Source organism: Podarcis raffonei, chromosome 5 (assembly GCF_027172205.1).
Source record: "Podarcis raffonei isolate rPodRaf1 chromosome 5, rPodRaf1.pri, whole genome shotgun sequence".
NCBI classification, from domain to species: Eukaryota; Metazoa; Chordata; class Lepidosauria; order Squamata; family Lacertidae; genus Podarcis; species Podarcis raffonei.
This window is the reverse complement of record NC_070606.1, coordinates 101,878,879-101,945,978: the sequence shown is the minus strand read 5'-3', so window position 1 is coordinate 101,945,978 and position 67,100 is coordinate 101,878,879. Positions and strand designations below refer to the sequence as shown.

Here is a 67,100-nt window from a genome sequence, read left to right as displayed (position 1 = left end):
ACTGGGTCTACTGGCTGAGCTGGAGTTGTGAGCCAATGCATTACCTTCTGGGCTTCTTGGGCTCCCCCCCCCGCCTTCTCTCCTCGACAGGCACCTGGGGATGAAGTTTCACCCAAGGCTCCTTTGGCCATTTCTGAGCCTTGCTCAATGATTGCCAGACCCATAAAGCTGGAGAGTTGGAAGGGACCCCAGGGCCATCTAACCCCTCCCTGACCCCTGTGCTGTTCTTCCCTGCCAGGAAGGGAGCCTATTTCTGCTCCCGCCCATCGCCATGGCAGTCCACTGGGTGCTGCTCCCCTTCATCCTGGGACTCTTCGGCGGGACCCAGGGGCAAACTTTCCACATGGGGAGCTGCCCAGACCCCCCAGTCCAGGAGGGCTTTGACGTCAACAAGGTAGGAGCAAACCTGCCCTGACTCTGCCTTATTGCAGCCAAACTCAGCAGTCAGCTGGACCACCAGGTGGTGGAGGGGGGGGGAGGCCTGAAGGTGGGGAGGGCATTGCCAAGGCTGGGCAGGGAAAGGCAGGGCAGAGTGAGATTTCTTCAAGGCTACTCTGCGAGGAAGCATGTTCCACAGCGGTGCTTCAATCGCAGCCCCGCAGAAGAGGATGGGAAGAATTTGGAGTGACTCTCTTGTGTGTTCCCTCCCCTCTCTCAGTATCAGGGCATATGGTACGAGATCGAGAAGCTGCCATCCAATTTTGAGAAAGGGAAATGTATCCAGGCACACTATGAGCTCAAGGAAAACGGGAAAGTCAGAGTGGTGAACAAAGAACTGCTGTAAGTATCTTTCTCCTCCTGCCTGGCAGGAGTTGGGGGTGAAAGGTGGGTTCTTCATGGTTTGGGGAGGGGGTGGCTGGGCAAGAGCTGGGGTGCTCCTGCTGGGCTCCTGGGGGGCCCTCCTGCCCCAACACCTCCCTCTTGCTGCCCCGGCTGAGGGGTTTGCAGGCTTGGATTTATCTAGGTGTTTTGGTGCCCCCTTCCAGGGCCAAAGACCCACCTGCAAAGACAACTCACAAAGGGAGGCACAGAAGATTTAAAACCTGCAAGATCAAGCCATCAAACAGCGGCAGTTTCAAATTATACATTTAGTTAAAACGAGAACAGGAACAGCTGCATCTCAAAGGCCTATTTTAAAAACACAGAGAGAGGGAACCAGGCGCACAAAACGCAGGAGGGAATTGCACAGGGAAGGAGCCACCACAGAAAAGGCCCCACCTTCCTCCCACCAAGCAGGCAGATCTGAAGGGGAGGCCGGTGAATGCCACCGGGGCACAAGGGGACTGCAGTCCACTTTCTCCAGACACAGTGCAGATGTGTCCGTGCTGTTTCTTGTTTTGTAAACTGTTTCTTGTCTTCCTTGAGCTGCTCTTTCACCTGCTGCACATCTTGCTCTCCCTCCAGCTCTGACGGCTCCATCAACCAGATTGAGGGGGAAGCCTTCCAAAGAGACCACCATGAACCAGCGAAGCTGCAGGTCAAGTTTAGCTCGTGTAAGTAAGTGGGAGGCTCCTCCTCTTCCTCTTGGTTCACCTGGTCATGGAGGATGGAGCTTGCAAGGCCAACCGTGGAGGCAGAATGGAATCTGCCCCATTTCGGGGGTTTCTGCTGGCTACATTGTGGTTAGTAGTCATTGGCAATCCTCTCACTGCCCACTCCTCTTGGTGGACCATCCAAGTTGGTGGCCATCCCTGCCTCCTGCAGCAGCGAGTTCCATAGTTTAACCATGCACTGTGTGAAGAAATAGCTTCTTTTACCTGTTCTGGATTTTCCAACACGCAGCTTCATTGGAGCACCTCTCTGCACTGACTTTCTCCACAATATTCCAAATTTGCCCCAAAGTTGTAACCATTCCTCACCAGGGGAGCTGTTTCAGCCCCTTGACAATTGGAGTGGCCCCTTCAGCTCCGCAGCGCCCTTTGTGTTGCAGCACACAGTGTCTTCCAGCTGTGAGCATGCCTTAGATTTGGACAAGGGCCTCACACTATTGGCCATTTTCAATCCCTTTATCAATGATCTGCTTCTTTGGCGCAATGTGGCTTCTTTCTACCTGGCAAGGAAGCAGATGGAGGCCTCATTCATTAGAAACACACAGAGAGCCATTTCCTTGATTGCCGGCTGTGAGTTTGGCCACTTCATTCCCTGCTGCAAGGATACATCTATTTTAAAGGCTGCCTTTTGCATTGTGATACAGTTCAGTGAAGTCTCTGCACTGCCCAGCTTCCCTTTGGGACGGCTGGGCTCCGAGTCACCAGTGAGCAGGCTCCTTATTCCTTTTGCATCGTGGGCTTCGTTGTTGCCCCGGACAAAAGGGAGGCCTTGTTGGGAAATGAAGGGATGCTGCCAGGCCTCTCCTGTCCCTCTGTTTTCCTGCCGGCCAAGCCAGCCCCGGCTCTTCCAGCGGCTCTTTTGATGATGGCAATTCCTGCTCCTTTCCCCTCCAGTCATGCCGGCAGCCCCCTACTGGGTCCTCTCCACAGACTACGAGAACTACACGCTGATCTACTCCTGCACCAATTTCCTCTGGCTCTTCCATGTGGATTACGCCTGGATCATGTCCAGAACCCGCCAGCTGCCCCCGGAGACTGTGGAGCACCTCAAGAGCACCCTGCACTCCTACAAGATCGACACGGCTCGCATGATGCCCACCGACCAGGAGAACTGCCCTTCCGACATGTAGCCTGCAGCGGCCCCAACCAGCCCTGGACTCTGCCTGCTCCTCCTCGCTAGCTACTGCTTTGTCTCGACCAGCACAGCCTTTGGGCTTGTGTAGTTTGCCAGCCCTCAGGCCACCAGGACGGGTGGGAAGGCCCTGCGCCTGCTGCCTTGTAGCACCCACCTGTCCTGGGGAGGACCTTGTTGTAGTGTCCTGCTGCCCCCTTCCGCACTGCTGTTTCCGGGTTAAAACCTGTCTCAAGAGTAAAGCGAAGATCTCGGAGGAGGCTGCCACCTGACTGAGGCTGCCAGTTGCTTCCTGGAGGGTTGGGAACCTGGGACCACATTCCAAATTCTCTTGTGAGGAAACTTCAGTTTTTCTGCTTAGAATAAACTTGCCTAATCAAGCAGCTTGCATCTATACAGCTCCTGATTTTCCTTCATTTATTGTGTCTTGCTATGGTGCTGAAATTGCGGGGGGGGGGGGGGGCTTGGAGTGAGAACCCCTCACTCCTTTGGAACTTTCAAGTGCACAGCACCTTGCACCTCAGAATTTCCAGAACCCCAAAGGGTGTGCTTGTTTCCCACCTCCTTGCAGCCTCTTTGCCTGGGGCTGTCAGAGGCTGAGCCAAAGGGGGTGGTTGGGGGCTGAGGGTTGCTGTCAGTCCTGCTGAAAAGCCGTGTCTGGACCTCCTCACTGCCGTTCAGAGGCAAACCACCTGGGCCTCTGCTGAGATGTGCATTATCTGGCAGCCTGCCTGGTAAAGTGACAAGCCGGGGGCCCAAGAGGAGTAAATGCTGCAGAGACGGGGGCCCACTGAGTCCGCCAATTGCAGCCAGCTCCCCAAGTGGCCCTTCCACCTGCCGCCCCAGCTTTGCAAACATAGTCCCTGGTGCTGTGTTTCCTTGGCCAGGGGCTCTCTGGAGCTCCAGTGATAAACACAAGGCATACAAAATATGTAAAAACACCTCAACAATTGAAGCCTTACCTATTTGCAATTTATTTGCAGTTTAGGAGGGACCAGTTATGGTTGTGGTAGTTACAGGTGAGAAATAATGGCTGCCCTGAGGCCACCCAGTGAGGATCAGGCCCGAGTGGAGATGCGCCCCCCACCCCCGTCATAAGCCTCAGTCACATGTCAGAGTTCATGGTTAATGGCTGAATGTGAAGCCAGTGCAAGCAGCAAACCACAACCCTCTGCCTAGCGCGGGGGCCACCCAGGAGACTGTGGTTTGCTTCACTCCAGACAAACCACCGTCTGAAACCTCAATCCCTGGGCCTGGCTTGTTTGAGGGCAGCCAGCTAGGGACCCCTCTACCTCCCTTATTACTTGTGCATTCCTAGCGATTGGTCTCATCATGGTTTCAGGGAAGTAATACATGATCCTGCTCTCAATGCTCTTTACGCCTGCGAGACTTTCTGGGCAGAGACGCTGCTTCGTTTCCTCCCAGGGCCCGCCCCGGAGTGTCAATTCCTGTAACTTTTCATACTACAACTAAAGAGTTTGCTGTGCCACACAAACCTGCCTGTAGTTCCAGCACTCCTGACTGCCACACCAGTAATGGCTGCCGGTGCAGAAGCTGAGCTGAGCTTGAGGAAGAAGAGCTCATGGAGCATTCACTGCTCCAAGAGTTTGTAAGTGGGACACTGGCCACTTCCTCACCTGCCCAGTTTCTCTAGGCAGCTGCTGGGTCTTTGAGCAAGCAAGCTGATCCGCCGAGTGGGCCTGGAGCGCCACCCAGTGGCTTGCCAGGAGCCAAGCACCTGGTGCTCCAGAGCCCTTCAAGAGAGTCGGAGCAGGGTCCGCAGGGCTGTGTGGAATCAGGATCCTGCCTCTGGCCTCCTCTGGGTTGCTTATTCTCTAAATAATAGCCAGCTGAGCTCTGACACCACTCAGGGCCAAAGCCCTTCCAAGCTGGCTCACATAGAAAGTCAAAATGCAAAATACTAATAAAATTAACTTATTAAGACTAAAAAATAAAACAGGAAGCTGTAAACATTCTGGCACATCTCCCCATGAGCTTTTTCTCATCTGCATATATTTGCCTTAGCTAACTTATACCACAAGCAGCAAATGAGGGCCCAAAACTAAGGAGAACAGCAATATTTTAGAAACCTGATGGTTCGATTTCCATATGGCCATACAGTATTTTTGAAGCAGGGAGCAAATGGCTTTTAGGTGAAGCACATGTGTGACACAGCAGGAATAGTCGGAGGAGAGAGGGGGAGGGATTCCTTCCTGTGTGTGAGAGGAGAAATCCTTCCTAAACGAAACGCAGTTGCCACCTGCCATTTTTGTAAGGCCCTGCATTCCCAGCAATACATACGCAGAGAGAGAGAGAGAGAGAGAGAGAGAGAGAGAGAGAGAGAGATCTGCTACCTGGGGTACTTTTGCAGCTGATGGGAAATGGCTGGATGGATTGAACAGACAGAACACAACTTTCAGTCCCTGTAAGTTCAAATGCAGCCCCAAAGGCACAAATTCCTGGTTTGCCCAGGAGAAAACTGGCAGCGCAGCAACCCTGCGGCTGGCCAAACCTGTCTCTTCTTGCTGGAGGACTGAGAAGTCCCTGCAAAAAGCTGCTCTCCCTCTACCAACCTAGATGGCACCCTCTGGAACCTGACGCTATGGCTTCTGGGTCCGACTCCAGATCCAGCCCTGAGCTCCCCCCAAACTCCCAGCTGCTCAAAGACAACCTTGGCTCAGATCTGCCCACCAGTTATGAAAGAATCCCATTTTCCTTTTTTTTTTAAAATTATGTTTATTGAAATTTTCAAAAAAGAGTATAAAAGAAAAACAGAAAAGAAAAAAAGAAGAAAAAAAGAAGAAAAAACAACAGTTAAAAAAGTTTACCTTAATTACATTCCATACCCAATTTCCTTGACTTCCCCACACCTGCCCTTCTTGTATTCCAATTCCAATTTTTAGCTCAGCAATTTTTATCCCTCCCACTTTACCTTATTTCCTCTAATTCAATTTACTTAATCAGATTTTAACTTCTAAACCACAATCTTTATATTTCAAAACTTATTCTTAACCTACTTTTCCTAAATTCCTCCATCAATTTAATTAACCTATTTAAACTTAAAAATCTCAATCTTTATGCACCAACAGTTAAACTTGACAATCTTTAGCTAAGGTCGGCCCTAAATCTCTCCCCAAATTCCCCATTTTTGTGTTAGTGGCAAAAGCCAACTTAATTAAAACAGAATTATATTTATACACCCTTTGGATTCCCGAAGCCCTACCACCCCCTTTCCCGGTTTGATCCCCAACCAAAGTCCATCAGCCCATCCAAAATCAGCCTGGCGATCTCACATCCGAGGCACTTAACCCTCTCTCAATTTCTCTCTGCCGGTTTTCTTGATAGTCCTTTATTTTAAATTCCGAATCTCGAAGAGGCTCTGTTCCAATAAGGTCCATATTTCTTCCAGCCAGACCTCCATATTTAACAATGGAGCCAAAATCTTGTTTCTTACTTCTCATAAGTCCAGATGTCCCAAAGGCTCCAAATTCAACATTGGCCATATTTATATTCCATATGTCTTCAGATCCCCATAAGAGGAGATCTCTCCAATTTCCATTCTTCACTTCCAACCAAACTTTCATCATCATGTTCTTATTTTCCATTATTTCCAACTTAACAGGCCTCTGGCTCTCTTTAGTCATCTGCAACATCCCAGCACCTCCTTCTTTCTCATGTTCCTCTTTAAATGACTCAGACTCTTTCTCCTGTTTGGCTATAAGGATTTTTGGATCAGCAACACTTCCCTGTTCATCTGCAGGAGCTTGAATCATATCTATTCCAGGTTCAGCAATTTTGTTTACTGTTCCCTTCATTGTTATTACATTCATAGTCAAAACATTTGTCTGCTCCTGTAGACTTCCCAAGAGACGAAAGGTCTTTTCCAGTTCAGCCAGTATTTTTCCACTTACAGCCATTTTTATAATGTCCTGGACCCCCTCTAGAGGGATTCTAGTTACTTTATGACAAATTAACCTTTTCTTCTTTATTTTTAACAATTTGTTACCAAATTGTATCAAATGTAACCAGCAAAGACAGCAGAGACACAGTTCCCTTTTTTCCCCCAACTTTGACAGCTAGTTTGACAGCTGTCAAAATCTATAAACCTCTTCCGCAGGCTCTCTCCCCGATCGCTCCCGGGTTTTGGGGGAGGGGTGAATTCCGTTCTCTTATCCTCCAGCACAGTCACTTAAATTGGCCCAATATAAAGTTAATTGCTCTTTTCCACAAAAAGAAAGGCGTTCACACAACCTTAGTAATAAAATCCTTGCTTTACGAAAGAATCCCATTTTCCACAGACCACCAACAGCCATCTTGGTCCCTCTAAATATTTTGACCTTTCCGCAGCTGGTGTTCAGATGGATAACTACAGTGACATGCGCTTAGCTCAGCATCATGCAGGGACAAATGCCATGGCTTCGTCTGGGAGTCAGCGAGACTCACACTAACCTGCCTTTATCCCCCTTGGGTCTTCCTCAGTTGGGGGTGGGGGCGGCAGTCTGGTGCCACCCCTGGGGATTCTGTTAGCCCTCCTGGCTGCATGTCTGCCAAGTGCCATCCCACAGCACTGTACCTTTCCCAATCCAACAGGAACACCTCGCCCTCACTCAACCGCAACACCTGCCTTGGGGAACCTGCTCCCACACACCCTGACTCTCTCCCAGGTGACTGAAGTGAAGCCACTGCCTGCTTGCCCACTCAACCTGATGCTGCGTGACGGATGCGCACAGGACTGGCCCATCCATGAGGTCGACTGAGGCAGCCACCTCAGGTGGCAGAATCTATGGGGTGCCTCCATGGATGCCCTCTACCACCACCCTTGCGACTGGAGGGGCGGCTGGTTGGGCTGGCTTCCGGACTCGGTTGAGGCCTCTACACAATCTTGTGGGGCTCTCCTGAGATATCCTGAGAACACACAGCTTTGGTGGGGCGGCAAGGGGGGAGGTGGGCTGAGCATCTGCAGGACAGCAGCTTCCCATCTCGCCTCAGGTGGTGAAACAGGATGCATGTGACCTTTATTTTTTCCCCTTCTATTTATTAAATTTCTATACCACTGGTTCACAGCATAAAAATACAAGCAGGGGCAGGGGAGCTGGCAACCCGGGAGCCTGGCCATGCGGCCACTGCGTGGAACTCATCCGAACCGCTCAAGGGGAAGAGGCCTGTCTGGGCAATTTTGTGCTCGGGCGAGAGAGACTGGCAGTCCCCCCCCCCAGCTCCCAAATGATGTGATGAGCCAGCAGCGGCCCAGGCTCAACCCGGCCATTATCTCAATCACTCCAGCAAGCCGGTCGATCGGTTTGGGCAGGGCTGACAGCTGGCAAGATGATGCGGTTGTCACTCCTTGCAAGGGAACAGGCAGAGACACGGCGTCCTGATTAGCAGCCAAGCAGGGCGGGATGTTCTCCTGCCTGGAGCTGCTCTGCATGGAGGCCGGCCCCTTTGATGCCGCGTCCCCTGAAGGGAGGCTCTTGCAGCGATGGGAGATGGCCCACTTGTTAAAGCTGTTCTGACAGCAGAGCGGCAAAGCCTAATCCCTTCGCACACCCGCCCCGTGTGCTTCTTAGCCCAGCGCCCGAGAGCCCTCGGACGGCGCTCATGGAGGGCCGGAGCTGGGGTGGGCGGGAGAGGGCTCCGCACCCAGGCAGAGCTGGCCAGGCCCTTCAAGGGGCTCAAGGCAGGCGAGAAGGGCCCCGTCTGCCCGGCCTTTTCTTCAAGGCCAGCCTGGCGCGCAGGCGGAGGAACGTGTCCCTCACCAGTCCCCGCGGGGGTGGAGCGGGGAGAGTGGGTCCCAATGCCCACTTAGCCCCCGGCTGCCCAGGCTGCCCTACCTCACAGGAACAGCCTTCTGAGGGGAGCTGGACTGGATGACCCTCGGGGGTCCCTTCCAGCCCTTCTATGAATGGGAAGGACCTGAAGGGCCCCGGGAAGGCGGGACACCCTGGTGCGCCCCCTCTCGGGCGAGGCCGGGCCGGCCCACCTCGGCTCCAGGCCGGCCAGCGGGGCCAGAGCCCGGGTCCCGCGGAAAGGGCTCCTCGCCTCCCTGCTGGGCCCCTCCTGGCGCGCCTGCACTACAACTCCCGCCATCCTGCCGGGCTGGCGCGGGGGCCGACGGGAGCTGCCTTCCTGCGCGTCCGGAGGGCGGAGGCCGCCCGGTTCTGAGGCGCTGGCCAAGGCCGATTCGCGTCCAATGGCAGCCGTTGTTGTTGTTCGGGTTGCGCAGGCGCAGTTTGCGTTGAGCGGCGCGTTCTACATCCGGGCTTCCGGACGTCCCGCCTCTCGCGCGCTCAGCGCATGCTCAGAATGCTGGTCCTCCCCGCCCGGCTTCTGAGGCGAAGAGGGAGGGAAGGGAGCCGGCTCCGCCCCCCGCTTATGACGCCGCGTCGCCTGCCTGTTGCGCGTGCGCAGAGCGAGGCGGCGCCGTGACTCCGAGCGGCCTCCCGTCCCGCCTCCGCCGCCTGAGGAGAAGCAGCAGCAGCCGGAGAGCCGAGGGGAGCGCGGCGGCAGGAGCAGCGAGGCCACGGGCGGGCGAGCGAGTGGTCGGGCGGGGAGCGCCAGCCCCCCTCCCGGCGCCATGGAGGCCAAGTCCTCGTCCAGCAGCGGCCGCCCCCCCGTGAAGGGCATCCTCAAGAACCCCTCCGGAGGCAGCGGCAGCGGCAGCGGCGGCGGCGCGGGCCTGGTGGCGGCGGCCCTGGCAGAGGCGTCCACCGCCAGGGCCAAGCCGGCCGCCGCCAAGCACGCCGCCGCCGCCGCCGCGGAGGCCCCGCTCGGAGGCGCCTACGACGTCGACGCCCAAGGGTGCGAGGCCGGGCGGGGGGGGGAGGCGGGGCGCAGCAGAGGGAAGGGCGCCGCTCCCGCCCTGGATCAGCTTCCCTTCGGGGCCCCCCAGGCCCACTCCCCGGGGCGGGGAGCCTCCTGGTCAGATCTCCTTGGTTGCTGCCTGGGGTCCTGGTTTGGGGGCTGCCCTTCGTCAAGGGGGGGGCGTGTGCGACCTCCTTTCATGATTGGAAGAGGCAGATCAGAGCGGTCATCTGTTCTTATTCCAGATGGGCGGGGTATAAATAATTTACTCGTATTATTATCATCCACCTTTTCTCCAAAGACCTCAAGGTGGTCTTTGCCCTTTCTCCCTCTTCATCTTGTCCTTTCAACAGCCCTGTCGGGTTGGGGGGTTATAAGACCCACCCAGTGAGCTTTGTACCTGAGCAGGGGCTTTAAGGTGGGGTTGGATAGATCAAAAGGGTGAGTTGCCCTGCTCTCTAGGGAGAGGGAATAGGGTTTCTGGAGGAGAGAAGTGCTAATGTTTCTCTCCGTTCTAATTCCATTTCTTTCCTTTCTCGTGTTCTTTTAGTAAGAAGTCCCAGAAGTGGGATGAAATGAACATCCTAGCCACCTACCATCCCGCGGGCAAAGACTACGGCTTAATGAAGATCGATGAGCCAAGCACTCCCTACCACAGGTGAGCCAGTCAGGATGATTAAAAGAGAGGTTGCCCTTGTGCGCTTCGCCAGATAAAGGCACTTTTGATAGGCTAAACAGCAGCCTAGAGTGAAAAGATTGCATGGCGTGGCAGGCTTTATGTGTTGCAGGGGTTGCTTTTGATTAATTAGTGCACATTTGTGTGCATGATAGGCTTTTGGGAAGTGCAAGCTCCAATTATAAACTATATCTTTCAACAAATTTATATATCGAGGGAAAAGCCCTTCTACTCTGTTTAAAGAGGCCAATTACAGCATTTAATAGGTCTCTGAATATGACATAGTTGGATATCGCCTTGATTTTTGTAGATACCTTTGGTATCTTCAGCACAGGAGCTGATTTACACAAAAATACTTGAAATAAGGAGAGCTGGCATTTAAAGGAATCTCTTTTGGCACGCAAGTAGCTTGGTGCTGCTTCTTCAAGTGAGGCTGTAGCAGCAAGTTCTCTTCATGTCCTCTCTGTGTCTTACTTACCTTCGCAGCATGGCAGGAGATGACGAAGATGCAGGCAGCGATACAGAATGCAACGAAGCCGTCACTGCAGATGTGTTGGCAAAAAAGTAAGTGCTCCTGGGTGCAGGAAGGATTCTTTGGTTTTATGCTACATTTTAAATTTATATTTTTACCTGAACTTGCTTATTTCTTTGGGTGTGTTATGTTACTACTGTAACCTGTCCTGTGATCTTGGGAAATAGAGTGGGCTAAAAGTATTATGAAATAAAATAAATAACCCAATAAATCTGTGTAGGTTAGCAGCTGCAGCGCATGGCAAGGGGCCGAAGATCCTCGCTCAGCAGGAAGAGAGCAGCGAGGAAGAGGATGAGTCGGAGTTAACTCCTGAAGAACTTGGTAGGTCTTGCTTTGCCAGTTAGAGCCAAATGGTGCCTGTGGAATAGCTGAAATGTGTGAAGGGCTAGATAGTTTTTATTTTTCATATTTGCACAGATGTTGTGGTTTAAGTGGTGCTTATCCCTATCTATGTGTCGGGACGCGGGTGGCGCTGTGGGTAAAACCTCAGTGCCTAGGGCTTGCCGATCGCATGGTCAGCGGTTCGAATCCCCGCGGCGGGGTGAGCTCCCGTCGTTCGGTCCCAGCTCCTGCCCACCTAGCAGTTCGAAAGCACCCTTAAGTGCAAGTAGATAAATAGGTACCGCTTTATAGCGGGAAGGTAAACGGCGTTTCTGTGCGCTGCGCTGGTGCTGGCTCGCCAGAGCAGCTTCGTCACGCTGGCCACATGACCCGGAAGTGTCTCCGGACAGCGCTGGCCTTCGGCCTCTTAAGTGAGATGGGCGCACAACCCTAGAGTCGGACACGACTGGCCCGTATGGGCAGGGGTACCTTTACCTTTACCTTATCCCTATCTATAGATGGAAAGCTGAGGCAGAGGATGGTAATTTGCCTGTGACCATCCAGTGGAGCTGGGAGGTGGGATTGAAGCCCAAGGAACAGACTCTTGACTTTGGACCCCAATAATATAATAGGTATAACCTGTGAAAGAAAGATGCTTGGATTTGAAGGCACTCCTGGGGGTTGGATTCCGTTGAAACCAGTGTTGTTAATTGACTTAAGCCCTTTGCAGTGAGGGGCTCCTCTTTGAGTATGACTTAGCTGGAATAGAGCCCTTAAGTGGCAGGTAATGGCTGGGACCTTCTAACAAGTGGAGTTGGGTTGGGTTTTTTTTTTTTTAATATTTTTTAGTAAGGATTTTCTTGTTTTACAGAAGTGTAGTGCCTCGTATTTTTTCTTCTTCTTCCATGTAACATTTTTACAAATCCGTTTCATTTGTTGAGGCAATAGGGGGAGAAGAAAAAAGAAAGAAAAAAGAAAGGGGGGGTGGAGAGAGGGAAGATGGATGGGGGTGGGGTCGGGTGGCGGTGTTTCTATTATGTTTAATGTATGTAGAGTTTGGTGTCAGCGTTGCTTGTGTTGTTCACTTGTGTTCCTTTGGTGGTGAGAGAGGTTGGGGTTGGCCTAGGGTGTGATTGTTTGCTTGTGATTGGCTGTGGTGATCTTTGTTTTCGTGTGTGAGTGAGGTGTGTGTGTGTTTTGGATCAGGTTAGCCATATTGATTTGTATGCTGTTGGTGGATTATTGTAATTGTCCTGTTGGGTTGTGTATGTGATAAAGGGGAGTCATACCGGGGTGAAGGCGTCTTCTCCTGTTTGTCCCCGTGTCAGTTTCAGTTTATTAGTTAATTTTTCTAGTAGGGCTGTTTCCCATACTATTTGGTACCATTGGTCCATGCTTACTCCTGACAGGTCTCTCCAGTGTCTGGTTATGGTGTTTCTGGCTGCTGAGAGCAGGTGGGTTATAAGTTCTTTGTGGTGTAAATGGGCATTGTTGTCTTGGAAGATGTTTAGTAGGGCCAATTCTGGGGTGATGTCTATTACTTGCTTAGTTATTTTACATATTTCTTGTATGGCTGTTGTCCAGAATAGTTGAATTTTGGGACACTCCCACCACATGTGGAGGTATGTGCCTGTGGAGGTGCACCCTCTCCAGCATTTTGGTGAGGTTCCTGGGTGTATTAGCGCTAGTTTCCTTGGTGTTAGGTACCACCTGTAGGTGAGTTTCAGTGTGAGTTCTTTTCTTTTCGTTGATATGAATTTAAAGGGGGGTTTAGACCACATTCTGGTCCATTGAGTGGGGTTAATCTCATAGCCTATGTCATTCTCCCATTGTTTTTTGATTGCGTCTAGGGGATTTGCGGGGTTTTGGAGTAGTATTTTGTATATTGCGGATACCGTCCCTTTACCGTTTCCCTTTGTTGTTAGGAGGAGGTTTTCAAAGGTTATCAGGGGCCTAGTTGCTGCTGATTTTACTGTTGGGTTGTTTAAGAGGGCATGTAGTTTGTGTTGTGTTAACCAGGTCATTTGGGTGTCTTCTAGTTTGTCTTGTATTTCTTGTGTTGACAAGGGTTTGTTATTTTTATAAAAGTCTATTAGGCGATATAAGGCTTTGGTTCACCAGGTTTTTATGTGGAGGTTTTGTGCTGCATGGTGGAATAATGGGTGGTACGCCAGGGGGATTAGTGGGGATGGGGTTGGGGATAGTTTGCCTATTTGTGTTTTCCATGCTTTGAGCATGGTCTGTGTGTACCTGTTAAGTGTTGTGGGAATTTTCTTTAGTTTGTTTGGGAGGAGTGAGTATGTTGTGGTTCAGGTGTTTTCAATTGTGTCCCTCTCAAGTTGGGTTGGGTTAACAGGTAAAAGTTCATCCTCCTTAGATCTCTACCTCCCCATGGCATAATAAAGATGCTTGGTGACAGTTATGATTTTGGATGTTTTCCTTCCCCCTGAACTTTCCAACTAAATTTCTAAATTTCAGGCTCTTGGTGAGACACGGAGCTTTTTCCAAGTCAGCAGTTCTTTTGACTGCATAACATCATAGAGGAGGGAGAGAGCTGTGGTGGTGAATGAGCTGCCTTTTCCTTTAAGGCTAACTGCAGGGACCAGGGAACAAGTTGGAAAGAATGGTCGCTCTTTGACGGATCAGTTTGGGGGTCATGTTCTTGCCTCTTTTTGCAATTACATGCTGCAGTTCTTGTGTGTTCATACCACGGCTTTCTGAAAACTGCCCTTGAGAATAGCTGGCATTTTTGCTGGGTATCTCTTTTTTTTTGTACCCTTAAGCCTTCCCAGTTACCTACCCTTATGCCTGACTCCAGAGTAAAATGGCTGAGCTTGGGAGCTGCTTAGGTTGGTCTGTCTCCTCCTTCCTTTGACTTTACTAAGCAGAAAAATAAGCCACTGATTTCTCAGTGCGAAGGCCCAACAAAATAGACATTGGTGTGGTTCTTGCACAGACTGTGCATACACACTTGTGCAGGTGGATTTTGGCTGCTCAGGTGGAAATTCTGCTCCATTGCGGACCTGGAAAAATTCTAGTTGAGCACCCTGCAGAAGCTGGGAGGGGAAAATGTTCTGGAAGTTCTAGACTGACCAAAAACAAGTTCTGTTTGTGCTGCCTCCCTACCCACCCATAGCCTTTGGGATGAGGTCGGCTGTAACTCTCCTTAGGAAATGCACCCTAGGGAATGTGGTAAGTAATTCCAGTTGAACACATTTATGTACATTGTCTCCTGGCCAAATGCAATGCCTCTGCAGGATTTTTTTAAAACCTTCCTTTTGAAATTTTGATTTATTTTTTTGGGGATGGACCCCAGTTCTTGTAGTTCAGGGTCTTCATGGCAGCAGGCAGTGGCGGCAAGGTCTGCTGCAGCTTTAGCAGAGTGTGTAAAATGTGAAGCTGCAGGAGGTATTGCAATCGAAAAACAATGGCTGATGAGTAGGTCTACTGAATCTGTTTGTTCTCCGTGCAGAGAAGAAGAGGCAGTTTGAGATGAAAAGGAAGATCCACTACAATGAAGGCAAGAACATCAAGCTGGCCAGGCAGCTGATTGCGAAGGAGCTGCATGGTGACACAGCCAATGAAGAAGATGACGACGATGAATGTGATGATGAGGATGAAGACGATGAATGTGATGAAGAGATGCGGGACACAGTAGACCTTGGTGAGCCAGTTACTCCCAAAGTGCCTACAGTTTGTGCCGGTCAGAGAGCACTTCCCCATTAGTGTCGGCTCTGTGAGCCACAGAGTGGAGGGCATTTTGCAGGGCTGAGAATAGGTTTCAGATTCTTAGGTGCCAGGATGAAATCCCCAGGCAGGTTCCTAGGCAGCTGCTCTAGGGGTTTGGCAGCCTTGGCCATCTCCAGCCAAGTGTTTGCTTTGCATCGCTTGACAACTCTGGTATTTTCTTCAAAATGATATACAGTACCAGCTTGAAGTCTATAGCGTGCTGTCGGTTTCATGATTTTTGACCTGGCAATATGTGTTTGGTGAGACATTCATCAGGTAAACATCCTGATATACCAACAGATCACAATGTCTGAAATAAGGATGTAATTATGTAGAGGTGAACAGGGTAACGTCCTGGAAAGTGCTGCTTCTTAGCGGTCTAAAACTGACACAACTGATAGAACAGAACAACAGGGACAGAAGAAATTGTGAGAGAAGGGATGACTGGCTTCACATTTTTTACATGTTGCAATTTTTTTCATAGTGCGTGCGTACGTGCACACACACATTGTGATTCGCTATATATTGCCATGCTGAATATTATGAAACTGTTGACATAATGTGGACTTCAAACTGATTTTTGATGATGTTTCGATACATTGCCTCTCCCTAGTCTGTGAGTGAGTACGTTTGGCGCACTATACAAAAATCACAATGTGGGAAAAACCATGAAGCCAGCCCACACTTCCTTGGAAGTTTTCAAGCAGAAGTTGGATAGCCGTCTGTCATGGATGCCTTAGCCAAGCTTCCTGCATTGCAGGGTGTTGAAGTAAATGACCCTTGCGGTTTCTCCCCATTCTGTGACTCTCGCAATTCCTGCAGCCCCTGTTAAACTCTGCCAGCTCAGCTCTCCCCTGCCAGGGGGCAGCAGATCACAAGAGCAGGTGCTGGCAAAAATCACAATGTGGGAAAACCCCTGAAGCCAGCCAATGGCTCTACATAGCTCCATCCTTATTTCATCAGTATATTGCAATGTTTAACTGGTGATATATCACGATGTCGAAAACCAGATACTGCCCAGCCTTAACAGCCAGCTCTGCTTCCATTGGAGGGACTTGTTCCTATTTGCCTGCAGGGGCCGTTCTCCTTGAGGTAGAAATGGGAACTGTGGAGAGACAAAAATGGGCAGTGTGTTGCCATTCCTGTTTTTCCACTCCTTTTCCAGGTGGCTGGAAGGCAAGCCCTTCTAGGATTTGTGCAGCTGGGTGGAGCCCAAGCAGCCAGCACTGCCATGTCAGCAGACAGACTCAGTGTGTGTTTGCGTGAGAGAGAGAGAGAGAGAATTGGGCAGCAGCTGAGCTGGCCTGGAGGTTTGCGTTTGCACTCCTCACACAGCGTTCTGCATGCAGAGTGGCTCGTTCAGCTGCTGCTGAGCTGGTTTGGCCTTCCCTCTTTGCATGCCTCATTTACCCATCCGCCTTTATCCTCACATGAATAAATTGAATGCTTCTCTCGTAGATTTCAGAGGCTGCTTAGTGGCACTGATTTATTTATTTTTAGTTGGCTTCTGCTGTTGCTGGCCAAGTGGCTTCATTCACAAAGACACTTTGGAAGTAGCAGTGTTAGTGATGCCTGAACAGTTGGGTTTTGAGATTCTCCTCCCAGATGCAACCCAGATATTCTTCTATCCCATGATACACATATGAACTTCAGTTTCCAAGTTCTTTAGTTCTAAGTCTCACCTTTGACACCTGGGCTGGAAAAGGCATTGATAACAAAGGGAGCTTTGAAAAGAGTAAGCCAGACATAGGCAAACTGAGCCCTCCAGATGTTTTGGGACTACAGTTCCCATCACCCCGACCACTGGTCCTGTTAGCTGGGGATCATGGGAGTTGTAGTCTCAAGACATCTGGAGGGCCGAGTTTGCCTGTGCCTGGAATAAGCACATGCAGAGCAGCACTGTGGCAGAGACAGGCGATAGAGGAGAATCTGTGAGTTCTAGGAGAGAGTAGTGAGCCCAGGTGTGTGGTGGAATGGTTGAGGGAGCCCCAGGAAGAGAAGACACAGGTGATATGATAGCTGTTTTCTACTGTGAAGACATCCAAAAGGACCTCTCCAAACAGGCAAAATGGCAAATGCTGTTTGATATGAGGTTCATTCCATGCCAAATCAACTGGTGCCATGTTCTCTCACGGCTTAGATTTTCTTCATTTTTTTAATGTGTAGATACCTATGAGATAATCTCAAATAATTTTTAAAGATTTTTTGGTCCAAAATTGGGCGCAGATGAATTTTTTTGGAAAATTTGGTTTTTTGTGCGATTTAGGCTAATGTAATTTCTGTGTCAGTTTAAGAAAAACCTTTTTCGCTCATTTTTCAACCAATTGGGCTTATTTTGGTATCAAAATAAAGGTACTTGTGGTCTCTTTCAAAATAAGGTATAAAAATGGTACTAAGTGCCACAGAAAAGGGTCACCGACCATTCAAAGTGAATTTTTGTCATTTTATTTCTGGTGGGTTTGATAAGCCATAGCGTGCAAACCACAACTAACGTGTTTCATACTTTTGTTGTAGAATGGGCTAACCATGTACTTTTTATGTTTTAAAAATAAGGAGGGTGTTTTTTGTGGTTATAAAATAAATTGATTTTTAAGTAAATTGTTTGCACTTTTTTTGTACAGGTTTAAGGTCTCCTTGAGCCTGAAATAACTCACACATTCATGAGAATAGTTAAAATTGTACCCCCTTATGTTACAGTGTCATCTGATATATTTTTAAAATTAAGTTTTATTGATTACTTAATAAAAACAAAATACGTCTCAGAGCCTTTGTTCATTTTTTTGTGTAAAACACTTCTGCAATGATATGGTCAAATCTATTTTGTTTCTCATACGTGTAATATGGTAATGAAGGTGTGTGTGTGTGTGCATGTATATGTGACGATAGATAGATTGGATTTTACAATTTAATATTCAACCAAATAACACAATATAACATTTGTCATATTGCCCATTTAATCATTACACATTTAACTTCTTCATCTTTGGTTTCCCATTCTAACAATAAATTATACATTTTCTTCAGTATTTTAGTGTTATCCTCTACAATTTCTCTTTAAAATCTAGATAGAGCAGGGGTGTCAAACTCAAATTCATCGGGGGCCGCATCAGCAGTTTGGTCACCCTCAAAGGGCCGGTTGTATCTGTAGGACTATGTGTCCACTCTTTATTATCTCCCCACCCCAACCCATGTACAGTGGATCTAGCAACCTCATCCATAAAGTGCTGGCAAGGTGATACCGCTGTTCTGCAGTATTATATTTTTTGTTTGCATAGTCCTACAATGTGTTTTTAATCTTATAAAGCAAAAGTGTACACTCAGCATCTCTTAACCAACCCGCTTTTAATTGTAACCTGAGCATGCACCATGTTGCTGAAGAATACACATAATGCACAGGTGGTATCAGTCCAGCAATTTCCTACAAAGCCTCAGCAAATTGGAAACATAGGTGAAGGACGAACGAGAAACTGGCCAGTATTGCCCCCATGGACCTGCAGAGCACCTTCACTTATAGCCAGTTATGGCCATGTAAATCCGAGTTGCTAAATGGGAGATTAAAAGGGCACTCCGAGGAGCTTCCAATTTAGCAAAAAGACGCCCTCCTTTCTGCAATTGCGTTCCGCCAAAGGACAAAATGAACCTGCCCATTTTGCCGGGCACAGGGAACTTCAGCCCACCCCGCGTCTCTCGGATCCATTGGGATCGGGTACTTCATCCACCCGCAAGGGAGCTGGCCAAGGCAGAAGCAAGGCGCTCCCCGCCGCCCCGGCCAAGAGAGGCTTCCCCAGCCCTTGCAACCGGTCGGGCGGCTGCGGCGGCTGACCCACTCGCGGCTCCCCAAGGTCACTTGCCCGCCGCCGGTCCCGAAAAAAGGAAGGCTAAGCGGGTCTGCCAGCCCTGCCTCCTAAGAACCAAACCTGCTGCCCCTCCGTTCCGCTTTTGGTCTCTTCCGGGAGAAGCGGGAGGCGGAAATGCGACTCCTCACCAAGGCTCGCGCGCGTACTCCTCCATTTTGGCTCCTAGCTTCCGTACCTAACGCGCTCGCTCAGCCGGCTGCCGGCATGCGAGTCACGTGGGCCCCCACACCTCCGCTTCCCCGCGAGACTCCTCTGAGCGCAGCCATTGGTTGTCTGGCTTCCAGGAGCTGAGCCAATAGGAATGAGGAGAAGGGGGGAAAGAGAGCGACACACTGTAGGGGAAAAAAAGCAAGAATAAAAGGTGAAGGCTGTCGGCCGGCGGTGGCTACACGGGCCACATGACGAGGTCTGGCGGGCCGGATTTGGCCCGTGGGCCTTGTGTTTGACACCCGTGAGATAGAGTATAGCTAAATCATTTCTTTTTATCTTATTTAAAAACCCCATTTACTTGAAAATATTGCAACCAATCATTAACATGATCTCGAATCTCTTCAAAATCTTTCCATTTTAATTTCCCTTCTATTTCTATTAAAAGATCTCTATACGTAAGCCATTTTTCTCTCCTTTTTTTTAATTGATGTTGCTTCCGTTGGTGACAACTACCACAGAGTCTTTTGTTCTAATAAATCTTTATATCTTTCCCATACTTTTAAAAGTGATCTCCTGATTATGTGATTATGGAATATGCGCTTTCCCTTTATAATTCCACAGGTACGCATGGCATCCAAATCTGTTGTCATGTCCTTCAAGATCTAACAAATCTGTATTTTCCAATTTAAAACCTACTGGCTGTTGCTGGGGAAGGAGGGGGAGAGGCTCAGAGTGAGCATTGTCACAATGGTGTTTAGATGGAGCTGCTTGCCGGGCTCCGTATTTGCTGAATTAAAACCACCAAATAAGATTTCCTGCTTTTTCTTTGATCCTTGAAGCTGCCGGGGGAGAAGAGAATCCCTCAAGTCTGATACTTATTGCCTAAATCCTTTGGTTTCATTCACAAGAAACTTGTTGGATGTTTTTAAAGTACAAAAATAAATACATTTTTTCTTGCTGATTCAGAAAGGTCATATTGCATACAGTGGTTAAAACAGCATCATTGACCATACTACATTTATGGGAAACAAAATAGCTTTGACCATATCATTTCAGAAGTGTTTTACACAATAAAATGATCAAGGGCTCTGAGACATAGTTTGTTTTTATTAGATCCTGCAGGAAAAACAAAATCAATTGAACTCATTAATAACAACTATGGAAGTTCAAACAGCAATTACTGTATTTTTTGCTCTATAGGATGCACTTTTCCCCCTCCAAAAATGAAGGGGAAATGTGTGTGCATCCTATGGAGCGAATGCAGGCTCCTTGGCTTCAGCGATAGCAACGCGAAGCCTCCGAAGCGCAGAGAGAGAGCTTCCCCCGCGCTCTGGAGGCTTTGTATTGCTTTTGCTGAAGCTGCCTGAAGCCCCTGGAGCGCAGTGGGAACTCCCGCTGCACTCCGGGGGCTTCAGGTGGCTATCCGCAAGCTTTCAGAGTGCAGTAGGAGTTCCTGCTGCGCTCCAAAGGCTTGCGGATAGCTGCCTGAAGCCTGGAGAGCGAGAGGGGTCGGTGCACAGTGATCCCTCTTGCTTCGCTTCGCTGGAGAGGCGCTGTACAGTTTTCCCTCTCTGCGCAACGCCCCTTCAGCGAAGCGGGAGGAGAAATGGAAGGGGCTCCGTTTTTCCTGCCGCTTCGCTGAAGGGGCGCTGAGCAGAGAGGGGGAGAATTTTTTTTTTCCCTGTTCTCCCCCTCCTATGGTCCGGTGCATCCTATAGAGCGAAAAATACGGTAAACAGGGAAGGATTGGGAAGGCACCTGGACCAGACGGATTTACAGTAAAGTATTATAAAATATTAGGTGAACAATTGATATCCCTGTTAAGAGATGTTATGAACAATATATTGACAAAAGGACTGATCCCAAAGACATGGAAAGAAGCCTATATTACTTTGATTCCAAAACAAGGCACAGATTTATTGAGTGTAAAGAATTATAGACCAGTTTTGTTATTAAATAATGATTCACTTTGAATAGGCAAATTCCGGCCCTTCAAATGTTTGGGACTACAATTCCCATCATCCCTGACCACTGGTACTGTTAGCTAGGGATGATGGGAATTGTCCCAAACATCTGGAGGGCTGGAGTTTGCTTATACCTGGGCTAGGGATTTTTAGGAAAGGGATTAAGAATAAAACTGCCAAAATTGTTATGTCATTGCACAAATTTGTGGTGCAGTTTGGAATGTCGCCTCAAAAAGAATATTGTAGAGCTGGAAGAAGTTGAGATAAGGACAAGGGGGTGAAACAGCGAACCAGTGAGGAAAGGTGACAATATTTTTAGTTCAGAGGAAAGACAAGCAACAGGAAACATGATAGAGGTATAAAATTGGGACTAAAGAACATCTTTCACACAGCGCAGAGTCAAGTTATGGCATTCCCTCCCACAGGAAGCAGAGATGGGCGCAACTTGGGTGGCATTAAAAGAGGTTTAGAGAAAAGCTTGGCAAATCAGGCTCCCCCAGTGACCAACCACAGTGGCTGTGCTTCTGCCGCCTCTGCCAGAGGCAGACAGTCTCTCCGTACCAGCGGCTGGTGTTCCCTGGTGCGTTGCACTCATGTCCTGCTTGCGGGCATCCCTTAGGGGCAACTGGTTGGCCCCTTTGAGAACAGAGTTCTGCCCTTGGACTGGATCCTGCAGGGGGTTCTGCCATCACTTCAACCTCTGGAAGCATGCATAGGTCCTGGTCCGCCCCCATAATTTTATCATTTTGCAAGTGCACTGAAACAGTGCCTGCCCATCGTATTCTGGCCAGTCTGAAACACGTTTTGTGCCTATTTCTTGACTGAGGCGAGTTTTGTTTTTGTTTTGTTTTTTACTGTTGTCTTCTTTCTGACAGATTGGGACTGTTGAATAATATGTTAGCCATGACATTCAGAGTAGTAGGAATAAAGCAGATGAGAATCAAATCAAGGCCTAGTGAATCTTCCCACCAGAACCCCGAGGACGTCGTGCTGCTTAGCTGCTGGCCGTAATTCTGCGGATGATCTTTCTTGTGAAGCTGTGCAGTTCACAGAGCAAAGGAAGCTGAAGCATGCGCATTTCTGAACTTCCTGTGAGCCTGAGTCACTTAGAACTCCCTGTAGGATACTTCATCTCTCTTTTCAGCACAGTATTAGGGCAAGAGCAGGCCTTGAATCTTGATTCAGTTGAGGAGGGGTTGCAGTCCTTTCAACTGGGTCTTTGGGGGGGGGGTCCTTCTGTGTTTGTCTCCTTCATGCTGGCATGCCAGAATGGGTGGCCTACGTGCAGGAGGTTCTGGCTGCCCAGGCACCTGGTCTTCTCCCCCAGCAAGGCCCTGGGGTGCTTGTGAGTTGGGCTCCTTCCACTAAGCTCCCTGTGGCTTTCACTTGGTCTCCTACGATCTCCAGTTGCATGACCAGGGCTCCGTCTTTGCCCTTCCCACCACTGCAGAGCCCAATGAAGGGCTTCCCTCTAACATGCAGGCCTGTAGACTCATCTTTTCTCCAAGCAGAGGGGCAAGCCTGGGTTGAGTTGCCTGCTCTCAGTTGCTCACTTGCTGCCTTTGAATGGAGGGCTGGGTGTGGGGCTGAAGCCACCAACTGTGTACCGTGCTGAGGTTATTTTATCCTTGAGAACCAAGTCCAACAAAAATGGCATTGCTTTGGCACAACTGGTTGATCTGTGAGTGGCTGATCTCTCCCCTGCCCGGTCACCTGGTGCACTGCTGTTAGTCGAAGATGCTGCTCCCTTCCCTTTTGTCTCTTCAGCCACCTGCTTGACAGCTGTGGGTTATTTTTGTGTGTGTGTGTGTGTGTGTGTGTGTGTGTGCGCGCGTGTTTATATATGTATAGTTCTGCCTCTCCCTGTTCCTTCCTGCTTAGTCTTCTCTAGGGTAGATGTACCTCCTTGGCCAGCCTGTTCAAAAATGGTGCTAGACTTGGGGCTGGTCCAGTTCTTGCTGGGATTCTGTGTGGCAGATGCAGAATCCTGACCATGAGGTGTGGATGCCTCGGTCTCTTGTGCTTGGTTGCCCAAGTTGGATTTATTTCCCGGGTGGCTTCAGGCATGTAAAGAGAAGGTCACCTGGTATCCTTCCAGGCCTGCAGTCCGGGAGGGCAGCTTTTGTGACCTGAAAGGTGGTTGAAGCATGTGGGTGATGGACACTGGGGGTGGGACCCTTGCAGAGCTGCCCATAAAGCTGGTTGAGGGGTGTTTATGCAGGCCAAGCAATTGCTGTGTCTCATGTCAGAAACAATCACTGGTGGCTAAGAGGACTCTTGGCTTCTGCAGCCAGCGGAGATGACCCATGTGTTTGATGGACTCAGGTTGACCATTTGGAGTTTCACCCTGTCAAGATGAACAAGAATGATGCTGCATGCAGGCATCTGACCATCTGGCCTCTGCTCCTCTGAGGGTGAACGCTTGCCCCACAGATGAACAATCTTTTGTGATGCAAACTGCAGCTGGTGAGAAATTCCCTGTTTCTTTTTTTCTCTTTCCTACAGCACCTGATCCTAGCGACCCACTTGAGAAAATTGCACACAGCCTAGAAGAAGTCTGCTCAGGACTGTAGCTGATCCTGAAGCCACACCTTTGTATTTACTGCATTGCACACCTGCAGTTGTGACTCAAGTAACTGAGGAGCAGGTCGGCTCCCACTTAGTGTTGCCAAGTGTGGTGGGAGCCGGCGAGACTTTTCTCTTAGGCAGACGGAAAACTCTGCTGAGCTGGCTGATTCTTGTGCCTGGCAGCCACAGAGAAGACGGCTTCACGCATAAACAGCAGGATCACATGACGTACAATGCAGGTGACTTTGGCACATCCGTGTTGCTCCTCTTTATGGTTTTGAAACAATCAGTCACTTTGCTTTCTCCTATTCTATTTGGCAGGACCTTCTAGGACTTAAAGTGGCCACATGCCTGGTAGAAGGGCTTTGGCATTGATGTGCCAAACTTTACGACTAGAATAGATGAACCCTTACACTGAACCGCTTGACAATTGACAAGGTATTTTGAAAAGAAAAAAAAGGGATTGATTGATTGATTAATAGGCTTCTTTTTGTAGAATATTTCTTCTTGGTTGTTAATCTTGCTAGTCTGTATCTTGTTGCTGGAGGGGGAGAAAGAGGCCGAGAGGGAGGCGGCATTCATGCAGCCAGGAGCAAAATGAAGGAGAAACAGGGCTCTGCATTCCCTCCATGCTTCCCAGAGCTTCCTGCTGTTACGTGGGGGCTGTTCTGAGCCTGGAAATGGTGCTCCAGCCCTGCCAGGCTCTGCAACGCTCTCTGCTTCTGCTTGTGGGCTTGGCTGTGGAGTGTTGTCCTGTGGGCTTTTTCACCCTGAATCTCCATTGAACTGTGTGCCACCTTGTCAGCTGAGGCACCCCAGGGGCTGCCACACTTTCCCAAAGTTGGAGGGAAGTCAGCTTTGCTGGAAGATTCTCTGGCTCCCGTCTCCCTCTTTCTTCCTGTCCAGAGCGATAGGGTGGCCTGGTGAACTGTGCTGCCATGCAGCCCTAGTGAGGAGCCAGAGCAGCCACCTGTAAGTGGTTGTGGATGGAAGACCAGCCTTCGTGCTGGAGGCCCCAAGCAGTGGGGTCCTGGCTGATGGATGAAGGCAGGGGAGAAAGAGTCGGGGGTCTGGCTTGTTCCCTCTCTCCAGACTTGAGTAGAGAGACAATCCTGCTTTGGCTTTTCATTTCCTAATTTTGATCTAAATTCAATGTGTTGACCCAACTCCATATGACTCTATGGATCTGTTTTAAAGTGGCTTGTTTACTGTGTGACATCTGAACAACACATTGAAAGTTATAGTATTGCATTCCAGGGCCGTCTTAAAACATTAGGCTCTTTGTACCCTTACAAAAAAGATGTGTGTGTAGTCATTTAATATAGATAAAATGGGGAGGGGGCTGTTGAAACAAGCTTAACCTTTCCACAAAAGTCCAGGCTGTGTGGAATTGCATGTAAGTGTTACCACATCAGAGTCACTGTCTGGCTTCCCGTTTGCAGTTTAATTTTGATGTTTTAAGTAAAAGTGTAGTTTCTTTTGATTGCATTTTCCCATGAGAAGAACTTGTAGTGAATGTTCTGCTCTTTAAAGCAGATCTCCAGATGCTGGTTGCACTCCAGCTCCCAGCCCCACCCCTGCCGGCCCTATTCTGACAACATCATGGTGAAGTGACATTGACTTGTATCCCACTTGGTCCCAGTGAGCTACATCTCCAGGGCACCCACCCCCAGCCCCCTAGTTGGCTGGCTGAGATTGTGAGCCTCTGGGCAGGGATGTTGTCTGTTCTGTACAGCACTGACCCTAAATAAACAAGTCTAATACCACTGGCTTGCTTCCTCAAGCCATCCTGATTGCTTGTGAATCTCCCCCTTGGCCCTGGGGGAGTTTAGCCTGTTCTGCTGGCCCACCATCTGTGGAAACCTCCTTTGGACTTCAGGCTCCTCTGCAAAGAGAAATGCCTGCATTTGAGAGGAGGAGTTGACTGCATGATGCTGAGGCCAGAGTTGCCTGCCCTGCCCAGCCTCTCTGAGCCTTTGGGGCCCTTCGTCTTGCATGTGTTGATGGCCCTTTTCCTGCCAAGCTGCAGCATTTTAAAATACCAAATCAAGGTATATAAGCGTTATGAAGAGCAGAGGGGTTTCTGGGAGCTGGTGGCCTCTGACTTCCCCTGGGAATGTGCAGGAGGGATCCTTCCAAGAGAGCTCTGCATGAGTGCCGGTTCTTCACCAGGACATGGCAAGTGCAGGTGCCAGGGGAAGAACCTCCTCTCCTCGGGCGGGGGAGGGAGAGAAGCTGCTTTTCAGGCCCCACCCCCAGCGGCTGAATCTCTTGTGAACAGCCTCCTTTCTTTCCTTAGCATGCAGTCTTATAATCTGCCCAGACTACGATCCAAGTATAATTGATTAAGGTTAAGGCATTGATTCTATATGAATTTCTGAAGATTTTGTATCTTTCCCCCCCTTCAGCCAAGTTCAAAACATACAGTGTAACACTTCTAGGCAATTGAAACCAGAATGATTACATTTTATGAACCTCCGTCCATTGTCTGCCCAGCGGGCGGGAGGGGGCTCAATCTACCATGCAAAAGGCTGAGCTGCCTTCCCTGCCTAAGCATTGCAGTGATTCCCTGCCGATTGCACACTCCACAGTTTTGATAGGTCAGTCGTTACCCAGTCTTTGAAAATGCAGAGTTCATTCATCAAAGAATGGTATTTCATTGAAGCATGCATTTAATACAGTCGTACCTTGGACCCCGAACACCACAAACCTGGAAGTGAGTGTTCTAGTTTGCAAACGTTCTTTGGAACCTGAACGTCCAACGGGCTTCCATGGCTTCCGATTTGCTGCAGGAACTTCCTGCAGCCAATCAGAAGCCATGTTTTGGTTTCCGAACGGACTTCCAGAATGGATTCCGTTCAACTTCCAAGGTACAACCATAGTTGATTTCTCAAAAGAGGGAGGATTGGGGTTTTAGGGCTATGTCGCGTTTGTGCTTATGGTGTAAGGGAACGGTCAGGCTCATCCTCCTGACTTTAGCTCAAGGCCGTGGTGGGGACTTGGTACTACTTCTGGGGTGTCACAATCCTCCCCCTCCAGCTTTAACAATAGGTATTGGAAAACACCTGATGGGTGCTCTGATCTGCCCTGCACAGCACGTCTGCAGCTGGCTGGCTTTCTGGCTAGTTGTGTGGCATAGCAAAAGCAAGCTCCATCGACAAGCCTGCTTCTCCCTCCCCTGGCCTTGCAGGCTTTTCTTGGGAGAGGTGTGTGCTCACCCTGAGGGGACAAGCAAGCTGACAAGCACCAGGAGAGCAGCCACACACCTCCCATCTTCCTCAGCCAAGCCAGGTACACATCAGTTGTTGACTGCCCTTCCTGTGTTGAACCCACAAAGTCGAAAAGAGAACTCTCAGGGCAGCCTCTGGAGGGGCTGCTTCCTCCTCCCCTTTCTCTGCTGGAGGGACACCGCAAACGAAGGCGCAAAGAGTTGCCAGCAGTAGGTTCAGCTGTGGGATACCTTCGCCAGGCTCTTCCTGCTTCATTTGCTCACTGTCACTGCTCTATGCAATGTCAGAGTGTGTTTTGGGTTGTTTGGTATTTAGAATAAAGTTCTTAATTTAACTGTATGCGTTTTTGAATTTGTTCAGCTGCTGAGGCTGCAGCCAAAGGGGATGTTTCCTGTTGTTCTCCTTTGTGGGGCGGGGGGGGGGGAGAAGTTGGATCCTGGTGGACTTTGAACCAAACTCTCCAAAAAGGTGGAAAGAGGTTTCCCAACAGAGTGCCTAGAGCATGGTTAAAAAACCATGTTTAATTTTATTTTTTAAGATGAGAGGTCATAATATTGCAAGGTAAATAATGGAGGAGCCAACTGTCTTTTCTGAAGCAGAATCATGTATGGTAAGCTCTCAACCTACAAGGGGGTTACTTTCCAGGGATCAGGCCTGAAGCCAGAATTGCATATAGCCAAAACACATTGGGGTTTTTTTCTGGACTCCTGCCCCTTTTCTTTCTTTCTTTCTAATTGCCAAGTACGTAAAGCTGAACGTGCACAAATAAAATGTGTGTAAGTTGCAGTTTAACAATACAGTGGTACCTTTGTTTAAGAACAGCTTAGTTTATGAACAACTTGGATTAAGAATGCTGCAAACCTGGAAGTAGGTGTTTTGGTTTGTGAACTTTGCCTTGGAAGCAGAACATGTTCCGCTTCCTATTGAGTGTGTTCCTTTTGTAAATTTCCCTGCTGCTATGGGAAAGCACACCTTGGTTTAAGAACGCTTTGGTTTAAGAACTGACTTCCGGAACGGATTAAGTTCGTAAACCAAGGTACTACTATATATAAATCCTGGTCTGAAATAAACAAAATTCTTTCCCCAAAGCTTACAGAGTCTGCTGGTGGTGAATATTTGGGTCTTTGATGGCAAGGAGGGTTGGGGGGGCTTGCTATATAACGTTACACTATAGCTCCCCAAATCCCTTGCTGTCTGGGGCAGTTGGGAGTTCAACCATGGCTGGTGATTTGGGGTTGGAAAGGCAGGGGAAGGGATACATGAGAGCATGAGACTGCTGGCCAGTGGCCCATCAAGTCCAGCATCCTGTTCTCACAGCAGCCCTTAATAGGAAACCAGCCAGCAGGATCTGAGCACAAGAGGCACTCCCCCTTGCTGTGCTTTCCAGAAACCGACATTCAGAAGCACTGCTGGCCTCAAACTGCAAAGGAAGAGCAGAGCCGCTGTGCCTCAGAGCCGCCCATAGCCCTCCAGTAAAATGGTCTAATCTTCATCTTTTCAAGCCATTGAGGTTGGTGGCCTTGGCAGCCTCCTGTGGGAGGGAGTTCCGCAGTCCCACGTCCTGTTGTAATCTGGATTAATGGGTGGGAGGAGGGGGGCTTGTCTTTAGACCTGATGGGTTTGGTGGTTTCATTTTGCATTTCTTGTGTTGCTCAGCCGCCCAGCAGAATGGCGGCAGGATGGATTTAACAATGCTGATTCCCAGTGCTGGATTTATGTATAAGCTAAACAAGCTATAGCTTAGGGCCCCACTCTCTTGCCCCCCCCCAATATAAGATAAAAAAACAAATAAAACCTGCATCCAGCCACAGTGTTTTGTGTTGTGTCGGCCCCTAGGATGTAAGTCATGGGCCCTGCCTGCTAGCCTTTGCTCATTTCTATATATAGGGTGCCTACATTCTGCATGGACTGGTTGTCTGGCAACATGTGCAAATGGCGTTAGAGACCTATTACTGTAGGTCCATCCATTTGTTGTTGTTTAGTCGTTTAGTCGTGTCCGCCTCTTTGTGACCAACTGGACCAGAGCACACCAGGCACTCCTGTCTTCCACTGCCTCCTGCAGTTTGGTAAGGCTCATATTTGTAGCTTCAAGAACACTGTCCAACCATCTCGTCCTCTGTCGTCCCCTTCTCCTTGTGCCCTCCATCTTTCCCAACATCAGGGTCTTTTCCAGGGAGACTTCTCTTCTCATGAGGTGGCCAAAGTCTTGGAGCCTCAGCTTCAGGATCTGTCCTTCCAGTGAGCACTCAGGGCTGATTTCCTTCAGAATGGATCGGTTTGTTCTTCTTGCAGTCCATGGGACTCTCCAGAGTCTCCTCCAGCACCAGAATTCAAAAGCATCCATTCTCCAACGATCAGCCTTCTTGATGGTACATCATTACTGGGAAAACCAGAGCTTGAACTATACGGACCTTTGTCAGCACTTTGTTGTGGACAAAGGACAGCTGGACCGAGAAAGGGCCGCCTCCGGCCTCCCTCCGGCCCGGGCTCGGCAGCTGCGCAGGCGCCTCTTCTCAGCCGCCCGTCCTGAAAGGGGGCGGGGCTCCTGTTCTGCCTACGTCCCTCTCCGAGAGGCGTTCCGCTAGGCTGCTAAGCAACGGGGCCCGCCCCCTCCCGACGCGACTCTTCCTGCTCCCGATTGGCTCACGCAGGACTCGGCGGCGGCGCGCGTTATGGACGAGCGTTATTGGCTCTCCAGGCTGCCCCTTATGGAGAACGGGGCGGGTGGAGGAAGCCGAGGAAAGCGCTTTGGCAGGCGGGGATTGGCGCGAGCGGCCCGCACTCTCCCTCCCCATTGGCTCGGGGAGCTGCCCCTTCGGAGGCGGCCTGCGGAAGAGACCCCTGCCGCCGGCAGCCATTGGCTCGTGCGTAGCGCCGCCTGTGCCGATTGGTCGGCGCGTGGGGCGCTGGGCTGGGCTCCGCCCTCCCTCTCCGCCCGTCCTGCGCTCCGCCCCTCTCGCCTGCCCCCCCCCGGCAGAGCCGAGTCGAGTCTCTGAGGGAGAGAAGGAAGGAGCGGCGGCGGCGGCGGCGGGCGAGGGGAGGCAGCCATGAGGGTGGCCGTGGACTTCGAGGAGTGCCTCAAGGACTCGCCCCGCTTCAGGTCCGGAGGGCGGAGTCCGGGGCCCCGGGGGGGGGGGAGGCCTCCGGGGGGGGGGAGCCCGGGGCCAGCCAGTCCAGCCCCCGCGGGCAGCAGGGCAGGCAGGAGTCGCGGCTGAAGGCAGGAGAGCCCGCCGCCTGCCCAGGGGCTCCTCCCCGCACAAGCGCCTTGCTCTTCCCCACAGGGCTCCCTCCGCCCGGGGAAGGCGCCTCTCGGGGCCCCTCTCCACCTTCTCTGATGCCGCCCTTCCTCTTCAGCAGCCACCCCCAAACTCGGCCCTCCAGGTCTTTTGGGACTACAACTCCCAGCATCCCTGACCACTGGTCCTGCTGGCTAGGGATCATGGGAGTAGTAGTCCCAAAACACCTGGAGGGCCGAGTTTGGGGGTGCCTGCTCTTCCGGCTCGTCCTCCAGCGTGGTGGGGGGCAGAGGGGGCAGCCTCCTCCTCCGGCTTCCCCTCTGAGGCAGCCCGAGCCTGTGGCAGACCTTCAGGGAGTGGGGTGGAGATTGGCCCAGGCCAGGGGCTCCTTGAGGGGAGAAGAGGCCTTGAAGTAAATGCCCCCCCCTTGTCACATTTGGCATAGCCAGCTGGGCTTTGGGGCTCAGGAGGACCTTGCTAGCTGACACTGGATCCTTGCGGGACATCAATGCTCACTTGGATCCAGGCATGGACAGGCTGAGTACCAAGAAAGGCCTGGGTGCTTTTTGTGGTCCTGTGGTTAAGACTTTGTCTTGCGAGCCCTGGAGGGCATTCAACATCAGGGTACAAATGAGAAGCATCAAAATAAGTGGTGGATCCTTTTGTCAATATAAAACTTAGAATAGAATCCTAGAGTTGGAAGAGACCACAAGGGCCATCGAGTCCAACCCCCTGCCAAGCAGGAAACACCATCAGAGCACTCCTGATTCCTTGTAGGAATCATTGACTTCTCCTAATGCTCAAATGTTCTGATGGACATGTGACTCTTTCATATGCGTTAGACTGTATTTGCTAAGTTACAGTGGATGTTTCTGTGGATGGTTTGTTGGTTTGTTTGTGTGTTTTGACTTCCACAAGCAGCATTCATCTTGAGCTCAGCTGCTCTGGAATGCACACAAGAAATAGACCGGAACAGACACAAATCTGTGTTACCCATCTCAACCAACCCACAGTAAGCGGTGTGGAGGTCTCGCATACCAACCAGCCAACTCTACCTGATTTTGGTTTCGTCTTTTTTTGAGCCTCTGGTAAAAGCACCTGGTGTGTCCTCAGTTTGTGGTTAGCCTCTTTAGCCTCTTCAGAAGCTTTGAAATATAGGGGAAAGAACAACTGTTAGCCCTATATCCAAATGCTGGAAGGCAACAAGAATGTTGTCCCTTCAGTCTCCTCCTGCCTGCTTGGCTAGTGGCCTCAGATTCATCCCGCCATGGTGATTCCATCATTTATTTAGGCATCTTGATGGTTTCTTTTCTCTAGTTGCCTCAGGCATCCCTGCCACGCTTTCCTCACCTTCAGTGTTTCCCATCTACACAATGGGATTTGTAATGCTGGCCTCTCCAGGGCTCATGTATGAAAGGCGTTCTTCCATTGCAATGTCATTGAATCCACTTTTCAACATGTGGCTTTTCAGTCAGTGACTATCACAACAAGGAAAGCAGGATAGGAAGTAGCCACAGTGACTGGAGGGAGACCTGTGCAGCAGAAGCCACCCCCAGATGTGAGTAAGGGACCGTGGCCCCCAGCGCAGGGATTTATGTCGGCTGCTTGGATATATTGATGCAGGCGATGCCTTAGTTAGTCTCCAGTGCCCCGTAAGTAGCAGGGTGCCTTCACAGAGCCGATGTGTTGGCTGTTATGGAGACATTTCTACCCTTAACTTGCAGGGTGTACCCACCCTTCCTGTACTGCTGTGTGCTTATGAAATGTTTGGTCCCTCCCTTGCCAGACTGGACCACAGTGGCTCTTCTGGTCATGGAGGTTGTCTCAAATGGGTTACAGCCTGGAGCTTGAAAGGAAAGCTAGAAGGAAACACCCATGCAAGAGGCTGGCTTATTCTGCAAACCGGCGGGTGGTTTCCTGCCAGACTTCTACCCACTTCAGTATGTAATTCTTGGAATCTGGAGCTGATCAAGTTTAGCTGTCCTTTAAAATGGTTCCTTTTGCTGCTCGCGTTTGCCAAATGAATAGAGATTTCTGTTTTGCTGTCATTTTACCTGAATACAGAGAAGCAAAGATACAAAGCCGTTCACAGGGCAGGCTTCTGAGGGCTCCTGCTCTGCAGGTGTAATTCTTTGTGTAAAGTTACCAGAGAAACGGTTCAGATGGGTAACTGACAGGGAAAATGGTCTCCAAGTTTTAAGACTCCTTGGATGTGTAGCTGAAATGGAGGAAGAAAAAAGGGCTGAGAGGGTTATTTTTGCCAGTGCTTTGAGATTTGCAGAATAAGGCAGGCATAGTAGAGATGCTGTGTTGCTATGCCATGATAAACTCTGGTTTATTGTGACAGAAGCCAGCCCCAGGCACATTCATTCCTGTACCTTCTCCCAATCTGGCTTCAGGTTTCAGTGAACCACTTTCGCATGGCATGTGAACCTGACAGACTTTTTTGAAACAAGTCTGCTTTGTAGCCTGTGCTTGAAGTTGGCTTGTTTGAAGGAAACCATAGTTAAGATAAACTAACATTTGTCAGATCTAGATGATGTTGCAAGCTGTGTTTAATCAGAAATTGGAAGTTCAAGTTCCTTGTGGTGGCGCTGGAAGAGGAGGGGGGGTCTTGTGTGAGTCCAAGGCTTACTCAGCCTTCTTCTCATCTTAGTAAACCATAGTCTCTCCTCTCTGGATACAGCCCTCTTTGTCTGTTGATGAGGCTGGAGAAATCTCAGGCACCACAAAACTGGATTCAGGCAGCTAGGAATTTTGCAGTCTCCTTCCAGGCTTCGCGGGGCATAACCTCAGTTTCCTTCTGACAGTGACCAGTGAAACTAGACAAGAGAACAGGCCTCGAGTTGACCCAGTTGTGCAAATGACGGATGTCAAATGCAGAAGTTGTTTCAGGGAGGGGCTCCAAGCATCAAACCCTAACCAGTGTTGCTAAAGAGCAACGCGTCAGCAAACTTTTGTTTGGATTGTAAGGAGGAGGAAAATGCTTCTTCAAAGCACTGGAAAGCAGTATTTAATCTGCCACAGCTGTAAGGCAGAGGGTGGGGATGCTTTGTAATGTGTCACTTGCCTTTTGTGCTCTAGTTCGGCGGGGGGGGGGCTGTGACCCTCCAAATAGTGACCCTCAGGATGGCCAATGGCACTGAGGGGAGTTGTTTTCTCGACAACATCTGGAGGGACAAAAGTTCCCTGTCCCTGTGCTAGCCCAACAGACTGCAAAGACAATCTTAATAGGCATTTTCAGAAGCATAAGCTATTTTAACTTGCAGTGAAATCCATTCTGTGAATCCCTGCAGCTTTGGGTAGCGCTCTTCTCCCTGCATTTGTCTTGCCCTCTTTTAAAGCCTTCCCAGTTGGTGCCCACCGCTGTCCTCAAGAGGGGCACCAAGCCCTTGGGGGAGACTTTTCTGGGAGGTGCGGTAGGCGGAAGCAGAAGTGTTTTCTGCCAAGAACTACTTAAGTTAACTTGCCTTGGGATCCAAGCCTTTACTCCCAAAGATAGACCCTCTTCTTTTTTTTCTTTTTGTAAATGTGTTTTACTGTTTTCAAAGAAACAAATTAACAAATACAAACAGTACAAATTTTTTTTAGAGGCATCAGGTAAGTCCCATATTTGAAAACTAAGGAGGGTACATTAACACTAAGAACCTAACTCACACAATCTGGAGCAGTTTCTTGGTTAAAGGGACAGAGCTTCTGCTCCATAATGCTGTGGGTGCTGCCAGTGTGTCCTTGTGCTCTTGGGGCCCCAAGGGAAGAAGGAGGCTGCTTGACGGCCAGCACATCATCCAGCCACTCCTCTGCATGGCTGGAAACGGAGGTGGCTTTGCAGTCGGTTGCTGAAGCCCTGCAAATAGGATAGACCGTTTTGCAGAATGCCGACCCTCGATACACTCACATGCAAGGTGTCTCTCTGTGCCCCATTTGGCAGTGCCCTCCCCCAACCCCACCTATATCATGAGCTGCCTTAGTGCTTCAGATGCAGTGTTTTCATTTGGCAAACATTTAAAGCACACAGGGCAGCCATGAAGACTAAGAATCATAGAATCATAGAATCATAGAGTTGGAAGAGACCACAAGGGCCATCGAGTCCAACCCCCTGCCAAGCAGGAAACACCATCAGAGCACTCCTGACATATGGTTGTCAAGCCTCTGCTTAAAGACCTCCAAAGAAGAAGACTCCACCACACTCCTTGGCAGCAAATTCCACTGTCGAACAGCTCTTACTGTCAGGAAGTTCTTCCTAATGTTTAGGTGGAATCTTCTTTCTTGTAGTTTGGATCCATTGCTCCGTGTCCGCTTCTCTGGAGCAGCAGAAAACAACCTTTCTCCCTCCTCTATGTGACATCCTTTTATATATTTGAACATGGCTATCATATCACCCCTTAACCTCCTCTTCTCCAGGCTAAACATGCCCAGCTCCCTTAGCCGTTCCTCATAAGGCATCGTTTCCAGGCCTTTGACCATTTTGGTTGCCCTCCTCTGGACACGTTCCAGTTTGTCAATGTCCTTCTTGAACTGTGGTGCCCAGAACTGGACACAGTACTCCAGGTGAGGTCTGACCAGAGCAGAATACAGTGGCACTATTACTTCCCTTGATCTAGATGCTATACTCCTATTGATGCAGCCCAGAATTGCATTGGCTTTTTTAGCTGCCGCGTCACACTGTTGGCTCATGTCAAGTTTGTGGTCAACCAAGACTCCTAGATCCTTTTCACATGTAGTGCTCTCAAGCCAGGTGTCACCCATCTTGTATTTGTGCCTCTCATTTTTTTTGCCCAAGTGCAATACTTTACATTTCTCCCTGTTAAAATTCATCTTGTTTGTTTTGGCCCAGTTCTCTAATCTGTCAAGGTCGTTTTGAAGTGTGATCCTGTCCTCTGGGGTGTTAGCCACCCCTCCCAGTTTGGTGTCATCTGCAAATTTGATCAGGATGCCCTTGAGTCCATCATCCAAGTCGTTGATAAAGATGTTGAATAAGACCGGGCCCAAGACAGAACCCTGTGGCACCCCACTAGTCACTCTTCTCCAGGATGAAGAGGAACCATTGATGAGCACCCTTTGGGTTCGGTCAGTCAGCCAGTTACAAATCCACTGAGTGGTAGCATAGTCAAGACTGCATTTTACCAGCTTCTTTACAAGAATATCATGGGGCACCTTGTCAAATGCCTTGCTGAAATCAAGGTAGGCTACATCCACTGCGTTCCCTTCATCTACCAGGCTTGTAATTCTGTCAAAAAACGAGATCAGGTTAGTCTGACATGACTTATTTTTCAGAAATCCATGCTGACTATTGGTGATCACAGCATTCCTTTCTAGGTGCTCACAGACTGTTTGCTTAATGATCTGCTCCAGAATCTTCCCTGGTATTGATGTCAGACTGACTGGGCGGTAATTATTTGGGTCCTCTCTTTTCCCCTTTTTGAAAATAGGGACAACATTTGCCCTCCTCCAGTCTGCCGGGACTTCGCCTGTTCTCCAGGAATTCTCAAAGATGACTGCCAGTGGTTCTGAAATCACATCTGCCAGTTCTTTTAATACTCTTGGATGCAGTTCATCTGGCCCTGGAGACTTGAATACATCTAGACTAGCCAAGTATTCTTGTACTATCTCCTTAGTTATTCTGGGCTGTGTTTCCTCTGCTGAATCATTTGCTCCAAATTCTTCAGGTCGGGCATTGTTTTCTTTATCGGAGAAGACTGAGGCAAAGAAGGCATTGAGGAGTTCAGCCCTTTCTGTGTCCCCTGAAAGATCTCCCAAGCATAGGCTGGAGTTTAAACGCATGCTAGGAGCACGGGAAGCTGCCTTCTCCTGAGTTTGACCACTTAGCTCAGTGCTGTTGACTCTGGCTGGCAGCAGCTCTCCAAGGTCCCTGGCAGGGAGGCCTTTCCCAGCCCCCCCGGAGGTGCCATTGAGGATGGAAGCTGGACCTGCGTGCAAAGCAGGCGCTGTGGGTGGACAGGTTCTGACCCCTGGGCGCTTGACACTTGGCTCTCCTTCCTTTCTGAGAGGAAGCTGACTTCTGGCAGCCGGATATCTTTGCTTATGAGAGAGTCCTTTTGGAGAGGAGGAGAGACGGGGGCTTCCCTGACCGTTCTCTGCTCTGTTCGGAGATGGAGCAATAATGACCTGCATTGGGGACCCTTTTCCAAGGCAGAGGCTCTGTCTTCAGTTCACTCAGGTTGCTCTTTATTGTGTACATAATCAAACGAAATACAGTTGGAGGAGCAAGCGTGGGGCGACTTTCAGTTTGATTCCCGACTGAGGGGGTGAACTGGAGCATTTCCGGACAGGCCTTGTGTTCCCCGGCTGTTTTCTGTGGAGTGTCGCAGGCCAGTCTCCCTCCTGATGCCTCTGTTGTTGCAGCATTGGTTACACTTACATTGGTTTGTGTGGCGTCTCATCCTTGGCTGCTCCTCCAGTCTTGGATTGGGCTTCTCTGGTTTGTTGGTGCTGCCACCCCCCTTACCCCACTCTTTGCCCTTCGCCTGAGATTTGCTCCCTGGATGCTGCACCTGAAAAGGATTGGGGCCTCTGTTCATAGACGGGGGCAGGGGATGGAGAACCAGGGTGGGATGGAGCAGAGCAGCCCAGGGGCTGGACAACCTGCCTGCCCCCTTGCCCACAGGGGCATCAGGAGCTGCCCTCACTGTGTGGGGCCACCCTCCGCAGTCTCTCCCTCTTGCCTGCCAGGGTATAGCATTCAGCTCTTCCTGGGCCCTTTCCCCGGTTTTTAATTGGGCACACCTTTTGTAAGGTGTTTTGTGAGCCTATTGGGAGGACAAAGCAGGGTATCAGGGTCCTAAATAAAATTTCTAAAACATTCTGCCCATTTGGGAATCCTGGTGGCAGAAAAAGTTGAGCCTCCTTGCCGGCCTGCTCCATTTGTTGCAGGAAAAGCCGCCAAGGGAGGGGGTGGGATGGCAGAGCCAGGGGCTGCCTTTCTCTCAGAAACGCCTGCTCCCCTCACGCTGGCTCCCCTCTCCTCAGCAGGCAGTTCCTCTGGCTTTCCATCTGCAAAAAGCCATTCAGGCAGGTGCTGGCTAAAGAGAGTTTTTAAACTTACCCAAACACTTCTTTCCTACTGAAGATGCCCCCCCCCTTCCGTAGGTAAAGAAATGTGGCCAAGGCATGGCTGGCGTCGCCCTCAGAACCCTCCTTTCAGTTTCTGGGATGTCCTCCGTTGGTTCCTGGTGCTGCTTGTGGGTCCATCTGCTCCAGTTGGTTGTTCAATGGGCTCCAGCCCTTCTGGATGCCACTGGTCCTTGAGGCAGAGCACAAACAGTTGTGGGTCAGGCCGGCCTGGGCCTCGTCACTCTTGTTAACGGCAGGCAAGAGGCACCTGCAGGTTGGCGCTTCTGCCAGAAACATCCCCACTCAGCCAGGTGGGGGTCCGTGCATCACGGCTGGCCTGTGGCCGGGGCAGTCTCTTTGCATGGTGCTTTCTCAAAGGAGCCAAGTGAATAACATTCACTTTCTGGCAGGCTGCTGATGCCTAGGAATAATCGGAGTCCATTTGCATAGCTCTCCAGGAGCAACCTTTGCTGGATTTGAGAGGGCCTGCTTTGCAGCTTAGACCCAAATGAACACTTTGCCTCTTTTCCTTCCTCCTCCCCAATGAAAACGGTGAGAAGGGAGGAATGACCCTTTGCTTCATGGCTTTCGTCCCCTCTGGCCCGCAGCTGCAGAGCCTGTCAGCTGTTTCCCGGCTGTGTGCAGCTGGACTGTGCATCCCAGCTGCGGGGTGTGTGTGTGTGTGTGTGTGTGTGTGTGTGAGGAGACTTTCTGGGTGGTTCTGCCCACTGGCTGCCTTCCTCACACCGATCTTGCAGCTTCATAGAGATCAGAGTGTGGGGAAAGGGCTCTGTGCGAAAGGGGCACCGAAGAGGCAATTTTTTAAAAAAGGTTGTCATCCTCCCTCCTAAATGGCAGGAGAGCCCTTTTCCACAAACGGGTTTGGCAGCGTCATGCCTGGAGTGGGGAGAGTGTTTCTGTGGCACCCGGTGCCAAAGGTCCCACCTGGCATTGGCAGTTGCTGTTGACTCGGCTCTGTGGACGGCATCCTCTGAGAGGCGACTCATTTTGCAAGCAGCCCTGAGTGCTTGGCTGCAGTTGTTGACACCGAAGCCTTCTCCTTCTCAGAGTTGGCGTGCAAACAATGGGAATCTGGCCAGACCCAAATGGGGAAGCCAGATCAGGGCCCGAGTGCAGGGTGTCTGCCTCTGCTACACAGTCCTCCTCCACCCTGTGCCTCTTGGTTGTGCCAGGATGGAGCACCCACACCCCTCAAACCCCTCCAGAGAGATCCACTGTGAGCCTTTCTGAAGTTGAACTGGCTGCTTTGCGTGTGGTGGGTCTTCTGTTAGCAACGGACGACTTTCCCAGGGAGTCTGGAGGGTATGACATCTCAGTCTCTTTCTCCTTGCAGGGCTGCTTTGGAAGATGTGGAAGGAGATGTAACAGAGCTAGAGCAGAAGCTGGACAAGGTGAGCAAACATCACCTGGGCAGTTCCACCCCCATCTTGCTCCTCAGAGGGTCCCTTAAGAGAAGGTTTGGGGAGGGAGAAGCAATGTTCTGTTGTGTAAGCGTAAATCCTTGCACTAGTGGAAGGGGGATATTGAATGCCACCCTTTAGGCCCAACTCCTAGTTGAAGCCAGTTCTGCTCCTGGAACCTGGGGGTCAACTAACTGCCAGTCAGCTATTGAGGTGGGCATTGCCATGCGGAACGCAACTAGTTTCTGGACATCGCAGGTGGGCAGAGGGGCTGCCGTTGTGCTCAGGTCCTGCTGGTGTGCTTCTCATGGGGGGGGGCATCTGAATGGCCCCTGTGAGAGCAGGAGACTGGACTAGATGGAGTCCCTTTGGCCGGATCCAGCAACAGGGCAGCAGGGTCTGTCCCATCCAGCATTTTCATCTGCCAAGGTGGTCAGCCAGATGCTGGAAGAAAAGGGCATTTGCTCTTCTTTGCTGCAGAGTAGATATGTTGAGAGACGACCGCGGCCCTGAGATAGGAAGACTCTGCTGCTTCTCTTTCAGTTAGTGAAGCTTTGCATTGCGATGATCGACACGGGGAAGGCCTTCTGCCTGGCAAACAAGCAGTTCATCCATGGCATTCAGGACCTGGCTCAGTATTCCAGCAAGGATGCCCTCGTGGAGGTAAGTGCCCCCTGCCAAGTGGGCTCAGAAGAGTTCCATATTCTGGGGTCTAGAGCTTCCCCTCGCCTGGGGAACTGGGGGGCGGGCTGCCCGCCTGGGCGCCTGAGTGTGGGAGGGGGCGGGGTGTGTGTGGAATCTAAGCCCATCCAGGGAGGAGCTGTTCCTAAGAGAGTGTAGGAACTTAAATGGGCCTCCCCATTAAATATCTGCTGCTTTCATTTCCTTAAGCTAAGCATACTTGGCTCTTCAGCCTTTAAATGGTAAATATATCTGTTAGTTCATGCTGACCCCTTGAGAGAAGTTGGAGAAGAGGAATGTTTTCAAGAGCAGAATCCCGCCCTCCCCTCCCGGTCCCCTGTCTCTGCTGTCTCTGCTGATCCGTTTGGGAGAGGGGCTTCCCTGCTGTTCCCTGGGCAGGAATAATCTGGCTGGCCTTGTTCCTTCCTCTCCCTGCCCCCCCCCCTTTGCAGACCAGCTTGACGAAGTTCTCCGACAGCCTCCAAGAGATGATCAATTACCACACTGTAAGTTTCAGAAGTAGCTCCGCTTTCCTCCTCTATGGATTTAGAAAGCTGCTTGATAAAGATGTGGAAGTTTTTCTTCCCTGTGTTTCGAGGACACTCCAAGACACTTAGAAATGAAATGCCTCCTTAATAGATTTAAAATCTCTCTCTCTCTCTTTATTAAAAAAATGTGTGTTTTGAAGTCCCGATGGAGCGTGTGTGACTCGGTTGTTCCAGCTTCCTGGAACATCGCAGCTCTTGGCACTCTCTCCCGGTTGCCTTGGCTGGCCATCTGGAAACTCTGCCTCCCTCCCTCTCTCAGGCATGGGGGTGAATCTGCAGCCGGAGTCTGTGCGGGGCCTTGCACATCTTAATTTCTAGCCTCCTTAACACAGAGGCTTTGTCAGAGATGACTCCTGCAGCCTCGTGGCAGCCTGCCGAATGGTGTGGCTGTTTCTTTCAGCCGCAGCGAAAGAAGGAAGCGTCTGCCATGCATCTTCCCGGCATGGGGGCAAAGAAGAGAGATGGAAGGAAGTGAGGGGCTCTTCTCCCTCCCGCCGACATTTTTGCGGCTTGTTTGCGCAGTCCCAGAGCAGGACTCTGGAGCTTAGAAACCCCAAGTTTCCATCTCTCAGTGCCCCCTTGTGGAAGGCACAGGGCAGCGCTAGTGGGGAAAGGCAGGAAGAACTTCAGTGGGGAGACTGGCTGGACGTTGGAAGGTGCCTTGGAGCAAGAGGCGTCCCAAGAGTCCTGGCAGCTCTTCTCCAAGGCTGAGAGGGCATGCGGTGGGGGGTTCCTGCCTGGGGCATCCTGCACGCAAGCTGTGTTCCGAGAGGAGCCTTCTTGGCCCCAGGCGCAATGACTTTCCTTCTGGGCCTGTTTAGGAGGCTGTGGGTTCGGGCCCTTCTTGCGAAGCCAAGTGGAGGGGTGTGCAGTGTGTGGCCTTTGAGGCAGAGGCCAGGGAAGGGAGCCAGGTGGGCCCTGGGGTTCAGCGCAGGGCTGCAGCTGCTCCTCCGGCAGGTGCTCCCCCCCCCCGCAGCCTCACTCCTGTTGCCCCTGCCTTCCGTTTCTGATCTTATTTGGGAAGGGGGAAATCCAGGGCCCATGAAAGGTGGGGGCTTTATGTTCTTTTCCCCCCCTCTTTTTTTGCTGTTCAGTCACCTGAAAGATGTGGGTCCAGCTGAAGGGGCTCCATTGGAAGAAGGAAATGAGGAGTGGGGAGAGGCCTTGGGAAGCCTCGAATGTGGGCCTCCTCCACTTGAGCAGCTTGCAGAGCGTTGGGCATGGGGGGGGGGAGGCAGTACTGGCAGGGTGAGGCTGGGTTGGGGGTTCACTGGGCTGCTGCAGCAGAACTGCTGGTCCTTGGCGGGGGTAGGCTTTTCTCTGGCTGGTCTGTTGAGTCATAAAACTATTCCTGTCCTGTCTTTTGGTCCCTGAAGGGCCCCCAAGGTGGCTTGTGGCATTATAATCCTACAGTAGCAAATGCTAAAGAGAGAGCATCAAATGATGCTAAAGAAAATGAGCCAGTGGGGAGGAGTGGGGGTCACAGTCCCGAGCTAAAGCCGACTGCCTAAAGCCCTCCAAGGCTCATGGAGCCAGCCGTGAAGGTGAACATTGATACTGTGTGCTGAAAAATAGTTCCGCAGCCAGTGAAGTTGTTCAGGACCTGCTGAGCGAGATTCCCTTTGGCTTAGTCACCAACTGGGCAGCTGTGTTCTGGACCAGTCGCTGCTGGAGCTGTCTTCAAGGGCTGCTCCATAGGCAGCCTATGGCAGTAGCCTAACCTGGATGCCAACAGTTCATGCATGGCAGGGGGCAGGCAGCCTCTGTTGTTTGTACCTTCTCTGGCTCCATGGTGAGCTTGCCGTATAATCTGAAATATCCTTTGAGTTTAAAAAAGAAAAGGGAAAGGTGGCAAATTGCAGAAGCTCATTCTCTGGGATCTGTTGCCTGGGGACCCTTAGAGAACCGGGAGGAAGAGAAGGCTAGCAGTCCTGGAGCCTGGAGTGCCTTTGAGCCTAACTCTCCAAGCATTTCCTCCATTTCAGATCCTGTTTGACCAAACACAAAGATCAATTAAAGCGCAGCTTCAGACGTTCGTCAAAGAGTAAGTAAGACTTGTGCTTGGAGTCTTGGGGGTGCCGGGCTTCCAGGAGGGGCTGTGGGCCAGCTGGACTCTTGAGCAGAGGTTGCACAGCTCTGCAAGGTTTCTTCGTCACTTGGACATGCAGATGGTGCAAGATCTTGCCTTACCATGGAGTTTTCCCAAGACTCTGGTGCTGGAGAAGAGGCACCCCCAAATCTGGCCTTCCAGATGTTTTGGGACTACAACTCCCATCATCCCTAGCTAACAGGACCCGTGGTCAGGGATGATGGGAACTGTGGTCTGAAAACACCTGGAGGGCAGAGTTTGGGGGTGCCTGCTGGAGAAGAAGCAAAGGTTTTCCTGCAATGGAAGCCAAAGGCCAGTCTGGGTCTCCCAGGCTGGGTTGGGCTCCCTGTTTGTTCCTCTGCCACTCCTGAGCCACGATGGAAGTGCCAGGCCTCATTCTGCTGAGCCCCCTCACTTGCCCCCAGGTAGGCACTCCCGTGCCCGCTCTCTCTGTCTGTTGTGCCCTCCCTGTCCATTCAGCCCCAGTTCCCCCGTGAAGCCGCCTGGGCGCTGCTGTGCTGCGAAGGGCAGCTGATGGAGGGCAGCCCTGTGTTTCCTTTGCACTCTAGAGATATCAGAAAGTTCAAAGATGCCAAGAAGCAGTTTGAGAAAGTCAGCGAAGAGAAGGAGAATGCCCTGGCCAAGAACGCCCAGGTCCCACGGACCAAGCAGCACGAGGTGGAAGAGGCCACCAACATCCTGACGGCCACCAGGAAGTGCTTCCGTCACATCGCTCTCGACTACGTCCTGCAGGTGGGCCGCCCTCGGGGGCTTTGGGAAAGGGCCAAGGAAATGTGTTGCTGCTTCTGGGGGACTCTGGGGATGGGGCTCCTCTGGCAGAGGTGGGGCTGCATCAGGCAGAGCAGAGGTCTTGCTTGGCTTAGCAGGATACCCAGAGGCAGGCGGAGGCAAAGCCCAGGGGGAGAGAGGGCTGGCAGTCAGGCCTTGGCTTTGGGCGGGTGAAGGCTCTGAGCAAGTCAGGAGAAGCTCAGCAGTTACCTCTAGTGACTTGGGTATTCTCCATGAAGCCCCCCACTGCCGGAATTGGCACAGGGAGGGGTCTGTGTGGAAGGCTCGCCAGGGGCCAGAACTGGTGTTGCTGATGGAGAGGCCTCCTCCACTTCCTCTGAAGTTGGCTGTTCCTTGGGTTATGGGCTGTGAGCAACACCTCCAGGTGAAGTAGCCCACTGAACCCCTTCAAGGAGCCAGGACAGTTGGAAGGACAGTTGCAGAGCGATGAGAGCCTTGGGAGGGGGGTTCTGCCTCATTTGGTTGCCCTGGTTTTACGGATTTCTTTGTTCCTGGTGTCCAGAAAGATAAATGTGCTTGTTTAAAAAGTAGCTTTGACTGTCCTTCCCAAAGTTAGTTGCCCTTCTAGCAGCCTCACCTTGACTGGTGCAGGAAGAGGAAGCTGGAGCGTGTCTGGTGGCTGAACAAAGGGCTTTGGAGATGGAACCATGGGCAAGGGAAGGGTCTCTCAAAGCTGCAGAAAGGAGACCCAAGTGGGGAATCCTCCCTGGCTTAGCTGGAGAGAGCTCTGGCTTGGAGAGGAGTCAGGCCAGTCCTCTTGGGAGGCCAGTGAGCCACCCACCTTTGCTGGAACTCCGGGTGCTCTGGGGCTGCAGGCCCAGCGGGTGCCTTGCAAACAAGAAGTGTCCCAGGTGCAACGTTGGCTTGAGCTGGTCTTGAGTTTTCCATCCTTCTGCTTGTTTTGTGACTCCTGCTGCCTCCTGCAGAAGCTTCTAGCTCTTCCTTCCCACGCTCTGGTGCCGGCATATTAACACGATTCATTTTGCCCCCTAGATTAACGTTCTTCAGTCAAAGAGGAGATCAGAGATCCTAAAATCGGTAAGCTTCTCATGTCCCTGCCAGGAAATACTGCAGGCTTGGAAATGATGGGCGAATGTGTCCCTGAGGGACCTGGGTCTGGTGCCAGGCCTCGCTCCTGTGGCAGCTGCTGAAAGTGAGCGGCTGTTTGCGTGGGGCCAGTTTTGCCAGGAGTAGGAGGGCAGAGGGAGGGTGACGAGAGCTTGGCATCGAGGGCGGAGCGTGAGGGATGCTACAAGCCCCCTGAGACCTCGCCTCTTCCTCCCTGCCAGATGCTGTCCTTCATGTATGCCCACCTGGCCTTTTTCCATCAAGGCTACGACCTTTTCAGTGAACTTGGACCCTACATGAAAGACCTTGGAGCTCAGGTAACGACTGCAGTGGGTGGCTGGGTCTCTCTCCCGGGGACGGAGCTGGCCTTCATGCTCTCTCCTCTGGCAGTGGAGCAGGGCTCTCTCTCCTCCTCCTCCTCCTCCTCCTCCTCCTCCTCTGCTGCTCCTGCCGTGAGAAGGGCTGGCCGGACAGCTGGCTCTGGAGCGGCTCAGGCAGCATGAGTCATCCTTTTCTCCAGCCGGCCCTTGCGCTGCACCAGCCCCACCGCAGGTCCCTGGCACCTTGGCTATTCTGGGAAGCCAACTCCTTGGAGCAGTGGCAGGAAGCGGGCAGGCCCTGCCCAGCCTCAGGTCGGGAATCTGGCAGGTAGGCTGCCAGGGGAGGGGAGCTCGCTTGGGCAGGGGGGCATCCTGGCACACCGAGCAAGGTGCCCCACCTCTCTGGCCCTGGAGGTACAGGAGCCCTCACTGCCACCTCTCTTCCTTTCTTGCAGCTTGAGAGGCTGGCTGTAGATGCTGTGAGGGAGAAGAAGGAGATGGAGCACAAACACTCCACCATTCAGCAAAAGGTACTGCAGGGGACGCAGGAGGCAGCCAGTCCACCCGCTTGGTCTCTTTCCCAGTGTGCTCCCGCTGCCAGCAGGGCTCCCAGGGCACTCTCCCAGCCCCCCAGTGCCAGCTGCCCAGGGGGCACTATGGGGAGGGAGAAGCCAGGGCTGCCCAGGTCCTCCGTGGATGCCCACTCTGGCCCTCCAGTGAGGCCAAGGTGGCCGCCTGCCACTCGGCGGGACCAGAGTCTCTCCAGCCGCCAACGGAAGCTGTCTGTGTAGAAACAGTTAGGCTCCTAGAAGGTTGTCACATGTGCTGTTTATTTTTAAATTTAGGAATTGCCTTTTACATGTTTGTCGAGGCAGTTTACAAACATAGCTAAAAATAGTTTTAAAAACAGTACAACCACCCCTCCCCAGAAAGAGTCACAGAGAGGTTTGAAAACACCACTATTATGATTGCTTTTGAGTCTCCGCCCTTGAAAAGGTAAGTAAGCAGCCCATTCTGAAGCTGGTCTGGGGAAGACCAAGGCAAAAGAGAACCAAAGTAGTCAAAATTTATCTTCTATACCATGAAAATAAAAACAGTATTTTAAAAGAGAAAGGGAGAAACAAAGGACTTTCCGTCCTAGTGACTGCTGCGTTTTGGGCGGAAGTCGGAGGTGTCTTCTGCCTCTCGGCTTTCTCGGGGCACAGGCAGGATTCTGCTTTTCCGCGTGATGGAGCTGCAGATCCCGGGGACTGAGAGAGCTGCTGAGAGCTGCTTCTGGAGGACCCCAAAGGGACAAACTGGTCATCTGACTCAGGTGGCCGCCTGCCTCTTTCCACCAACCTGACCCAGGAGCTGCCACTCCAGTTGGGTTCAGAGGCAATTTGAGACCCCCAATTCTCCTTCCCTGCCCAAGGCAGGGCTATGCAGGATTTCTTGAGTTGTGGGGCTCAGCTGGCCCACCATCTCCCCCACAGCTGCCCTCCCATGTCAGCTTGCAAGGGGAACCCTAACAGCTTGCCCTAGAAGGGCAAGCAAGATAGGCAGAGTCCATTTCTTCGTGAATGAAGCCTTCAGGCGTGAAGAGTCTCCGCTGTACCTCCAGAAGGGAGACTGGTGCCCCATATGCTGCCGCTCACTTTCCACTTCATGGCAGACTGTCTTATTTTGGGGTGAGGGGGACTGGCCTGGGAGAGGTGCCCCATCTTGCTGCCCTTGTTGAACAAGGTGCCTCTTTTCTGCCAGGACTTTGCCAGCGATGACCCTATGCTAGAGTACAATGTGGATGCCGCCAGTGGCGTCGTCATGGAAGGCTACCTCTTCAAGCGAGCCAGCAATGCCTTCAAGACCTGGAACAGGTACCCGGCTTCCTCTTCGGCCTCCTCCTCTTCCTGCTGCTACCACTGTCTGTGGCCTGGGCTGGGCTTTGCTGTGTGCTCCCCCAATACAGGCTGCTTTCTTCCCCTTCCCACTTGTGGCTCTCTGGCCTCTGAGGCAGATGCATCACCTTCTGTCGCCTCCCCTCCCCACAGGACTAATCCCTTTAACAGCACATGGAGGGGGTCGCAAATTTGCACCCCTCGTTTTGCTGTCAGTGAGCTTCTCTCTGCTGGTTTTTTTTATCATCATGCATTTTTCTGCCCAAATCCCCTGTTAACCATCATCAATGGGGAAAGGTGGGCCTGGAATGGTGGGTCTGTGGGGTGCAGGCTCCCTAGGAGGGTCAGGGTGAGTTCACAGCTCCCGGGGGGTGGGGGGGTCTGCTGCACTGACTCGCCTGCCACCTTTCAGTGGGAGCGTGGCATTACCTGCCAGAATCAGATGGAGGCGCTGTGTGTGCCTGTCCGCTTGGAAGCTGCCCCTTGAGGCCATGCCGCTCTCACCCACCAAGCTGGCTGCCTTGCATTGCCCTTTGACCCTCAGCTCAGAAATAAGGAGAAGAGAGAGAGGCGGTGGGGGCTGTTCTTCCCCCCCATGAGATCTTCTGCAGCTCACTATTTCCAAATGGGACCAAGCCCTTTCCCTGCCTGCCTGCCTGCCTGCCTGCCCCAGTCCATACTGCCTCTTGGATGGGCACTGACTTCCCTGAGCCAAAGGAGCGTGCAGGACCCTCATGGAGGCCTCGCCTGCTGCCAGGTCTCCCGGCGTGTCCTGCCCCTGGGTCATGTTTCCTTCCTTGCCATGCAAGCAGCAGGGGAGTGTCTGCCCAGATCCTTGCCTGGTGAGCTGATAGCACTTGGGGGATTTTAGTAAAGGAATGAATTGAACTCTTTTCCCTATTGGGGTCTGGGTCAACCCTTTGCCAGGCTGGCAGTGAGCTTAAAAGTCCAGATCAGGTCTTGTTGGGAAAGAAGCCAGACTTGGGCCTTGTTCTGTGCTTGGTGTGCCCCTTCAAAGGGTCGAGCTGGGGCCTCTTTCTGAGCTCTGGCTTGGGAAGTGGAGGGCTCTCCGTGGTGAAGGAGTGGCTCTTGCCTTGCCCATTGCGTCCTTTGCAAGATTTCCAACCTGCCCTTTGCCACGAGGTTCCAGGAATATCTGCCCCTTTGGGAAGCATGGGTGTCTGAGCTCTTTGAGGTGTGCGTGGTGGCTTTGCTCTTGGGGGGCAGCAGGGTCTACCGGGGAGAGGGCTGCCTTGAGGATGGAAGGCTCTCTCCAGAGATGCCCGCCTGGCACCTGCCTTGTCCTCCCGGTGCCAGCCAAAGAGCAGCTGAGACAAAATCCCAAGTCTCTTGGTCTGGCGTCATCTGGCTCATCAGATCTTCCTTTCTTTCTAAGACTGTTTATTCTTGTTCTGCTTTGTGTTTAGCTCTGTTTTAATTGTGTTTTCCTTTTACATAAGCTGCCCCTGGGATTCCTGTTGGAGAGGAGGGGGTGTCTAGAGGTTTCTTTAGTTGCAGAGAATTACTGCATTTTCTTTCCTGTGTGTGTCTTGGAGGGCTCCACGTTGCAGCAGTTCCCTAGCCGCTCCCTGGGTTCCTTGGCTGCCATAAGATGGCAATGAGAAAGAGAGAGAGGCCCTGTGGCTTAGCCCTCCCTCCCTGGGTCAGCTGAAATGGGGCGCCTTGCTTCCTCTTCTGCTCTGCTCTCTGCTTATTTGTTTGCGGGGGGCTTTGTTTCTTTTTTAACATGTTCATTTCTTCACCTCCTTTCCCCCACCTAACCCTCCCCATTTTCTCCACCTGACAGGAAAAAGCCCGATGGCATCAGGTACCAGCCATATTCCGGCATCCTCTCCCTCCCCTCCTTCCTCTTCCTCTTTGGCCCAGCATGCAAGCTCTGAATCTAACCCTTAACCCTTTTCGCTCCAGCAACTTGCAATGGATGGCAAACCATGTGTCCCTGTCCCCCTCCGAGTAGCGGCCCCTCCTGCTGCTGCTCTGTGGCTGAAGCAGGTTTGGTGGTTTAGGATCCCCCCTCCCCGTGTATGAGGGCTGCCCTTTTCTACGATACAAGAGGGGGCTGGCATTTGGTAGCTGCAGTGGGTCAGAGTGCTGTAGGCTCCGCCTCTGAGGAGGGGCTTTTCTGGAGCCAGCGGAAAGCTGGCTGGGGGTCTCCAGGGACCCTGAAGTATTTGCCAGCTCCACAGCCGGTGTTGTGCCCTTTTCCATCTTGGCTGCTGCCCCCCCCCCCCAGCAGTGCAGGATGACTTTCCCACTTCCTTCTCACTGCTCAAATCCAAGAGGCGCAGCCCTGGGGTTAGAGTGGAGCTCCGGGATCTCTGGGTTGCCACGAGGGGCTCAGTTCCTGCTTCCTCTTCCCAGAAGAAGGGTTTCCCTCTGAGGCTGAGTGAGCTTCTGGCCAATGGCAATGTAACGGGGGGTCCGGGGAGGGGGAGGCTGCAGTGATGCCTCAAGGTCTCCCAGCTGCAGCTCCTGCTGCACCTCCTTTCCCCTCTCCCCCCCCCCCGGCCCTTGCAGCTGCTGACCCAGCTCTCCTGGCCTCCTGGTGGAGGTCAACACCCATTTGAGGGGCAACCCAGACATGGAGTTAGTTGGGCTGCAGCCTCTGGACCAATCCCAAGGGGAGCCCCACCTCTAGCACATGGCAGCAATCCAGCCATGAGGCTCCCCATGCATGGACAGCTGTGGTCTAGCTATTAGGATGTGAGTCCCAGCACTGGATGAAGAGCGGTCATGGCCATCTTTGTAGTGCAGCAGCGTCATGCGATGCTCATTCCCCAACAGATACTCTCTCTCTCTCTCTCTCTCTCTCTCTCTCTCCCCCCCCCCCCAGGCTGACCAGGGTCTGGTGACTTCCCAGCAAAACAAGGGGGGGGGCAGGGAGCTACAAACCAAGCTAGAGTCCCACCCCCTCTTGGCTGGAGGGTCCCTCTCCTGACCGGCCCCATAAGGAGGAAGCCTGCAGGTCTGCCCCCTGCCCCCCTGTCTTTCCTGGCAGCTGTTCTGCGTTTTGCCCCATTGCACATTGCCCCCCCCCTTGCCTTCACCCCCAGGCATGGAGGACCTGCCTTCTTCTTTTCTGTCTGCCTGGACTAGATGCTTGATCTTACTACTTTCTCCTCCAAACAGCAAACGTCTTGGTGTGTTTTGAAACGCAGCCGTCTTAAATCTGGGCTGATGATTAACCTTGTGTAGGCCTAATGTCTGGAGTGTTGCACTTGCTTTGGAATAATGAAGTGTCTTAAGACAAAGTGGAACGTGGCGGAGAGTCTTGCGCTGAGCCTCCGGGGGCCACGCAGCCTTCGCTTGCTCTCCTTGGGGCGTTGTCAGGGCTCGATCTTGTTTAGGCGAGAGCCGTCTCTGGATTGTGGAGCGGAGGTGCAGCATTGACCAGAACTTCCTGACTCAAAGCCTGCAACTCCCACCGCTATTATTTGCCAGACAGTGCAAGGATCTCCCCAGCTTCAGGAAGCAATGCTGTAGGGTTTGCCTGCCATCTCTGTAGGGCAGACCTAGAGGCCCTTTCTGCTCTGGTGCTTCAGAGGCTAGGTGGGGGGCAGGCTTAGGGGCTCATCTTGGTCTTTTTCCTGTTTTTTCTTTTATTTACTGCATTTCTACCCCTCCCTTTTCTCCATGGAGCTCAAGGTGACATAGACAGGCCTCCTCCTCCTTCAAATCCCCCCAGGAGCTTCTCTTTCACCTGGCTTTGCCTCTGCCCCATGGCGGCCATGCCCAGAGCCCCAGAGCCCTGGTCTGAGCTGGGCACTCTCTCCCCCCTTCCCTGTGCCTATGAAGGGCAGGTGATGCACTTTCAATGCGCAAAACACTCTGACAGCTCCTGCGGCATTTGTCCCGCCAGCCACCATAGGCAGAAGGCTCTGCTAAGGCTAGTGGTGATTTGCTGAAGCCCCCCCTTGACCTCCTGAGACCCCCTCCCCCCCCCAGAGCCAGGCTCCATGCTCTCTGTGTTTGTAGACTGGGGTCCTGCTGCCCTGGAGGGTTGTAGCTGCTGTGTGCTCAGGTCCTCTCTCTTCCTGGCTCCCCGGTTCCTGCTGCCAGGAGAGGGCTGTTGATTTTGCTCCCTTCGCTTGTGCAGGCGCTGGTTCTCCATCCAGAACAATCAGCTGGTCTACCAGAAGAAATTTAAGGTAAGTCCTGGGGAAGCGTGCCGGGGGGGGGGGCCTCCAAGGGCTGGGGAGGCAGGAAGTTGGGACAGGTGGACCACTGGGATGGAGTATGGCGCTTACTCAGGGCACACAGCCATTGGGGGGGCCCTGCCTGGCCTACAACTGCCTTTTTCTTCTCCTCCCCAGGGCGAGGGGCAGGCAGTGGGGCTGCTAGCATGAAGCCCAGGGGAACAAAGTGGGGGACAGAGATGCCTGGGGCTTTGATGGCCCAGGAGAGATGCTTCTCCCTGGGCTGCTTGGGTGTGAGATGTGGCTGGAGATCCTTTGGGCTCAGCAGGCAGGAGAGGCCCCAACGGAGGGGGCCTTGGGGACTGATTTCTTTGGGCGCACCCAAGGAGAGCTGGGATGCCTTAAGTCTTAAGAGACCCTCAGGCAGCCTTCATCCGTGGGGTGCCCTCTGGGCTCTGCCATCCTCCTTCTCCCATCACAGGAGCAGAGGAAGCTGCCTTAGGCCAGTGGCCGGACTCAGTGTATCTGGCTGAGCCTGCCCACACTGACTGGCAGCAGCGTCTCTCCAGGCTTTCTGGCAGGGAGTTTCTTGAAGCCCCACTGGGGATTGAGTGTGGGCCCTTCTGCGTGGCAGGCGGGGGCTCTGCCCCATGGAGCTGGCCAGAGGTGTTCCTGGGTGAGCTTCCCTCAGGCTTGGCTGGAGGCCCACGTCTTCTTCCTTTCTCCCTAGGATAACCCCACGGTGGTCGTGGAAGACCTTCGGCTCTGCACAGTCAAGCACTGCGAAGACATTGAGAGGCGCTTCTGCTTTGAGGTCGTCTCCCCAACCAAGTAAGGGGGCCTCAGAAGGCGAAGGGAGAGACGGGTGGCCCCTTCGGATGATGAAGCCAGAGAGGCAGAGAATAGCCGAGGGTGGGGTGGCTCTGGGGGGCAGAAGGGCCAATGTGGGGGGAGAAGCAGGGGGAGAGAGGACAGATAAGTCATCAGTCGTCATCTAGGCTCATCGTCATCTCTAACTTTTGGTGGGAAGGTTCAGTGAATAGATGCCAAAGTAGTGAAATAAAATATATTCTAAAAGTTAGCTGATAACCCATATTAAAATAAGATGCCATATCAGTTTTTTTGTTTCAACATGTGCTTAAAATAGAAATTGGGCCCAAATTTGGTTTATTTTAACTATTTGACACACACTCAAATATGGGCAAAGGAGCAGAAGCTGCCTTTCCTCCTCCTCCTCCTCCTCCTCTTGTCACTTGGCAGGCGGTTTTGCTTTCTTGGGGGGATTTGGGGGCCTATCTTGGCTCACCTGGTCCAGCTTCCTGCTGCCCCCAAGCTGGGAGCGAGGGGGAAGGCGGCAGCTCAGGGCCAGAGCATCAGCCTTGCTTGCCGGAGGTCAGTCCCCTGAGCTGCCTCTCCTTGTTCCTGAGGCTCAGCTCTGGGCTGGGTGTGCCAGGGGGCTTTGGCAGAGCCTCAGGTGGTGGAGATGGGCAGGAGGGGTGTTGGTGCGTGTGGACTTGCCCGGCCATCTGGAGGCTCCTTCACCAGTCCTTGCTTGGGGACTCTGGAGCAGCTTCTTGGGGCCCTCACGGACATAGATCCACGTGGCTGTCCATGCATGAGGGTCCTGGCTGCCCATCCAGGGCGCTTGATGGGTGGTTGGGGGCTTGCAGGTGTGGTTGGTGTGAGGCAAACTGGCTCTAGGCGTGCTCAGCATCTTCCTTCCTTCCTTCCTTCCTTCCTTCCTTCCTTCCTTCCTTCCTTCCTTTCTTCCTTTCTCCCTCCCTCCCTCCCTCCCTCCCTTTCTCACTTCTCTTGTCTCTATCTGTCTCTCACAGGAGCTGCATCCTTCAGGCAGACTCGGAGAAGCTGCGGCAAGCGTGGATTAAGGCGGTGCAGGCCAGCATTGCCACGGCCTACAGGGAGAAAGGGGACAGCACAGAGGCAAGTGGGAGAGGGAGCCCTTTCTCCACCAGCGCAAGGGGCAGGGCAGGTGGCAGGGCAGCCTTGCGAAGAGCATCACCGCCGGCAAACGGCTCTCTAGGTGGCACAGCCTCCTGCTCTCCCTGCACTGAAGCACACGAGGGCTTAAAGCTCCTTTTAGTGGATTCCCTTTGGGGCCCAGAGGAAGGTCCCTCCCTGCAGCTGCAGAAGAGGAGCTAGGGGGAAGGAAGGCCTTCAGTGGCTGCTGCCTGTGTGGGGCAGATAGTGGAGGGCTTTGCCTTTTGCCTTCTGCAGTCTGGGCTGCAGGCACAGGCGCCCAGAGAGCTGCCCAGGGGAGCCAGGCTGCAGGAGGAGGAGGAGGCAGCTCTTGACGTCTCGGCTTTGCTGATTGGCGGCTGTCACACGAGTCCCTCTTTCTGCTCTTCTCCAGGTGGAGGGGAAGCCGTCCCCTTCCAGGGGGAGCCCGGAAACGGGCGCGGAACCCAAAGAAAAGCTGCTGAAAGGAGAGAGCTCTCTCCAGAGGGTGCAGAGCATTCCCGGCAATGCTGTCTGCTGCGACTGCGGCCTGGCAGACCCCCGGTGGGCCAGCATCAACCTGGGCATCACGCTGTGCATTGAGTGCTCTGGCATCCACAGGTGGGTAGGCTGGCCAGCTCAAGCCCCACACCAGGGAGGGAGGGAGGGCACAGTGCCCACCCTGGCCGATTTCATGCTCATTCTCCCTTCTTTCCTCTGCTTAGGAGCCTGGGTGTCCATTTCTCCAAAGTTCGCTCCTTGACGCTTGACTCCTGGGAGCCAGAGCTGCTCAAGGTATTTGCCCAGCAGGTTGGGGCAGAAAAGAGCTGCGAGGAATCCCTCCTCCTGTTCCTGCACTTTGGGACCTGGGGGCAGTCCCTGGGGCCACATGGGCCTGGGAAGGGAAGGCCCTCCTTCAGGGGTTCAGGGGATGTCTCCGGGGCCAGGGGGGAGACCATCCTGCGCAGGGTCCTACTGGTGGCACGGAACATAATATTCACCTGTAAAAAATTCTACCAGGCAGGGTAACATTTGCATACTTCAGAGTTGAAATTGTGCTGTTGACATGCAGTGCAATGGGTCTTTTTTCTTTAAATACTTAGGAATTGGTTGAACAATTTATTTCGTAAAAATTCACTGCTTGATTGCAGGAAAAAATCCTCAGAGTGGAATCCTTGGTGTTTGCATTAAGTCACTGCCATTTTGGGGGTGGCACAGAAGACTTTATAACAGCTGTAAGGCAGACCAGGACTTTCTGGCTTTCGGTTTCAGTGAGGCCCCCTGCCTCCTGTGTCTGGTCTTCTCCATCTAGCCAGTGGGAAGGAGGCGGGCTGTGCCCAAGGTGGCTGACGGGTGCTACCCCCCCCCCCAGAACCCGGGGCGGTTTCTGCCTTTGATCAATGAGGTGCCATTTAAGGGCAAAGGGGACCCGGAGCAGGTGCTGCCCTTCCTTTCAACTCTCCCTTCATTTCGCTTGCAGCTGATGTGTGAATTGGGAAATGAGATCATCAACAGGGTATATGAAGCAAACGTGGAGAAGATGGGCGTCAAGAAGCCTCAGCCTGGAAGCCAGAGGTAGGCGGTGGGATCGTAGGATGTTAGAGCTGGAAGGGACCACGCGGGGCATCCAGTCCAACCCCTTGCCCAACGTGGGGCTGAAACCCACAGCCCTCAGATAAGAGTCTCATGCTTTGCCAGCTGAGCTGCCCCAGAGCTCAGCCTTGAAGTCAGCTCTGTGCCTTTGCTCTCAGGGCTCCCTTTGGGGGGCAGCAGGGTGGGGGGTGGGGAGCCCATTTGCCTCTCAAGGGCCTCGTTCCTGGGGGTGGGCAAGAAATGGGAGGTCCAGTGGGCGAGGCCATCACCCCCTTCCCCTTTCTTACTCAGGAAGCTGCCAGGGAAGAGAGAGGGCAGAACTGGGTGCCTGTAGAGTGGGGGGGGGCTTCTCCCCCCCCCAACTGACTCAGCAGTTTATGGCTTCTCTCTGCCCCCTCCCCAATATGAAATCAGTTCTTGGGCAGCAGGTTCTCCACCTCCTGCTTTAAATATTCTGCATTAATCTGCAGCTTCTGAAAAACAGCAACCACAATGCAAATTTAGATGTGGATTTTTAACATGTTTTTCAAAAACAACAACACACACATTCCTATTTACTTTTAGGTATAGGGTGGCATATAAATTCAACTAATAATAATAATAATAGTAGTAGTAGTAGTAAATCCCCTTTGTTGTAAATATGCATTTTAAAACATGTTTTGTTATCTTTTGAGGGCCCAAGTATTTGGTGCAGTGCAAAATCTGAGGGAGGAACTGCATTCCGACCCCCGTTCTTATTCTGAGAGATGCAAGATTGATTTGTTTGGGGATTTGCAAGGAGCGGTGTCCTGCAGCCTCCTCCCTGCGCCCTGCAAGGCAGGCCAGGAGGTGCTGCAGAACACAGACCCCCCCCCCCCCCGCGGAGACACACAGCCCTGTCTGCTCATCTGGCCTCTTCCCTGTGCGCAGGCAGGAGAGGGAGGAGTACATCCGCGCCAAGTACGTGGAGAAGAGGTTTGTGGAGAGGTGTCCTGCTGTCTCTGCTGCCTCCGGAGGGAAACCTCGCCCTCGGAGCCAGGGGCCTCAAAGGCACAGCGGCAGCCCGGAGGGGAGAGCCGAGGAAGAGGAGGCCCCCCCAACAGCCAAGGAGCAAATGGCGGCAGCGGCAGCTCTGAGAGGTAGGGGCCCCTTCCGCCGATGTGCCACGAGAGGCTCGGTGGGGAGGAGCCAGAACTCTCCTCCTTCCTCTGCCCCCTCTTCGGACTTCCATCCCTCAAGGAAATAAGAAACAGAGTCGTCCGGATCATGTGGACGTTCTGCCTTCGGAAGGAAAGGGAGCGTTTGCTCTTGAGCTGCCTCCCGAGGGAGGCTGGCACTGCCCAGGCAGCTTGAGAGGGAGGCAGTGGGAAGCCTTGTGGGGGGCAGGCCTTGCTCTGGGGTGGAAGGGGAGCACTGGGGGGGGAGCACTGGGGGGGGGAGAGCCTTGTGAAGACCCAGGTGGGTGCATCATGGCAAAGTGTGGTGGCCAAGGGGTTTCAGGCGGGCTCTGGCACTGCTGCGGAAAGGGCCAGTGGGGCGAATGTGGGGAGAGATGGAAAAGGGGCAGTCAGGAATTCTCCTAGGTTTGCGCAAGGCTGGATGAAGCGCAGAGAGGTCCTGTTTCCTGCAGAAGCTCCCTGGGTGTCGTTCTGGGAGGGCTGTTGTGCCTCTGCTGCCCACCCCGTACTAACTGGCTGCTTCTCCTCCCTCTCCTCCTCCTCCTCTTCCTCCTCCTTTCCTTCCTTCCTTCTTTCCTTCCTCCTGCCTGCTGGGCTCTGCTTTGCTAACTTGCATGCCCCCAGGGGTTGGTGTCAGTAGCGACGAGGTGAGGCGGGAATCCCTGTTCTGCCCCGATGAGCTAGATTCACTCTTCTCCTACTTTGATACTGCCTCAAAGCTGCGGAGTAGTAAGTACCTCCCTCTCTTTCTCCCTTTCCCTCTCTCTCTCTCTCCCTCTCTTTCTCTCCTTCCCTCTGAGCTGTCCCTGTGCCTTCTTCTCACCTGCCCAGTTTCCTGCTTGGCGCTTCCCTTTGCCTGTCCTTCACCTGCTTGTTGTGTACACCTTGGAAGGGAACCTGAGAACATAGATGAGCCTGCAGGATCAGGCCAGTGGCCCCTCTTCTCACAGGGGCCAACCAGCAGTCTGTGGGAAACCAGCAAGCGGATCTGAGTGCAAAAGCAGCCCCCCCCCCCGCAGAATCCAGAAGCATTGCTGCCTCCAGCAGTGGAAGCAGAGCTGAGCCCCCTGGCTAGGAACCCTTTCTCACCCTCCTCCTCCTCTTTTAAAGCCGTCTAGATGGGTTACTGTCTCCTGCCGGAGGGAGTTCCACAGTTCCACTACAGTGGTGCCCCGCAAGACGAATGCCTCGCAAGACGGAAAACTCGCTAGACGAAAGAGTTTTCCATTTTGGAGGTGCTTCGCAAAACGAATTTCCTATGGGCTTGCTTCGCAAGACGAAAATGTCTTGTGAGTTCCTGCGGGTTTTTTTCCCCTTTCCCCCCCTTTTTCTAAGCCGCTAAGCCGCTTATCTGCTTATCCACTAAGCCGATAAGCCGCTAATCCGCTAATCCGTCAATGGGCTTGCTTCGCAAGACGAAAAAACCGCTAGACGAAGAGACTCGCAGAACGGATTCTTTTCGTCTTGCGAGGCACCACTGTATGTTCTGGGTGGAAAAGGGCTTACTTTTCTCTATCCTGAATCTTCCAAGATTCTTCTTCTCATTGATTGCCCACAATCTGTTACGAGAGAGGAAGGAATTTTTTTCTCCATTCTCTCTCATGCAGTGCATAATTCTACAAACTTCCATCATTTCCCCCCTTACTCGCCCTTTCTCTAAACTGGAAAGTGCTGCAACCGTTCTTCACAGGGAAGTCCTGCCACCCCCTTCCTTGTTTTGGCTGCCCTCTTCTGAAGGGGAGACGGAGCCTGAGAGCCGTGGGGCTTCCAGGACGGTGCTTGTTTTTCCACCCGGGGTTTGGGAGGCAAGACCCCGCTGGGGTGTTGGTGCCATGCTGCTGTGTGGGCGTCTGATGGCCGTGCTGCTTCTTCCCACAGTGCGCAGCAACGACAGCGGCTTCCAGCACAGCAGGGAGCAGCTGGCCTCTGCCGTCTCAGCCAGCACCTTGTATGAGCCAGGTGGGTTTGTGGGCGGAATGCCAGTCTAGGCAGCCTGGCATGGCCAAACCGTTGTCTCTCCCCTCCCCGCTGTGTCCCAAAGGTCTTGTTCCCTGTCCGCCACCTCCAATCCAGACCCCAGGGGTGTACAATCATAGAAGTGTAGAGTTGCCACCACGAGGGTCACCCAGTCCAACCCCTTGCAGTGCCAGGATCAAAGGAGCATGGGGGAACTGACGTTATTTGCCTATTTTGTGCCCTTCTGTTTGCCCTTTTGGAGCTCTTCACAATCTCTCCGTTTCAACCGCCCTGAACAATTTAGCGTCACCAGCAAACTTGGCCACCTGCCTTCTCACCCCTGACTCAAGATCCTTTATGAACAATTTAGAATAAGCCCAGGCCCCAGTCCCGATCCTTGGGGGACTCCGCTTTCTCCCTTTGGAGAACTGTCTGTGGATTCCTACTCTCTGCTTCCTGAAACTCAACCCGCGGAGGACCTCTCCTCTTCGTCCTCTCTGCTAAGCTTCCTCGGGAATCTTGGGTGAGGTGCTTTGTTGAAAGTCCACCGGATCTCCTCTCTCTGTAAAGGGTGTCTGGGGAGTCACACCTCCTTCTCCCCCCCCCCTTTCCAGAGGCTGAAAGGCCTGAGGCTGCTGCTTCCCGAGACGCCCGTCCAGATGTTCCGGGGCTGCAGCTGTACTTGGCCTCCTTCCAGAAGAGCCTTCCTGGCATGGCCGAGGCGCTGGCACACGGGGCGGACGTCAACTGGGTCAATGCAGCAGAGGGCAGGTCCACGCCGCTGATCCAGGCCGTCCTGGGGGTGAGCCTTGCTTTCTCCCGGCCCCATAGTGCCAGGCAGCTGGCGGAGGTGGAGAGCCAGGGGGTGGGTCTGAGGCCTTCTTTGGGCTCCCAGCTCAGCTGTGGTCTTCTCCGCAGGGCTCCTTGGTCACTTGTGAATTCCTGCTCCAGAACGGGGCCAACGTGAACCTCCGGGACGCCAAGGGCAGGGGCCCCCTCCACCATGCCACCGTCTTGGGGCACACCGGGTAGGTGCGCTTCTCGTTGCCCTTCTTGGTGGGGGTGGGGAGGAAGGGCCTTGAGAAGCCTGCATGGTGCTTATCTTGAAGGGGCCTTTTCTGTGGTGGCTCCCCATCCGTTTGTGGGGTGCTCTCGCCAGGGAGGCTCACCAGGCGTCTTCGCTGCATCTCTTTTTCTCCCAAGCCTTTGGCTAATTAAACAATCTGCATTTTAAACTGAGGGCGAGGCCTTATTTTTTGTTTGTTTGTTACTATGTTGTGTCTTTATATTGTAAACCGCCCAGTGATCCTTGGATGAAGGGCAGCGTAGAAATTTAATGAACAATGACAATTAATGAATTAGCAGAGTAAGGGGGGGTGGCCAGGCCTGGAGGAGAGCAAGGGGGGTCCTGCTTTGTGGGAGGAGAGATGACAGGCGTGCAGCTGCCGGGTGACCTTGGGCCAGTCACACTTCTCTGAAGCCTCTCACCCCACTCACCCCACAGAGTGTTTGTTGTGGGGAGGAAGGGAAAGGAGAATGTGAGCCGCTTTGAGACTGCTTCGGATAGTGATAAAGCGGGATATCAAATCCAAAGTCCTCCTCCTCTTCTTCTTCTTCGCAGGCAGGTGTGTTTGTTCCTGAAACGGGGCGCCAACCAACATGCCACGGACGAGGAAGGGAAGGACCCCCTGAGTGTGGCCATTGAAGCTGCCAACGCGGATATAGTGACGCTGTGAGTAAGGCTGGACCCCCCCCCCCCAGTTGTCACCCCAGGGGCAGAGCTGCCGTCAGACCACAGAGCCTGTCAGCTCAGAGTGGGGCACAGTGGCCGGGGTGTGTGTGTTCTCTTTGCCCAGGGCCTCCAGGCCACTTTCTCTTTTGCCAACCTTGGAGACGGAGAAAAGCAGCTGGCAATCAAGATATGATCTCTTCCCAAGGCGTGATGCTCAGCTGGGCCTGGTCAGCCCAGGGACACATGGAGGCCCCCGCTTTCCCATCCTTGCTGGGGATGGAAGAGCTCAGAGGGGCTGCCTCCCGGGCGGGTAGTGGGTGCTGCAAGGCCACCCACTTCAGCTTCCGCCCCACCTCACTCTGTGCCCTCTTCCTTCTCCTCCTCACAGGCTGCGCTTAGCGAGGATGAACGAGGAGATGCGGGAATCCGAGGGACTCTACGGCCAGCCAGGTCAACCTTCCAGTAACCCCACTGAGATGCAATACCGGAAGTGCATCCAGGAGTTCATTAGCCTGCAGCTGGATGAGGCCTGAGCGGAGCCCTTGCTGGTCTGGTGGGAGGGGCTGCCCACCCCCTGGCACTGCTGCACCCAGAGCAGAGCCGGGAATGGCCCCTGTCTCTCCCCCCAGGAGAGACCTGGAGTGGGCAGCCGCTTCTCCGCTTCCCTCCCCCACGGGCGCCAAGGCCCACAAAGCCCCTTTAGGCACAGCCCTGTCCAGAGAAATGCGGGGGGGGGCGGTTTGGCCACACTGCAAAGCCAGCCTTCCCCTGCTTCATAATAGCACCGGAGCGTTGAGGGGATGGGCTGTGAAAGCCCCGTCCAGCCAGTATATTTCAGGGGGGGGGGGCATTGGCTACTGTATGTGCTCTTCAGAGAATTGGGGGAGGGTGGAGAAATGGCAGCAGCCTGGGCAGGATCAGGCCCATTGCCCGGAGGAATCAGCTCAGAGCGTTCCAGGAACCTGGGCCAAGAAAAGTCAAATTGCGCCCCTGCCTAATTCTGCCTCCAAGTCCGCCTGCCTCTGCCTCCTTGTGCTGCTTTTGCTGGCTGGGGTGGGGGGAGCCCCCTGCCCCTCTCCCCATCCCTTCGAGCTTGGGACCTTTTCCCAGGGGCTGCCGGGAGCCTTTGGTCCTGAACATTTCGGTCGCCCCGTGGGCGAGGAGCTGACAATCAAAAGCAAGGAAGGGCTGCAGTTGCTCAGGGAGCTCAGAGCCGCCCTTCCAGGGCCTGGCAGGAGCAGGAGAGGCTGGGTTTCCCTTCGCTCTTGCAAAGGTAGATGGTGACAAGTGGCCCAGGAGGGCAGAAATTGAGTTCCCCACCAGAGGCCCTCTTCTCTGGGTGGCCAGGGCTGGGCTGGGAGCCCAGGGTCCCTGCCCAGAAACACAGCTGGAAACCAGCCTGGTCGTCCAAGCCCCCGCCCTGGCTCTGCCCTCCTCCCTGAAGAGGGGGCTCTGGCAGCTGTCCTCTTGCTCCCCTCCCTGGGGGCTTCTTCCCGGCCTAGCAAGTGCTGATGCCCCCTGTCTTCCTCTCCCCTCCTGGCCAAGCCTCGCTGGCAGATCCACAGTCCCTGGGAGCAGGGGCCCTGGGGGGGGGGCACAGAGGCCCTCCCAGGTGTGGGATAGCCGCTTTGGTGCACGGAACGACGCACACATTGCAGCTGGGGGCGGAGCGAGCTGCCAATGGCGGACATTCGGCGCACCGCCCACCCACGACTGCCAAATGTCACCCCCCCTTAGCGAAGACACCTGGGGCATCCGCCCCCACTGCACCCTCCCATCCTCCGCCCCAGGGAGCCTCCTGTACCCGCTTCTCTCCCCGGTTGGTGCCTTTTCAGTTGGGTTTGGGGAGTCAGGGCTGGAGAGCGGCGAGTCGTTTTGCACTATTAATGCACACAGGTCCTTTGAATGTGTCTGGCTACTGATCCTCGAATGCAGCACAGTGTGAAATTCAAGGGCACTTTATGTTTCCTCTCTTTTCATACGGGAGTTTCTGTTTCTCGAGTGGCCAAAACTTGAACCCAAAATGAATGTCCCCTGAAACAGCTTCTGCTGGGCAGCTGAGCTTTACCCATCCAGGAGCAGCCGCACCCTGTCTGTCTCAGAGACGCTGCACCTTGAATGTTACCAAAGAGCACCCAGGGGTGCCTTTGGTGGGTAAGTCTTGCCAATGAGGCCTGGGCCCCTGGGAGGTCTTTTCCCAGGCCCACTTCAGACCACGTAGCACAAATGCCCAGCAGCAGCTCCTGTTTTCCTTGGGGGAAACTGGCAAAGGGGGTGCCCAGTCCCCAGAGAAGCCGCTGCTGGCCCTCCTGGGCCCCTCTGGCTTGTGCCTGCCCCCCCCGACTCTCCTGGGGCCGACTTGAATGTACTGCCAGCCTGCTCTGGCCCCAGTGGCAGTCAAGGCAATTTCAGGGTAGGCCAGGCAGTAGAAAGGGCTGGGCCCTCCCCGCCAAAGGCGGGCGCCAGAAGAGACTGCTCCACCCCACGCACAAGAATCCCAGGTCTTCCCTGGCTCCTGCTCCTGGCGCCACCTCCACTCCCCATTCCCTTGCTCAGCGCTTGGGGTCAATTTCGGGGTGCTCTTCTTGCCTGGGTTTGTGGGAAGCTGCTTTTCTCTCCTTCCTTCCTTCCTTCCTCCCAGCATCTTTTGTTTCTCTAACGTTGAGCTTCCTCTCTCTGGCTGCCTTTGAGGTTCTCTCCTCAGGTAGAGTCTGACTTTTTCTGTTGCTTTTCCAGGGCTTGGGAGCAGATGCAGGGCGGCTTTTCTTGATGGGGAAACGGGACCCGTGAACCCCCTTGTGGGACGGGCATTGCTTTGCCCACCTTGAGCACATTGGGAGTCACAGCCGGGCAGGGGCAGGGTTTCCAAAGGCTTGCGGAAGCCCTTCTGGGCTGGAGTATTATGGTCTGGGAGGACCAGAGTCCTAACTAAAACCACCCTCAAGTGGTGAGGCTCTGGAGGGGACAGGGGAGGCCTCAGCGCCTGGGCCCACTTGGGGGAACCACTTTGCAAGTGAAGTTTGCAGTGCAAGTTTTAGGCAAGCAGCAGGATGCTGGTTTTTTGGGGTGTTGGAGTAGTAGGAGATGCTCACGGTGGGAATGCTACCCAGCTGAAGCCTTGGATGCTCAGCCACCAGGGTGCTTTTCTTGGGAGGGGCAGCAGATGGCTGTGCTCCTCTGCCGCCCCCTTCACTGAAAGCGCAATTCTCCAATGCCATTTTTCCCTCTTCCTCATGCAGGAGATGAAACCTACCAGGACATCTTTCGAGACTTCTCACAAATGGCGTCCAATAACCCGGAGAAGCTAAACCGCTTTCATCCGTCAGATGTGCAGAAGCCCTGAAGGCTCCGGGGCTGGGGGGAGACCAAGACTAGCCCCCCCCCCGCCTCCTCCTTGAAAGCTCATCCCTCCTTTTTATACATAAACGCTGCTTTGAGTAATAGATGCTGTTTGCAGTTTGTTAGCAGTTGTATCACCTGGAAAATGCAACCAGAGTGGCTGAGAAGGAAGGGAAGCTGGGTGTAGATATGCTGAGCGGGGGGGGGGGGGGGATCTGCAGGAATCTCTTCCCACCTGGATCTCCCCCACCCCACCCCTTTTTGAGCTGCCTTCCCTCCTTGGGGGGGGGGGGCTGCTTGCAGACAGCAGGGAAGAGCTTGTCTTATTTATGTCCTTCACAAGATTTATGTATCACTTGGCAGAAATGAAACTTCAAAGCAGTTTTCTCTTGTATCTTCCCTGATGGTAACTTTCTCCCCCCCCCCCCAATCTGTGTCCTCAAACTGCCCTTGTAGCCTTCCTCTCGGGGGCAGCATTTCCTAGCCAAGAGCAGCTTGTGGGACCATCAAAGGCTTGCAACTACTGACTGTGGTGCCTCAACACTGGAATGGTGGAGACTCTGGCCAAGTCACTGGGTTCACTCTGCCCCCCAGCATGTTCTAACACCCACTTTTAAAAATGACTGTCCCAGGAAAACTGGTGGAATATATTAGTAAAGATTTTATTTTTTAAAAAACCCAGCTTTTGACAAAGCTGAGCTTACAAAGAGGAAAGGTCCTGTTATGGCTCAGGAACTGGTTTTGCAAGAAGAGAAGGAATATGGGGAGTTCTGCAAATGGAGAAAGTGGAGGCCCCCAAGGATCGGGATCTGTGCTTTCTAAATGGTGCCTAAAGGATCTAGAGTCAAGGGTGAGCAGGGAGGGGGGCAAGTTTGCTGGTGATGCTAAATTATTCAGGGTGGTTGAAAGAGAGATTGTGAAGAGCTCTGAAAGGACTTCTCCAAGCGTAGCGAAGGGGCTGCAACATGGCAAGTGCAATTCAGTGAAAACAAGTGTAAAGCGATGCATATCAGGACACAAAAAAATCACATGCTCTTGGAGTCTGAACTGGCAGTGACTGACCAGGAACCAGACATCAGGACCACAGTGGACAGCTCCATGAAGATCCCGACCCCGTGTGCAGTGGCTGTGAAACAGGCAAATTCCGTGCTAGGGGTCATTAGGAAAGGATCTCAAAACTTCCCATCTCATAATGCTATTGTTATACAAATTATGGTGTGGCCACATTTGAGATGCCAGGTACTGTTCTGGTTGCCTCACCTGAAAAAGGATATTGTAGAGTTGGAAAAGGTTCAGAAAAGAGTAACCACAATTATCAAGGGGGGGTGTGTGGAACAAGGCCCCACGGAGAAATGCTGCAGTGCCTGGAACTTTTTTTAGAGAAAGTGGAAAGAGGTTTTTCTTCTAAAACTAGAACTCATGAACATCCAATGAACCTGAATACTGGAAGATTCAGGACAGATAACAGACACTCCACACAGCACAGAGGCAGGGAGGGCCACCAACCTGGGTGACTTTAAAAGGACAAATTCATGGAGAGCTAGGCTAGAGGAGAGGAGAATCCTCTTGTGCCAATCGGGTCCCTTCTGTGGGCTTCTCAGGCAGCCGTGATGGAGAGGCAGGGGCTCCACAGCAGCCGCCCAGAACCTCCTGTTTTGCCTCTGGGCTGTTGCCCGCACACCCTCCCTGCAGAGCATCTCGGGGCCTGATGGGCTGCAGTGGCCGCGGCTCCTGCCCGTCGCCGCCTTGTCTCCTTCGATCTGAGGCTGGCGCGGGCGAAGGGGGGCCCTTCTTCGCTTGGCAGGGGCCCCGCTAGAGGCCCCCAGGGCCTCCTCCGGGGGAAACGAGGAGAGATGGTGTCTGTTGGATCGGGCCAAGCCCCGCCCCCGCCCCGCATCCTGCTCTCGCAGCGGTGGCCCAGCTGGATCCGAGCGCAAGAGCAGCTGGCAGCCCTCCATCCCTCTCTCCATGAATTTCCCCGATCCTCTTTGAAAGGCATCCCGGGGGTGTTAAATCTGCGTTGGGACCCTTTGGAGGAGAAGTCCTGTCTTTGCTCCGTCCTGGATGCTTCCCCGCCGGGAGCCCCTCGGCCTCCTCCTCCTCCTCCTCCTCCTGCTGCTGCTGCGCTGCCGGGTCCGCCTCTTCTCCTCCGCCTCTTCCGCCGCCGCCGCCGAGCATGGCGCGTCTGGCCGGGTCTCCGGCGTCGCTGCTGCGGCCCCCTCCGTGCGCGCTGGCGGCGGCGGCGGCGCTGGCCGTGCTGTGCGCCCTCTACTACGCGCGCTCGCCCGCCCCGCCGGAGCCCCGCGCGCCGCCCCCGCCGCCCGCCTCCGCCCCGCCTGCCCCGGCCGCCGCCTCGGTGGGGGAGAGCAAGGCCAAGGCGGGCGAGGAGCTGCTGGCCGGGGCGGCGGGGGCGGCGGCGGGGGCGGCGGGCGAGGCCGAGCTGCACGTGCTGCTGCTGCTGGCCAAGGCGGAGCGCAACGCGGCGCTGCGATCCAAGGCCGAGGCGGCGCTGCGCTCGCTGGCGCGCTTCGCCAAGCTGGGCCCGCGCCAGGCCCTCGTGCTGCACCTGCTCAGCGACGCGCCCAGCCGCCCCGTCGGGAAGGCCGTCCTCCGCGACGCGCTGCGCAGCGCGCAGTTCCAGCACAAGGTGCGCTCCCGCGACCGGGCGCAAAGTCCCTTCGGTCCCGGCCGGGGCTCTTGCGCGGGCAGCCCCGCTTTCCGCCACGCGCATCCCTCCCCCTGACGGCTGCTTCTCCCGCTTCCCGCAGGTGGTCTTCCACGACGTGGACGTGGTGGCCGAGAAGCTGCTGCCCCTGGTCGAGGCCATGCAGAAGCTCTTCAGCGCCGGCGCCGGAACCTACTATGGCGACTCCCTCTTCTTCCTCTCGCTGGCCATGCACCGCGTCCTGCCCAAAGGTCAGCAGGCAGATGGGCAGCACCCCCTCCTTCCACCTGCCCCCTCCCTGCGCCTCCCTGGCATCCTTGGCGCTCCTGCTTGAAGAAGCGCTTCCACATGCCTGGCGCTTGGGGTCCAGGGGGTGAGCTCGGCCAGGGTGGCAGCGCCAGGTGAGATCACCAAAGTCGGACTGAGTGGATGAGGTGCCCCAGGGCCTGGCCTGGCCACTGGGGCAGAAGGGGCGTGGCGGCAGGGGCTTCTCGGCTTCTCTCTCTCTCTCACCTAACAAGGAAAGTGTTCCATGTTGCCTCCCCCCCCCCATTGGCAGCAGAAAGCCCTGTCCCAGAATGCACCACAAAGACTGCCCCCCCTTTCATCTCAGTGCAGCAGGGAGAGGGGGAGAAGGTGCAATATACAGTTACTGAGCCCCCATGACCCACCCCCTGCCCCCTACCTGACTGCCATGTATGGTCTTGGTCCCTGGCCTCTTCCTCTGGGTGGGGGCTGAATGAAGCCTCCCTTGGGGGGTGGAAGCTGTGCCTGGGGAGGACCAAGGGAGCAGGGAAGGTGCTTCAGAGGCTCCTCTTTGCCCCTCTCCCACAGAGATTTCGCGGATCATTCAGGTGGACCTTGATGTGGAGTACAGGACCAACATCCGGGAACTCTTTGAAGAGTTTGACAACTTCCCAGAAGGGGCCGTGATTGGCATCGTCCACGAGATGCAGCCCGTCTATCGGTAGGTGCCAGCAGTGGGTGCTCCGGGGGGGGGGGTACTTGGGATCCTAGCAGAAGCTGCACATGGGCACAAGGGGTGCTCAAGAGGTGGCTTTCCAGAATCCCCCCCCCCTACGCTCAGGACAAAAGATTTGAGAAGGGAAGTTGGCCAGAAAATCTGTGGGGAATGTGAGCTCTTGGGGTGGAGATTGGGGGCCCACAGTGTGAAACTCAACAGGAGCTCACTTTGGGGGGGGGCGGTTGTCAATTTCATTTGCTGCTTACAAACACCTGGTAGGACATGGGACACATGTAGCAAGGGCGGCACTGCTGCTGTCACATGGAGCCTGGGGGGGAAGGGGGCCAACTCCGCCCTCCATCTCCTCTGCTGGCTGGGGAGTGGGGCTGCTCTCCAGATGTTTCCTTCCTTTGCTCTTGCCAGCTGTTTGTACGCAGCTCTTGCCAGCAGGGGCCCGGGATGGGGCTGGCTGTGCTCATTCCCCCGACTTTCCTTCCTGACTTTGTTTGGAAGAGACAGGAGGACTTTTGCCGCCTGGGCTGTCCCTGCAAAGGAGAATTAGACACATTCAGGGCTGTCCATGACTGCCGGCCCCACGGCCTGAGCTCTGCCCTTCACAGTCAGAGGCAGCAACGCTTCTGAATCCCAGCTGCAGAAACGGCAGGAGGGCAGAGCTGCTCTTGGGTTCGAATCCTGATTGCGAGTTTTCTAATAGAAGCAGAACAGGATGCTGGACTGGACGGGCCCCTGGCCTAATCCTGCAGGGCTCTGACTTGCCTTTCCTCTTGTGTAGGCACCTCTTCTGGCAGTACCGCCAGGAGCACCCGGGGACCAAGGTGGGGGAGCCCCCGCCGGACGGCCTCCCCGGATTCAACAGCGGGGTCCTCCTGCTGAACCTGGAGGCCATGCGCCACTCGGAGCTCTACAACCGCCTGCTGGAGCCGGGCGCCGCCCAGCGCCTGGCGGACCAGTTCCACTTCCGGGGCCACCTGGGCGACCAGGACTTCTTCACGCTGGTGGGCATGGCTCACCCGGAGCTCTTCCACGTCCTCGACTGCACCTGGAACCGGCAGCTCTGCTCCTGGTGGCGTGAGCACGGCTACCGCGACGTCTTTGACCACTACTTCCGCTGCGACGGCCATGTCCGGATCTACCACGGCAACTGCAACACGCCCATCCCCCAGGAGTAGCCCCTGCTGGCCAGGGGGAGTTTGGGGGCGGCAGCTGTGCTGTGGTCACTGCAGGGCTCTCGACATGTCTCTTCGGGGGGTTCCATCAAGTGGAGGTTGCTCCCTTTCCCTTGCGCACAACTGGGGTCTACCTGGGAGGAATCCTCATGGGCCTTGCAGGAAGGATGGGAGCTGAGTGCCTTCTGCCACCAGCCAGCGATTGTTGTTTTGGGACCCAGACACTGCAGGGAGAGGGAGGCGAGCCCAAGGCCTCTCTGGAGCTGACACCGCCTGCTGGACATTTCCCTGGCAGCTCCCTGGGGGGCTGTGAACGTTTCCCCCTTGACTGCAGAGTGCGGCCATCCACTTTCCAATCTTGGCTGCAGCGCACGTGCCCAGCAAGGCAGCAGGATCGTGGCACCCGGAGCAAGAACAGCTTAGTGTGGACCAAGCCTGGATTCTGCAGAGATCCATTGGCCCCCAGTGCCACTAGAGCACTCAGCCCTCTGCCCCGGCCTTCCTCGCCAACATCCTTTGGGGCTGTGGGGAAAAGGCCCTGCTGCCCTTGGGCCGAGGGGAGACTGTGGGGCTGGGAGGCCTTGTCCTGGGGATGATGGTGTGGTTCTTCTGCTGTCAGGCAGTGGGGCAGGGGGTGAGACCTGGGGGGAGAAGGAGAGGGTGCCAGGAGTCTTGTCCCTTCTGCAGGAGCAGAATAAAATGCATTCCAACAGGCCCAGCATGTCTCTCATCACCTCTGGGGAAAGCGGGGTGGAAGGAG

General features: G+C 53.4%; 4 protein-coding genes across 8 annotated transcripts in view; all 4 read left to right on the top strand.

Moving 5' to 3' along the window:
- The window catches only part of APOD (apolipoprotein D), a 6,112-nt gene extending 3,036 nt beyond the window's left edge, over positions 1-3,076 (top strand). The window contains exons 3-6 of the mRNA XM_053390914.1: positions 239-394; positions 659-780; positions 1,405-1,493; positions 2,445-3,076. Of these exons, the coding sequence (XP_053246889.1) occupies positions 272-394; positions 659-780; positions 1,405-1,493; positions 2,445-2,680 (570 nt within the window). The 5' untranslated portion in view covers positions 239-271 and the 3' untranslated portion in view covers positions 2,681-3,076. The remainder of the gene's footprint in view (positions 1-238; positions 395-658; positions 781-1,404; positions 1,494-2,444) is intronic.
- Positions 3,077-9,170: 6,094 nt separating this feature from the next.
- PPP1R2 (protein phosphatase 1 regulatory inhibitor subunit 2) lies at positions 9,171-23,753 on the top strand. 2 transcript variants are annotated; one of them, XM_053390913.1, is made up of 6 exons: positions 9,171-9,480; positions 10,034-10,141; positions 10,646-10,723; positions 10,912-11,012; positions 14,485-14,676; positions 21,588-21,657. In XM_053390913.1, the coding sequence occupies exons 1-6, from the start codon at positions 9,257-9,259 to the stop codon at positions 21,599-21,601; spliced, it is 717 nt and encodes a 238-aa protein (XP_053246888.1). In that variant the 5' UTR covers positions 9,171-9,256; the 3' UTR covers positions 21,602-21,657. The 2 variants fall into 2 exon arrangements, with proteins under 2 accessions (XP_053246888.1, XP_053246887.1); XM_053390912.1 differs by lacking the exon at positions 21,588-21,657 and adding an exon at positions 23,218-23,753 and having other exon boundaries at positions 9,173-9,480.
- Positions 23,754-29,475: 5,722 nt separating this feature from the next.
- On the top strand, positions 29,476-61,626 carry ACAP2 (ArfGAP with coiled-coil, ankyrin repeat and PH domains 2). 4 transcript variants are annotated; one of them, XM_053390901.1, is made up of 25 exons: positions 29,476-29,610; positions 38,175-38,232; positions 38,785-38,904; positions 39,375-39,428; positions 41,456-41,514; positions 42,129-42,312; positions 43,363-43,407; positions 43,659-43,754; positions 44,213-44,287; positions 45,501-45,613; positions 47,442-47,462; positions 49,752-49,803; positions 50,522-50,622; positions 51,627-51,732; positions 52,163-52,368; positions 52,473-52,542; positions 53,228-53,322; positions 54,250-54,458; positions 55,122-55,226; positions 56,376-56,456; positions 57,068-57,255; positions 57,372-57,481; positions 58,075-58,185; positions 58,574-58,635; positions 61,425-61,626. In XM_053390901.1, exons 1-25 carry the CDS (start codon positions 29,558-29,560, stop codon positions 61,526-61,528), a joined length of 2,478 nt encoding a protein of 825 aa, XP_053246876.1. In that variant the 5' UTR covers positions 29,476-29,557; the 3' UTR covers positions 61,529-61,626. The 4 variants fall into 4 exon arrangements, with proteins under 4 accessions (XP_053246876.1, XP_053246877.1, XP_053246878.1 ...); XM_053390902.1 differs by lacking the exon at positions 47,442-47,462 and having other exon boundaries at positions 29,477-29,610; XM_053390903.1 differs by lacking the exon at positions 55,122-55,226 and having other exon boundaries at positions 29,477-29,610.
- A 2,059-nt stretch (positions 61,627-63,685) lies between these two features.
- XXYLT1 (xyloside xylosyltransferase 1) lies at positions 63,686-66,814 on the top strand. Its single transcript, XM_053390906.1, has 4 exons — positions 63,686-64,171; positions 64,293-64,440; positions 65,024-65,156; positions 65,947-66,814. Exons 1-4 carry the CDS (start codon positions 63,701-63,703, stop codon positions 66,341-66,343), a joined length of 1,149 nt encoding a protein of 382 aa, XP_053246881.1. The 5' UTR covers positions 63,686-63,700; the 3' UTR covers positions 66,344-66,814.
- The last annotated feature ends 286 nt before the right edge of the window (positions 66,815-67,100 follow it).

Coding starts and splice junctions, on each gene's coding strand:
- ACAP2 (XM_053390901.1), top strand. CDS start 29,558: ATGAGGGTGGCCGTGGACTTCGAGGAGTGCCTCAAGGACTCGCCCCGC. Junction 38,233..38,784: donor TAGAGCAGAAGCTGGACAAG/GTGAGCAAACAT, acceptor CTTCTCTTTCAG/TTAGTGAAGCTTTGCATTGC. Junction 38,905..39,374: donor GCAAGGATGCCCTCGTGGAG/GTAAGTGCCCCC, acceptor CCCCCTTTGCAG/ACCAGCTTGACGAAGTTCTC.
- XXYLT1 (XM_053390906.1), top strand. CDS start 63,701: ATGGCGCGTCTGGCCGGGTCTCCGGCGTCGCTGCTGCGGCCCCCTCCG. Junction 64,172..64,292: donor GCGCGCAGTTCCAGCACAAG/GTGCGCTCCCGC, acceptor CGCTTCCCGCAG/GTGGTCTTCCACGACGTGGA. Junction 65,157..65,946: donor GAGATGCAGCCCGTCTATCG/GTAGGTGCCAGC, acceptor CCTCTTGTGTAG/GCACCTCTTCTGGCAGTACC.
- PPP1R2 (XM_053390912.1), top strand. CDS start 9,257: ATGGAGGCCAAGTCCTCGTCCAGCAGCGGCCGCCCCCCCGTGAAGGGC. Junction 10,142..10,645: donor CCAAGCACTCCCTACCACAG/GTGAGCCAGTCA, acceptor TTACCTTCGCAG/CATGGCAGGAGATGACGAAG. Junction 14,677..23,217: donor GCGGGACACAGTAGACCTTG/GTGAGCCAGTTA, acceptor TCTTTCCTACAG/CACCTGATCCTAGCGACCCA.